At 38.2% G+C, this 72,089-nt stretch overlaps 2 protein-coding genes, 1 long non-coding RNA gene and 1 other non-coding gene across 7 annotated transcripts; 3 read left to right on the top strand and 1 right to left on the bottom strand.

Moving 5' to 3' along the window:
* Positions 1–12,026: 12,026 nt before the first annotated feature.
* Positions 12,027–12,133, top strand: LOC141615589 (small nucleolar RNA R71). The gene has a single exon (XR_012530003.1). It is a non-coding gene; the product is annotated as a small nucleolar RNA R71 (small nucleolar RNA).
* A 7,410-nt stretch (positions 12,134–19,543) lies between these two features.
* On the top strand, positions 19,544–20,599 carry LOC141613744 (uncharacterized). Its single transcript, XR_012529274.1, has 2 exons — positions 19,544–19,933; positions 20,399–20,599. It is a non-coding gene; the product is annotated as an uncharacterized LOC141613744 (long non-coding RNA).
* Positions 20,600–39,631: 19,032 nt separating this feature from the next.
* Positions 39,632–40,155, bottom strand: LOC141613136 (uncharacterized). Its single transcript, XM_074431872.1, has 2 exons — positions 39,917–40,155; positions 39,632–39,806 (listed from the first exon to the last, which is right to left on the bottom strand). Exons 1-2 carry the CDS (start codon positions 40,153–40,155, stop codon positions 39,632–39,634), a joined length of 414 nt encoding a protein of 137 aa, XP_074287973.1.
* Positions 40,156–49,961: 9,806 nt separating this feature from the next.
* On the top strand, positions 49,962–62,443 carry LOC141611429 (uncharacterized). Of its 4 annotated transcripts, none has more exons than XM_074429959.1 (14): positions 49,962–50,460; positions 51,681–51,884; positions 51,988–52,169; positions 53,085–53,211; positions 53,431–53,634; positions 54,643–55,269; positions 55,363–55,425; positions 56,967–57,359; positions 57,530–57,865; positions 58,034–58,120; positions 58,732–58,814; positions 58,908–58,959; positions 60,167–60,256; positions 61,947–62,443. In XM_074429959.1, the coding sequence occupies exons 1-13, from the start codon at positions 50,356–50,358 to the stop codon at positions 60,230–60,232; spliced, it is 2,529 nt and encodes an 842-aa protein (XP_074286060.1). In that variant the 5' UTR covers positions 49,962–50,355; the 3' UTR covers positions 60,233–60,256; positions 61,947–62,443. The 4 variants fall into 4 exon arrangements, 3 of the variants coding, with proteins under 3 accessions (XP_074286060.1, XP_074286062.1, XP_074286061.1); XM_074429961.1 differs by having other exon boundaries at positions 49,987–50,460; positions 51,681–51,942; positions 52,077–52,169; XR_012528616.1 differs by having other exon boundaries at positions 50,054–50,460; positions 58,044–58,120.
* Positions 62,444–72,089: the final 9,646 nt, after the last annotated feature.

The raw sequence follows: 72,089 nt of genomic DNA, 5'->3' as shown, positions 1-72,089 counted from the left end.
TAATCCAAGTAGACGCTATGCGGATAAAAACTTGTAGTCATTTCCTTTTTAAAATATTTATTTCCTTCACAAAAAGCACGGGACGTGACTACAAATGACACACGCATACTCACGGCTTGCATCTCACCTTGAGTACGAGTGAGAGCATCAATCCCGTTGATCATATTGATACTAGGAGGTTTACATCTCACCCTTGGTGCTCAATAGGACCAGACGACAAAATTGACTTGGTTTAGCAACCAGGATCGTGGGGAAGAACATACGGCTAATGAATGGACTCAGAGGTCCCATTTAAGTGACATGTCCCATACACTTCGAGGCACCAAGACAATCGTAATTGTCAAGGTCTGCACACGATCGCAACCGTGAAATAATAATTGCCAAGATATCTCAAAGGTAGTAAAGCTGATCAAGCTCCTGTCAATATATGCGCATATACCCATGCTACAACTTCTTGGAACACGCAACTCCTCAGTGGCAGCTGGTCGACTACTATCCTAACGACGATACCTCCCCACACAGCTTCGGGATGTGTTGTCCGTACTTGTATAGCATAAGCTCTCTAAGCATTCTTCCGACACGCCGATCCCTAAAACTTACCAAGGTAGCGCCCAACATATAGCACGAAAGACTCACAGATGTCTTATAGAGACAATGATACATCGATTTGCGGACCATCCCAACATATCGACAATACAACAGCAGTTGGCTCAGAGGTCCCCATTCAAGGGGCATACCCAAGATAACCGGAATTAACATACCGATTCAGAGGTCCCATTTAAGTGGCATGTTTGGCAACTAGGATAACATGGCAGTAGGATGATACCGGACTTACAGACTCTCGGAGGCCCTAGTCCAAGTTGTGGGAAACGCTTTTACTCCATGAAAATTTCATGGGTATTAATCTTAACCGAGTAGTATTCGTATTTGAGATTTGGAACGTCTTATTCAAGTAATATATTAGGAAGGTATTCATTATTTCTAATTCATAATTCAAGGATTAAAATGCTAGATACATTATTTCCAAGTATTAATTTACTTTGACTTAGTAACTCTTGACTAATTAATTAGTCAATGGTTAACCAAGGTCGTCATAGTCAACTCCCAGCTTAACTAATATTTTAATTAGTCAAGGCATGACTATAGACAAGTCTTTAAGTTTGTATTTAGTATTCAAATAAGGTCCTAATATTATCATATTGATTTACTCAATATTTAAAGGTGAAGATGAGTATTTCAAAATAAAACCTTCAAAGGCATTCGAGTCCAAAATTTAATAATTTTAACAAAATTGTTAAGAATCACGTTTGCACTTGTTAAGATCTTTAAAGGTTGTTTCTAAAACGGTTTTTAGAATAAAATTTACTTAAACTCTTAAAACAGTTATTAAAATAACTAAGTAAGGTAGTTTTAGTTCAAAAATGAATAATTTAATATAATTATTTTTAATAAAGTATTTGTATATTCTCCTTGTTGTATTACACTTAAATAAAGTTTTATTATTATAAAGTAACTTCATCAAATAGTTTAAAGGTATTAAATTCGGATTAGACTATAAAGTGACCTTTTTGTTCATTTTCGAAAAGGGGTCTAAACTAAGTATTTTCTAAACAAATTTTACCAAGTGATTCCTCATAATATAAGTGAACTGCTAAATTTTTTTTATGATTTTTTGATAGGCTTATCGCGTACCTATGCAAAAATAATTTCCCTAGACACAAGTTAATGTAGTAATAGGGGTCGAACACAAGGAAACGGAAATTACGTCGTGAATTGCTATGGGTGGATTTTTATCAAGGTCGATTACGATTTGGTTTTAATTTGTTTGGTTGGATGATTAATGAAAATAATATGATAAAAGATAGTCTAAAGGGGTCGGATCACTCATGCAAAGGTAAACATATGAACATGATAAACTTGGTACTAATAATCTTGTCAATTACTTAGGCTTAAAGATACCCACCTTACGGCATTAGTATCAACCATAGACCGGGTCCTAGAAAAACTCTCGTCCATGACTAGGTCGTCCTACCATACATGCTTAGTCTAATTCAATTCCGTGCCTCTCGACTTTAGAACGAATAAACAAGTTTTAATCTACGACTACGGCCGATAATCAAAGATTAAGCGTAACAAAGCAAGCATGTGATGGAAGCAATTGATCAAAATTATTATAAACTTTATTTAATCATATTATATGTTTGATTTTGCATGGCTCCCCTAGCCTTTAGACTAGAGAATTTAGCTACTCATATTAAGATATAAAATGCAAACTAAATTGTAGAGAATATTAAACATGGTTGTATGAATTATATTAATTGGGTGATATAACATATGAAAAGAACAAAGCTAAAGTAACAATTATAAAATCTATGTGATAACTAAAGCAATGATGTAAATTGTAAACTTGTAATAAGAAATACCTTAATAAGGAAGACTTGTATGGAAGAACAAATAACTAGAACCAAAAGATTGAATAACAAATGCTTGAGAATCTCTTGAAATACAAAGTGTTGAATGATTAACTAAGGAATGCTTAAACAACTTAAACTTGAAATGAAAACTAATGAGAGAAAACTTATAATGCTTGAGGCTTAATGTAGTAAACTTGGACGTAAAATGGGATGCTTAAAACCTAGGAATACCTCTCCTATTTATAGGAGAGGAGGAGAAAACGTAAGAACCAACGAGCATGCAACCCCGATCGGGGTTGGGCGGCCCCGATCGGGGTCATATGATCCTCGGTATTTTGCCTTAACTCTCCTCTTAATTGCTAAGGTATCCAATGTTTGGTGATTAAATGTGCGATTAATCACCCGGTTAATGTTCTAAATTCCTAGCATCCTAAGCTCTATTGGCATCCAATGCTTGCAACCTTGATATGGACCTTTATTTTGGGCTTGACTTTGCATTTGGCTTCATTTGTAATTCCTTACTTCAATCCACTAATCTTCATGCAAAACCCAAGTAATCTTCACATACTTAGTCCAATATTTAGCCTTGTTTAGCTTAGTGAACTTGGTGTACAAAATCATAGGAAAAAGCCTCTAAATGCTTAGATTCCTACAAAACCGTAACAAACACAACAATACACCTAGAACACAAAATTAGCTCAAAAATATACTAATTAAAGTATGATAGTCAATAAAAACCGAGCTAAAATGAGGGGTAAAAGCATATATAAAATGAACATATCAAACTCCCCCAAGCTAAACCCTTGCTTGTCCTCAAGCAAGAAACCAAATCCCATCAATTGCTATATCCTAAACAAGCTAAGCATAATGATTTAAAAACCCGAAACAACATGGGCAAAGGATAAAGCAAGACATGGATGAGATTTACACGACGGCGTGGCATAAAAAACTTTGAATGAACCTTTAAGCTCTTGCATGATCTTTCGACTTATGGACTCTCACGGGACACTCAAACTCTTTTATATGTGAAAGGATAATTTTTTTTGTGAATGAACACTCAACTATCCTCAACTTATAACAATGTGCCCGCAATCTAATATGGTAAACATGTCAAAACTAGCAAGCAAAGACAATCAAATGTAAGCATGATAAAGAAGTCAAATGGATAGGAAGAAGGTAAATAAACATGGGTAAGAAGGGGGAACAAAAGAGTTATGGTAATGTGGAGCTAAGTCAAGCTAGCAACTACCAAAATGCAAGGATGCTCAAATCCCAATTCTAACCCAATTTTTCAATTCAAACCATAAGAAATTTCTCCAAAATATAATGAATAAAGCTTGAGAATTTCTCACATCTTTTCTTCTTCTTCTCTTTCTTTTCTTTTCTTTTTCAATGCATACTTCTTTTTTTCCATGCTTTTTTCTCATTCATTTGCTTTTTTTTTTCTTTCTTTCTTTTTTCCATTTTCTTTCATTTTCCAATTTTCCAATTTTTTCTCATTTCTCTTTTTTTTTCTTTTTTTTTTGAGCATTAAGACCAAGCTCACATGACTTCAAACAACCAAATATATCCCAATGAACACCCAAACACTATCCAACTAAGCTACTAGCTCAACAAGGGTGGGCAATTTCAATGATGTAGCTAAGGATAAATTTTGTGAAGGGGTCAAAAGGCTAAAATATCATGTGAATGGCTCCAAAATGCTAAAACAAATGAATGCATGCTTACCAAGAAATGACATGAAGACCATACTTGTGCGTTTTGATGTAACACACATTATAAGGAGACACCTACACTCACCTAAGTGAGACCAAATAAAGATGAAATGGCCTTAAAGGAGGTTCTACCTTACCATTTTGTAGCTTGCCATAAGTCAAGATCAAGCCTATTCGGTTCATTCTCCATCTCCCACCTACTATGTCAAGACATCCCCATGTAGCTAATATCCCATCATTAAAGAATAAATCATTAGCAACAAGCTATTGTTAGGATAAGCAAAGAGGAAAGTAGGCAACAAGCAAGCACAAAGCAAAAATTTCTCTCAAAAATTTTCAAATTTCCTACACTACATGCAAACTACACTATATGCAAATGCAATCCCCCCCAAGCTAAACATCACATTGTCCTCAATGTGCCAACTATCCAAATCACCCAAGCAAACCATAAAAATGGCTCAAAGCACAAAGCAAGGACTAGAGGTTATGTCTAATGGGTTGCAAGATCTAAACTAATATGCAAAGCAATTAAAAACTTACTCAACTTGCTAGCCCCCCCCCCAAGCTAGCATGAATTCGGGGGACTTCTTCATTGATCAACTAAGAAAATGGCCAAAAATTGAACCCCTTCCTCCCTTTCTTCTTATTCTTTCCACTACCACTTGATTCTCCTTGTTGGCCACTTCCACTTGAGTCATCCCCTTGAAGAGGAGTGACATACTCACCAATATCTTGGCCACTACCAAGACCTTCACCATAACTACTAATCCCACCATAGCCACCATAGCCTCCATATCCTCCATATCCTCCATAGCATGCCTCAATCCCATAATCCGAACCACAAAAATCCGGGCCGGGTTCATATTGAGCAAATGTACCTGCATCATTGTGAGGAGGGGAAGGGGGAATAGGAGATGGAGGAGGAAATCCACCCGGAGGATAAGTATAGAATGAAGGGTGTGGCCCCTCGGGTCGGATAACTCCTTGCCTAGCAAAATGATCATAAATAGGATGTAATGCAAGTCGTTGGTCATCACGAATTTGATTAACACCTAAGTTCATTTCTCGCATCATGTTCATCATTTCTATGCTAGATGGTGACTCAATGCTAGAGGTGGAATGACGTGCTTGAGAGGATGAACCTCCCACACGTCTCTCAACGGTGGTAGTTGACTCACCTCTAAGGGCTAAATGGTAGGTCGGTCTAACAAAGGGGTCACTTCCACTACGAGGCCTAGTTTGAACCAAAGCCTTTATTTCTTTCTTTTCCTCGGGTAGACGAATGGAGTCTTGTCTACCTATCTTCCAAATCATGTTGGGATGAGCATCTTTAAACCAATTACAAGAAAGAATGTATTCATAATCAAGACCAACTCCCCTAGACCTAGACTCAAGCAATGGTCTCAAACCGGTAGTCTCTTGGTTGAACCTACACAAATGGTGAGCAATTTTTGTGACCAAACCACCTAAGACAATGCAACTATTCTTGGGATTAGTTTGTTTGGTCAAGTGGACCGCAAAGTGGTAGGGGATATTGATTCCCCACTTCTCATCACCATTAACATTTAAGAAAGCACCCAAGATTTCTAACTCAATCTTCCTCACCGAGTGAGGTTCATTTCTACCAAAAAAGGTCCATCCCATAAACCTTTGCCAAATCCTTATGTCGGGATAATGAATAAATTGATGTGGTGTATGATCAAAACCCGGAAAAGGCAAGTGAGAAATGGCTTCCCAAGTTAAAATGGGGTTGTAATCATCGGGTGACTCGGTTGGCAACTTATGAGGCAAATCAAAGATAGCGGCGAAATCCGCTAAGTGCATCTTATGATCTTCATTAAATAAACGAAAGGTAACAAAGAGAATGAAATCGGGTCTCTTAGACCTATGGAACTCAAAAGAGCTCAAGAACTCAAGGGTGAGTTCGGGGAAGGTCTTATAATTCATGGTATAACAAGATTTCATGCCAAGATTTTTAAACAAAGCTTTAACATTTTTCTCTATTCCAATGTTGTTTAAAGATGCTTGGTTAATGAATTTCGTTGGTTCCATACCTTTGCTTTTCAAAACAACCCAATTGTTGTATTGAGCTAGTGAATTGAAGATCACATTTGGATATTCCGGGTCATGCCATTGTGGAACATCCTCCATTTGGACATTATTTCTTTGCATTTGAAGCCTCCGCCTCACCTCTCCTTCTCTTAGAAGCACCTTGTGAAGGAGCTTTTCTTGGTGCCATATTGCTGAAATTTTAAGACAAAATTCATCTTAAGGCAAACCAAAATCCATCCTAATAGACATAATAGTATGAATTAGTGAACTAATTCACACTACAAACAAGTAATAATCATTCTACAACCAATTTCTAGCACTATTAAGCACAAAATCGAATTCCCCCAAACTGATTTAGGGTTTGCATAATCCAATTAATTGATTGCAATAGATGAATTTAAAGAGAAAAGAGAAGAGATCTTACCAAGTTGATGTTAATGGTTGAACAAAGCTTGCAAATCAATGAAGAAAATGAAGTTTCCTTGTGATTTTAGGTAGAAAAGCAAAGAAAATAATGGAGATGGGAAATGAAAGGTACCGTCGGGTTTGAAGAGTTGTGATAGAATCTTGCTTTTTTTTTACATACCCGCAAATACCAAAAAGCAGCTACAGTACCACGACCCCGATCGGGGTTAGGCGGCCCCGATCGGGGTTGACCACTTGTCCGCGTTTTGACTTCCTCGTATAATGGGGTGACTTATTTTTCCTTTTTTCGAAAACCACGTCCCCGAACGGGGTTTTTGCATGGGGTTGCGTGTCAAGTGCACTCCATTTTCTCCTTTCTTCATTTTCACCTAAAAATCACAAAAGAAAAATCGTTAAGTTGAGTATTTTATTACTAATCTACGAAAAACAATTAAATTGCAGAAAATCAAAAACAAAAAATAAATAAAAGCAATAAAAAGCTTGGGTTGCCTCCCAAGAAGCGCTGGTTTAACGTCCCGCACGACGAAAAAGCTTGAGTCGGTTTAAGCTTTCTTTGGTAGAGGTTGAACGGTCATTTCCTCTATCACACCAACGATCACATTCTCATGGTAGAGCTTCAATCGATGACCATTTGCCTTGAATTTTTCGCCCTTGGTGGTCATCACTTCAACGGAACCGAACTTGTTGACATTTGTGACGGTATATGGACCGGACCACCGTGATCGTAACTTTCCCGGAAATAGCTTGTATCGGGAATTGAATAGCAAGACCTTATCACCAATTTGAAATTCCTTGTTCAAGATCTTCTTATCATGCCATCTCTTTGTTCTCTCCTTGTAGAGACGGGAGCTCTCATAAGCTTGCAAACGGAATTCATCGAGCTCATTGAGTTGCAACAACCGCTTCTCTCCACTCAATTTCAGGTCCATGTTAAGCTCCTTAATTGCCCAATAAGCCTTTTGTTCCATCTCAACGGGAAGATGGCACGCCTTTCCATAGACCGACCTATATGGTGAGGTACCAATAGGTGTCTTAAACGCGGTGCGGTAGGCCCATAAGGTATCATCGAGCTTCATACTCCAATCCTTTCGTGATTTGGCAACAACTTTCTCAAGTATGGACTTGATCTCACGGTTGGAAACCTCTACTTGGCCACTAGTTTGTGGATGATAAGCCAAGCCTCTTCTATGGTAGACTCCATATTTTTCCAACAAAGCATCAAGTTGTTTCTCACCGAAATGAGTACCACGATCACTAATGATTGCTCTTGGAACACCGAACCTCGGGAATATGATCTTCTTGAACAATTTAATCACATTGCGAGCATCATTGGTAGGAGTAGCAATTGCCTCTACCCATTTAGAGACATAATCAACGGCAACCAAAATATACCGATTCCCTTTTGAGGAAGAAAACGGTCCTTGATAATCTATGCCCCAAACATCGAACACCTCTACTTCCAAAATTCTATTGAGAGGCATCTCATGTCTTCTTGATATGGAACCCGTCCTTTGGCAAGCATCACAAGCCATCACGAAATTTTTGGCATCTTGGAACATGGTTGGCCAATAGAAGCCGGATTGCAACACCTTTGCAACGGTCTTGGATGGTCCATGATGACCACCATAAGGAGAAGAATGGCATCCTTCTAGCACCCCTTTCATATCCCATTGTGGGACACATCTCCGGAATAGCCCATCGGAGCAATGTTTGAACAAGTGTGGATCATCCCATAGGAAGAACTTGGCATCATGTAAGAACTTCTTCCTTTGTTGATATGAAAGGTTGGGTGGCATTTCTCTTCCAACTAGGTAGTTGGCTATGTCGGCATACCAAGGAGTATTGGCTTCCAACATCATTAGAACATCGTCGGCGAAGGAATCATCAATAGGTAATTCAATACCTCCATCTTTGAACTTCAAACGGGATAAGTGATCGGCAACAACATTTTCGGCCCCCTTCTTGTCTTTAATCTCAAGATCAAATTCTTGCAAAAGCAAGATCCATCTTATCAACCTTGGCTTAGCTTCTTGTTTGGCTAGGAGGTGCTTCAATGCGGCATGATCGGTATGAACAATGACTTTGGAACCAATCAAGTAAGAGCGGAATTTGTCTAAAGCATAGACAATGGCAAGTAGCTCTTTCTCCGTGGTGGCATAATTGATTTGAGCCGCATCCAAGGTTTTGCTAGCGTAGTAGATAGCATGGAGAACCTTGTCCTTTCTTTGTCCTAGCACGGAACCTACCGCATAGTCACTTTCATCACACATGAGCTCGAATGGCAAGTTCCAATCCGGTGATTGGATGATAGGTGCGGAAATCAAAGCCTTCTTGATCCTATTAAAAGACTCAAGACAATCGTTAGTAAACACAAAGGGAGCATCTTTTAAAAGAAGCTTCGTAAGGGGTTTGGCAATCTTAGAAAAATCTTTGATAAAACGGCGGTAGAAACCCGCATGGCCTAGGAAACTCCTTACACTCTTCACATTTACCGGTGGGGGTAGTTGCTCAATAACTTGGACCTTAGCACGGTCCACTTCAATTCCTCTCTCCGAAACAATATGACCAAGCACCACTCCTTCATTCACCATGAAGTGGCACTTTTCCCAATTCAACACCAAATCAACTTCTTCACAACGCTTCAAAACTTTGGACAAGTTAGTCAAACAAGCATCAAAAGAAGAACCATAAACACTAAAGTCATCCATAAACACCTCCATGATAGACTCAATGTAGTCGGAAAAGATGCTTATCATGCAACGTTGGAAGGTGGCGGGGGCATTACAAAGACCAAAAGGCATTCTACGGTAGGCAAATGTACCATAGGGACATGTAAACGTGGTCTTCTCTTGGTCATCCGGGTGAATGGGTATTTGAAAGAACCCGGAATAGCCATCTAGGTAGCAAAAGTATTTGTGACATTCCAACCTTTCCAACATTTGGTCAATAAAAGGTAATGGGTAGCGGTCTTTCTTGGTGGCTAGATTTAGCCTCCTATAGTCAATGCACATTCTCCAACCCGTCACAATTCTAGTTGGAATTAACTCATTTTTATCATTTTTGACTACGGTGGTTCCTCCTTTCTTAGGAACCACTTGGACCGGACTCACCCATTTAGAATCGGAAATCGCATATAATTCCCGCATCTAACAATTTAAGCACTTCCTTTTTGACCACTTCTTGCATGTTAGGATTTAGTCGTCTTTGACCTTGGACACATGGTTTATGATCTTCCTCAAGATTGATTCGGTGCATGCAAAATTCGGGACTTATGCCTTTTAAATCGTCAAGTTTATAGCCAATGGCTTTCTTGTGAGACCTCAAGACATGAAGCAATTTAGCCAATTGACTCTCATCTAATTTAGCACTAACGATTACCGGACACATCCCCTCATTATCAAGAAAAGCATACCTCAAATTGGAAGGAAGGGGCTTAAGCTCGGGTTTTTGTACCTCAACATCTTGCGGTGTAGCAACCAAGCCTATAAAGTGTGAGCTCTCCTCCAATGATAGCTCCTCTCCATCCAATTCTTGCTCCAAAGCATCAATCTCCTCATTTCCAATCTCATCATCACCTGCAAATGATTCTAAAAGCAAGAGTGCCTCCAAGGGATCTTTAGACAAAGATCGAGGTGTAGAGTCTTCTATAACAATGTCAACAACATCCAAAATGTCAATAGAATAACAAGACTCTTCTATCATAGGACTCTTCATGGCACTATTCAAATTATATGTGACCTTATCGTCACCCACTTCCAATGTAATTTTACCGTTCTTGACATCAATCAATGCACCCGCGGTGTGTAAAAATGGTCTTCCCAAAATGATTGGGATTTGGGCATCTTCGGCCATGTCAAGAACAATAAAATCAACCGGAATGAAAAACTTACCAACCTTAACGGGAACATCCTCCAAAACTCCCAAAGGGCGTTTTATAGAACGGTCCGCCATTTGCAATGTGACACTAGTGCATTTTAAGACTCCCATATTAAGCTTAGCACAAATAGAGTAAGGTATTACACTCACACTAGCACCCAAATCGCATAAAGCTTTATCAATTTGGTAGGTGCCAATTGTGCATAGAATAGAAAAGCTACCGGGATCTTTTAACTTAGGAGGGGACTTGTTTTGCAAAAGAGCACTCACCTCGGCGGTGAGAGCTATTGTTTCAACCTCATCAAAAGTCCTCTTCTTAGTTAAAATATCTTTCATGAACTTAGTGTAAGATGGAATTTGAGTGATTAATTCGGTAAAAGGAACGGTTACCTGTAGATTCTTCACAACTTCCATGAATTTACCGAATTGAGAATTCTTTTGATGCTTTGCCAACCTATGAGGGAATGGCACTTTGACTTTTTCCGGAATCTTTGCTTCAATATCTTTCTTTGGAGGAGCATCCTCCACTTCCTTGACTTTCTCAACATCAACAAGTGGGTCATCCACTTTCTTTGGAATTTCTTCAATTTCTTTATCATTTGGAGAGACCTCCAACTCAACAAGTACCTCCTCATCATCTTTGGGCATGGATGGCCCATCATATTTCGTTCCACTTCTTAAGGAAATAGCATTAAGGGTAGCATGTGGTTGCTCACCTTGAGGGGGTAGTTGACCCGATTTCCTTGAAGAGCTAGATGAGGCCAATTGAGCCATTTGTTGCTCCAACATTTTGATTGCGGCATTTTGAGCTTGCTCATTCTTTTGGATTTGAGCCAACAATTCCTTTTGCATACGGACTATCAAGCCCTCAAGCTTACCTCCCTCTTGGTTATTTTGTTGGGCATTTTGTTGTGGAGGTTGAGTTTGTTGGAAATTGTTTTGTGGGGGCCTTTGTTGATTTTGATACCCCGGTGGAGGGATATATTTTTGTTGTTGAGGGACATAGGCATTTTGTTGAGGTGGAGGTTGTGGTTGAGGATTTAGCACATTGTTGCTTCTATAAGACATATTCGGGTGAAATCTTGAATTTGGGTTATATGTATTTGAGAATGTACCCGGTGGATAAACATTTTGTGCATTTTGTCTTAAAGCTAAAAAGGCATTTACCTCTTCAATGGGAGCTTGGCAATGAGCGGTATAATGACCCGCACCTCCGCAACCTTCACACACAATGATTTGGCTTGTTGAAGACATGGCATTGACTTGTTGAATGGAATCTCTAGCATCCCTCTCCGCCAATTGTTGTTGGAGCAAAGCAATTTGAGCTAGCAAAACAGAGTTGTTAGAGGATTCTTCTTTACCTTTAGATGGCACAACTCGGGAATTGATATATTGGGCGTCATGGACCGCCATATATTCGATCGTGGCATGAGCAAGATCGGTGTCAATTTGATCAAACCGCCCATTGTTGGAGGAATCAAGAATCCTTCGGGACTCGGCACAACATCCATTGTAGAATGTTATTGCAAGAAACTAATCATCTAGCCCATGATGTGGGCATTGTCTTTGAAGCTCTTTGTACCTCTCCCAAGCCTCATATAAGCTCTCAAGAGCTTGTTGACGGAATCCGGTGATTTGGCTCCTCAAAGTTTGAGTTTTCTCCAGTGGAAAAAACTTTTGGTAAAAAGCAAGAGCCAATGTCTCCCAATTGGTGATTCCCATGGCGGTGCGGTCAAGGCTATTGATCCAAAGCTTGGCCTTGTCCTTCAAAGAGAAAGGGAAAAGTATTTCCCTTATTTGGGCTTGGGTGACGCCCGTTTGACGGATCATGGAGCAATAGTCACAAAAGTTTTGCACATGCAAATTGGGATCCTCCAAAGGACTTCCTCCAAATTGCTTTCTCTCCACAAGGCTAATGAAAGCCGGTTTGATCTCGAAGTCCGGCGCGGTGATTTGAGTGGTTGTGATTCCGGCCGGAAGCATGGCCGCGGTGGGCTTTGAATGATCGGAAAGTTTCACCATCTTTTTGATAGTAGATGGTGATGGTGGTGGAGATGATGAATTTGAAACCTCCTCTTCTTCAAGAACCTCTAGATCGTCTAAGTAAGACTTTCTAGCACTTTCAACTTGTACGGGTGAGGTGGCTTCTTTCACTTCTCTCCAAAAACGTCGTCTTCTCCTAAATGTTTTCTCGGGATCGGAATCCGGTGAAAGCAATTCTCCACTTCGAGAGGACCTGGGCATAAGACAACAACTTCTAGAGAAGTGATAAGTAACGGTCTTAAGGAACAAGTGTTCCCCAAGACAAAGGAAAACAAGATAAAAATCGACAATTCAAAAAGCAATAAAACCGTTTCCCCGGCAACGGCGCCAAAATTTGATAGGCTTATCGCGTACCTATGCAAAAATAATTTCCCTAGACACAAGTTAATGTAGTAATAGGGGTCGAACACAAGGAAACGGAAATTACGTCGTGAATTGCTATGGGTGGATTTTTATCAAGGTCGATTACGATTTGGTTTTAGTTTGTTTGGTTGGATGATTAATGAAAATAATATGATAAAAGATAGTCTAAAGGGGTCGGATCACTCATGCAAAGGTAAACATATGAACATGATAAACTTGGTACTAATAATCTTGTCAATTACTTAGGCTTAAAGATACCCACCTTACGGCATTAGTATCAACCATAGACCGGGTCCTAGAAAAACTCTCGTCCATGACTAGGTCGTCCTACCATACATGCTTAGTCTAATTCAATTCCGTGCCTCTCGACTTTAGAACGAATAAACAAGTTTTAATCTACGACTACGACCGATAATCAAAGATTAAGCGTAACAAAGCAAGCATGTGATGGAAGCAATTGATCAAAATTATTATAAACTTTATTTAATCATATTATATGTTTGATTTTGCATGGCTCCCCTAGCCTTTAGACTAGAGAATTTAGCTACTCATATTAAGATATAAAATGCAAACTAAATTGTAGAGAATATTAAACATGGTTGTATGAATTATATTAATTGGGTGATATAACATATGAAAAGAACAAAGCTAAAGTAACAATTATAAAAACTATGTGATAACTAAAGCAATGATGTAAATTGTAAACTTGTAATAAGAAATACCTTAATAAGGAAGACTTGTATGGAAGAACAAATAACTAGAACCAAAAGATTGAATAACAAATGCTTGAGAATCTCTTGAAATACAAAGTGTTGAATGATTAACTAAGGAATGCTTAAACAACTTAAACTTGAAATGAAAACTAATGAGAGAAAACTTATAATGCTTGAGGCTTAATGTAGTAAACTTGGACGTAAAATGGGATGCTTAAAACCTAGGAATACCTCTCCTATTTATAGGAGAGGAGGAGAAAAACGTAAGAACCTACGAGCATGCAACCCCGATCGGGGTTGGGCGGCCCCGATCGGGGTCATATGATCCTCGGTATTTTGCCTTAACTCTCCTCTTAATTGCTAAGGTATCCAATGTTTGGTGATTAAATGTGCGATTAATCACCCGGTTAATGTTCTAAATTCCTAGCATCCTAAGCTCTATTGGCATCCAATGCTTGCAACCTTGATATGGACCTTCATTTTAGGCTTGACTTTGCATTTGGCTTCATTTGTAATTCCTTACTTCAATCCACTAATCTTCATGCAAAACCCAAGTAATCTTCACATACTTAGTCCAATATTTAGCCTTGTTTAGCTTAGTGAACTTGGTGTACAAAATCATAGGAAAAAGCCTCTAAATGCTTAGATTCCTACAAAACCGTAACAAACACAACAATACACCTAGAACACAAAATTAGCTCAAAAATATACTAATTAAAGTATGATAGTCAATAAAAACCGAGCTAAAATGAGGGGTAAAAGCATATATAAAATGAACATATCATTTTTAAAAGGGTACATAATTTACTGAATTTCGTACATTATTCAGGCTTGTAGGAATTTTATAAAATAGAATAAAAATCGCATTGATACAAGATCTGTGCCCAAAAATCCTATAAATCAGAAGGTAATACATATAAAAATTTCAACTCTATATCATGCATGAAATGAAATGAGTGCAAATAAAAAGTTTCACCATTTTCCATAAAGTTAGCATATACATACTGTAACATTCCGTTTGATGTTTATGTAGTTGGTTATGTATGGAGTTAGTGTCGTATGAGATATATATATGTGGTAGATACGATATCGTGAGCCATGTTGTGGAGGTAGGAATAGTTAGTGGAGTTGGCATTACGAGTTCATGTTTGGGTTGGAGTTTCGTTTTGAGTTCTTAGTCACGTTGTTGTGTCTTGATCGAGTTAGTATGTTTGTTTTTAGAGTATGGGTTGAACTTCGGGGACGAAGTTCCTTTTAAGGATGGAAGACTGTAATACTCCGTATTTATAAGTTTTGGGGTACTCTATCGAGTAGGCCTTACTCTGTCGAGTAAGGGTAAGTTGCGAAATAAAATAGTTTCTGACCTGTTGGGTACTCGATCGAGTAGCTGGGGCACTCGATCGAGTATGGGGGTACTCGATCGAGTACCTTGGGTACTCGATCGAGTGTCCGGTTTTACGGGGAGTTTTCTCGGGTTTTGTTAATTATGCGATTAAGGTATTTAAGATTCGTCGTCATTACTCTAAATCACTTTTACAAAACCTAAATTTCTGTTTAAGAGAGAAAGCAAACAAGTTCATCTTCTTAATCGCATTCTTAGCAATTACCGGAGTTCAGACGGTCAGTTCTTGTCGTTGTTTATACCGTTGAGTTCCTTGCGTCGAGGGTAAGATCTATGTACCCTTTTTATTGTCTTTCTTTTAATTTGGTTAAACCCTAATTTAGGGATTTGGGGGTTTTTGTGTAGATTGTGATTCGGTAGTGTTTGTATGTTTGTATGATAGGAGGAGGTTTTGTAGAAGAGCCTTTTTGATACAAAATTTGTAGAGACCGTCGATAATTATGCTTTCCAGGTAGGATTTCCTACTCAGTATTAGTCCCATAATGGGATATTGGTGATGTGCTGTAGTTAGTTGTTTGATATGTTGACTGTGATTGTGATTGTGATTGTGATTGGTTGTCTATGGTTCTCGAGATGCGTTCTCGGCTGAGTGGGGTCACTTGCGGGAGTGACTTCACGCCCTAGTTTCGCCCTTCGTGGAACCCGCCACGGAAGGGGATGTGCACATTAATGGGACAGGGTTATCGCTCGGTATGATGAGCGGGGCTTAGGTGGGAACGGCTGCGGTCCCCCACTGGCAGGGCTGGTCCAGTGGACAGTCGGTGACGGAGATTGATTGAAGTGGGTGTGATTGTGTGTATGACTGTTTTACGAAAACTGGACAGTGCTGAGAATTGGGGTACTCGATCGAGTATCCTTGGTACTCGATCGAGTAAGGGGGCACTCGATCGAGTACGTTAGTTACTCGATCGAGTGGCCCTGGTGAATTGTTTTACGTGCTTCTGATCTTCACCTACTCGATCGAGTAAGTCCCTTACTCGATCGAGTGGCCTATACTCGATCTAGTGACCCCTGTTTTGGGTCATATGCTTACCTTTTTGACTTCGTTGCATATTATGTTTAATTCAGTGATGTTATTTTGCTTCTTTATGCATTGTTTTACATGTATGTTGGTCTTGATACGTAAGTTACCCAATCTTATGGTGAAGTGAGTGGCACCTGTGGTGAGTAGGAGGTCGGTGGGAGGACATAAGTTATATGTGTTGTGACAAATAGTGGAAAAAGAAAAGGAAGATTGGTATGGTTTATTGAGACATAGAGCATGTTTTGTGAGATGAGAGGAGCGATATATTTGTATGTTGGGGAATGTAAAAGTAAATGAATGTGGGCAAGGGATGGTGTGAGTTTATGGAACGTGAGAATGAAAAGATTGAAATGAGGGACGCAAATGGTGGCAGCTTGAGATGTGTAAAGAATCATGGAGGGGATGGTTAGGAGTCATATGGGTTAAGAATATACATAGTGAAAGTTCGTTTTAAAAGGGTTGAGAAGAGGGGTATATAGTGAACTTTGTGGAGACATGTCGCGAGGTGGATTTGTAGACAGTGAGGGAGTTTGGGGAGATTTGGTTTATTAAGAGGTGAAACCACTGTGGGATTTCCTTGGGCAATTAACGGTATAAAAAGAATTTTGATTTCTAGAGATGTAAAAAGGGAGATGTAATTGTTTGAACTTTAAACGTTGATTTTTATGGACAAATTAGTGATAAGTGTGAGTGAGTGATAGCATAATAAGAGAAGATCCATGGTAAGAAAGAGTGAGATGATGTCGGTAGAAAATAATGGAATTTGAGTTTTGGAGCAACGAAAGGGTAACTGGATTACTAAAGAGTTAGCTAGAAGGAATAAGGAGTTGAGCTATTAATTGTTATTGTTGAGTGTAAAGAGAAAAGAAGGATAAAAGTAAGCTGAGAAAAATGTTGACCAGAGTTATGTGATATAGAAGTAAGGAATCGTCGAGATTTATGATATTATCATGAGGATATTAGCTAATGATTATATAGAAGTTTCAGGACAATATGATTGATAATGAGTTTCGAGGAATTAAGGGAGTAATAAGTTGGTGGAGTATTGACAGGATACGCGATATTTGGTGGAGAGTTGGATGACAATACAAATAAGACAAGATATTGGGAATGATGTTGATGTAAATTTTGTTGGTGAATTTGATGATAGTTATTTGGAATGTTAACCGAAGATAGGAAAGAAATCGTGATGTTTAGAGATGAGTGAAAGAGGTTTGATGTCCGGACAGTGGTGGTGTTATGGTTTGTGACTAAGGGTTAAAAGTGATGGTATATTAGAAAGGTAGCAATTCAAAAGAGGTTGATTTGGTAGGGACCTAATTGTTGTGTATAGTTGTGAGAAGGTATAAGATGTGGTTAGATGAGGCGGATGCTAATAGTTGAATAGTAATGGTATGGTTATACTTGACAAGAAGTGATGGTTGTGCGAATATGGGAAAATGTTGTGAGGGGCATATGAGTTAAGCTCGGCGAGCGCAGGTAACCTATGTTGAGTGGTAACTTACGTGATCAGGACTGACCAGTTGGATGTGATTACGGGTCTATGATGTGTATAAATGTTTGTGTGAGGTTGTGACCTCACGAGAAGCGGTATGGTGTGATAGTTATAATGTTGTTATCTGAATTTTTCGTTATACATGTTGGATACGAACGTAATGGAACGATGTTTAAAAAGGGTAATAATTTGACTGATTTGGCATGACTAGTTATGCTTGTCTGTATTCATGATACATGTCAATCTGTGATATGGTAAGGGGATGATATTCACGAGGTTATTATCTGTTTAATTCATAAAATATGTTGTGTTATGATTTAGTAAAGTGGATTTGAGTAAGTTTTTCTTGTCTGAAACGTTATTCTGAGTCAGTGTTTATGGGAGTTGTATATAGTTGTGATGTCTATCGATGTGGTTGTTGTGCCTCGGGTGGTGATCCGGGCACGATATTTAGTGTTGTGATGCGGGTATTTTCGCACTGCGGTGTGGTTTGTTGGTGGGGTGTTGTGATGCCGTCACCGGTTGTGGTGGAGTAGGCGGGATGATTATGATACGAGTTTTCGAAAGTGCATACCAGTGATACATAGATTGTTGTTTTGTTTGATGTTGCTCCTGTGAGTTTCGGTTTTACTGAGATAGACAGTTGTTTTGTTATTGATGTTTTCTTTACCAGTTTAAGTTTGAGAATCAGGGTAGAGTATGGTATGAAATAGAGTTGTATATGTTTTCGTTGTTGTCATGATATAGTGATATCCTGTTGATGAGACGCGGTTGTGAGAGGTTGTTCTGATAATTTTGATCTTGTTCTAGATAAGGCTTTAGTGGACATGGTAATGGCAAGTGATTCGTAAAACATGTGTGGTAATGACCGATAGATGCGGGTGGTTCATAATCCTTTGTTGAGCAAAGTGAGTGTAGGGTGTTGGAGGAAATAGTGTCATGTTAAGTTGTGTATGAGTTTTGCGGTAATGAAGGAAAGAACTTGAGGATCTAGTGTGAGTGTACGTAACGAGTGTAGATCGTGAGTTATGCTTTTGGGAGATAGGTGCCTTACATAGAGAGGTATGTTGTTTTGCGAGAAAGAATGGAGAGTTAGTATGGTATTTTTGCCACGCGTTTTATGGTATAGATTAGGTGGTGTGCCGTATGAGTTGAGGTATGAAAAATGTTTAAGTAAGAAAGCCTTGGATATGTGCATGGCGAGTGTTTAGGTTATAGGTGATTATCTTTGACATGCGGTGGTGATGAGAAAAGGGAAAGATATATCTAGGATTTAGTATTAGTGAGTTACGAGGACGTAACATTTATCTTAAGAGGAGTAGGATGCGATAAAAGAGATTTTGATGGTTGTACATATGGTAGTATATTGGGAAGTAGAGTGTTGGTGTAGCATAAGGTATAGTTTTGTATATGTTGTGGTTGATAGTGTTAAAAGGTCATGGACGTGCTTATAGTAGTTCGAGGTTAGAAATGCGAGAATACTTCGATAGTGTTGACAGTTGGATGATGAGGTTATGAGTGTGAGTAAACTTCGAGGACGAAGTTCCTTTTAAGGGTGGTAGAATGTAACATTCCGTTTGATGTTTATGTAGTTGGTTATGTATGGAGTTAGTGTCGTATGAGATATATATATGTGGTAGATACGATATCGTGAGCCATGTTGTGGAGGTAGGAATAGTTAGTGGAGTTGGCATTACGAGTTCATGTTTGGGTTGGAGTTTTGTTTTGAGTTCTTAGTCACGTTGTTGTGTCTTGATCGAGTTAGTATGTTTATTTTTAGAGTATGGGTTGAACTTTGGGGACGAAGTTCCTTTTAAGGAGGGAAGACTGTAATACTCCGTATTTATAAGTTTTGGGGTACTCTATCGAGTAGGCCTTACTCTGTCGAGTAAGGGTAAGTTGCGAAATAAAATAGTTTCTGACCTGTTGGGTACTCGATCGAGTAGCTGGGGCACTCGATCGAGTAGGGGGGTACTAGATCGAGTACCTTGGGTACTCGATCGAGTGTCCGGTTTTACGGGGAGTTTTCTCGGGTTTTGTTAATTATGCGATTAAGGTATTTAAGCTTCGTCGTCATTACTCTAAATCACTTTTACAAAACCTAAATTTCTGTTTAAGAGAGAAAGCAAACAAGTTCATCTTCTTAATCGCATTCTTAGCAATTACCGGAGTTCAGACGGTCAGTTCTTGTCGTTGTTTATACCGTTGAGTTCCTTGCGTCGAGGGTAAGATCTATGTACCCTTTTTATTGTCTTTCCTTTAATTTGGTTAAACCCTAATTTAGGGATTTGGGGGTTTTTGTGTAGATTGTGATTCGGTAGTGTTTGTATGTTTGTATGATAGGAGGAGGTTTTGTAGAAGAGCCTTTTTGATACAGCTGTAGAGACCGTCTGATAATTATGCTTTCCAGGTAGGATTTCCTACTCAGTATTAGTCCTATAATGGGATATTGGTGATGTGCTGTAGTTAGTTGTTTGATATGTTGACTGTGATTGTGATTGTGATTGTGATTGGTTGTCTATGGTTCTCGAGATGCGTTCTCGGCTGAGTGGGGTCACTTGCGGGAGTGACTTCACGCCCTAGTTTCGCCCTTCGTGGAACCTGCCACGGAAGGGGATGTACACATTAATGGGACAGGGTTATCGCTCGGTATGATGAGCGGGGCTTAGGTGGGAACGGCTGCGGTCCCCCACTGGCAGGGCTGGTCCAGTGGACAGTCGGTGACGGAGATTGATTGAAGTGGGTGTGATTGTGTGTATGACTGTTTGAGCTATGTTGTTTGTTGTGTTGTTGGATCATATAAATTGTGTGATTAGTACTGACCCCGTTTAAATGTTTTAAAAACTGTGGTGATCCATTCGGGGGTGGTGAGCAGTTATTGAGCAGGTATGAGACGATGCATACGGGATAGCTGGGATGAGTCACCACGTTGCAGTTTAGAAGTCTTCCGCTGTGTCTGACGCTTGATAGTATTTTGATAGTAGATAGTTTTGAGAACTTGTATTTCCTTTTATCAGTTTTGGTTTTGAACATGTAATCACTTAAACTATAATTACTTTTAAAATACGTTTCTTTATTGTCTTATGATATTCATTGCCTCGGGCAACCGAGATGGTAGTATCCTTATACCTGAGTGGTCCTGGTAAGGCACTTGGAGTATGGGGGTGTTACACATACAAATTTTCATTTTGACTTTGTTTTAATGGGTCTAACATGTAAGTGCATATTAAATAATTTATTCAAAAGTATATTTTTTATTTGAGGTGATAACATAATTGACACATTGTCAATTTTCCACGTAATAGTTTATTTAAGTGATTCATTCAAGATGTGCAAGTAACATGCATGTAACAAGCAATTGTTGGAGCTTGTGTCCTCCACAAATTAGTGAGATAACATTTGTAAATCTCTTACAGGTTCACAAGGGTATACTTCGTATATTTAATCAGTTGATTAACGTTTACCTAATAACGGTTGGCTTGCTAGAGAGTTTGACGTTATTATCATACAGATGGCGGTGATTAACTGGTCCCTAAAGGTCACACCTATAGGACGTGTTTGAGAAATGTGGTTATAGATTTATAATTACATTGATGCCCAAAATGACTAAAAAGTTAGTCAATGTGTTGATGAGATAATTATTTAATGAAAATTAAATAATATTAAGTTGAGACGAATTAACTGTCAATTCGTAAATTAAATATAATAAGTTATATTTAAATTTAATATATATAAGGTTAGTTTGGACGAATTAATCTGTTAATTCGTAGTTAAATATAATCAGTTGTATTTAATATCAACAAGTTGAATGTGTCATAGTGGTAAGAGTGAGGGTACACATACCAAGAGGTCATGGGTTCGATCCTCACTAGATGACAATGTAACACCCCCATACTCCAATTGCCTTACCAGGACCACTCAGGTATGAAGACATCACCATCTCGGTCGCCCGAGGTATGATAATCAAATAGACAAAACAGAAACAACATTTATTATAAGTAGTTTAATGAATAAATACAATCCTCGAAACCAAACTGAAAGTACAATACATTATTCCAAACTATCATTTCTCAATCGAAATGTAAATAAATGCTAAACTACAGCGGAAGACTCTATCGTCATGTCGTGGCCATCCCGGCTATCCCAGTACTCATCTCTATACTGTTCAATATCTCGCTCACCATCCCCGAATGGATCACCGCAGTTTACAAAACAACACCGGGTCGTACTAATCACACAATCAATGTAGATAACAATAACAAGATACACAGACAATTTGAAATCACACACACACACACACACCAACTCCCATCATCTCAATATCGACCGTCCACTTTGGACCTACTGCCGAGTGGGGGACCGCAGCCGTTCCCACCTAAGCCCCGCTCATTGTACGAGTGATAACCCTGTCCATTAATGTGCACATCCCCTTTCGTGGCGGGTTCCACGAAGGGCGAAACTAGGGCATGAAGTCACTCCCCAAGTGACCCCCCACTCAGAGAATGCATCTCGAGAGCCATAGACAACCAATCACAATCACAATCACAATCACAATCACAATCATCATATCAAACAACTAACTACAAAGACATCACCAATATCCCATTATGGGACTAATACCGAGTAGGAAATCCTACCTGGAAAGCACAACACGCAGACGGTATCTACAAATTTGTATCAAAACGGCTCCTCTACGAATTCTCCTCCTATCATACAAACACATAAAGACTACACATCACAAACTACACACCAAAACCCCCAATTCCTAAATTAGGGTTTCACCAAACTTAATCAAAACATTATAAAAACTATGTTAAAAGCTTACCCTCGACGCAAGGAATCCAACGACACGAAAAAACAAGAAGAACCGACCGTCGAACTCGGAATTGTTAAGGATGCGATTAGGAAGATGATCGATCGCTTTCTCTCTTAAACAGGTTTTAGGTTTTGGTAAAAGTGTTTTAAAACAATGACGATTATGTTTAAATACCCTAATCGCATAATTAACAAAACCCGCGAAAAACTCCCTCGTAAACGGGACACTCGATCGAGTACCCAAGGTACTCGATCGAGTACCCCTTACTCGATCGAGTACCCCGACTACTCGATCGAGTACCCAACAGTCGAAACTATTTTATTTCGCAACTTGCCCATACTCGACAGAGTAAGGGCTACTCGATAGAGTACCCCAAGACATATAAATACGGAGTATTATAGTCTTCCCTCCTTAAAAGGAACTTCGTCCCCGAAGTTCAAACCACCACTAAACAAAGGTACTCCCATAAGCCTCCCGACTCGAAGGTCAAACAAAACACAACGTACAACATGATACTAACCCTAACCTATCCCGACAAACATACCGACACAACATATAAAAGGTGTATAAAACTCTTAAAAACTCTCGCGATCATCTCCTACCCCCCTAAAAGAAACAAGGTTACGTCCCCGTAACCATACATACCTGATCAAAAAGGAAAGGGTAACGCTCTTTCATGATATCCTCTGCCTCCCATGTAGCTTCCTCAGTCTCGTGGTTAGACCAAAGGATCTTAAGCAAAACTGTCTCACCACTCCTGGTCTTTCTAACCTTTCGGTCTAGGATATGCTTAGGCACCTCAAGATATGATAAAGACTCATCCAGCTCTAAGCTCTCTGCCTCCAACACATGTGACGGGTCACTCACATACTTCCGCAGCTGCGATACATGAAACACATTATGCACTCTCTCTAACGCAGCTGGTAATGCCAGACGATAAGCCACTTCCCCAACTCGTTCTAAGATCTCATACGGCCCTATAAACTTCTGACTTAACTTGCCTTTCTTCCCAAATCTCATAACTCCACGCATCGGAGACACTTTCAGAAGAACCTTGTCCCCAACCTGAAACTCTATGTCCCGACGATGTAGATCTGCATAACTCTTTTGTCGATCCCGGGCCGCTCTCATCCGTTCCCCGATCATCTTAAACTGTTCCACCATCTCATGCACCATCTCTGGTCCTAAAACCCCGCCTCGGCACTATCGTCCCAACAGATTGGACTCCTGCATCTCCTCCCATACAAAGCCTCAAACGGTGCCATACCAATAATGGTGTGATAGCTGTTGTTGTAAGAAAACTCTATCAAGTCCAACCTCTCGCTCCCGGCCTACCACCAAAATCCATCACACAAGCTCGCAACATATCCTCAAGAGTCTTGATTGTTCTCTCGATCTGCCTATCTGTCGCAGGATGAAATCGTACTCATCTTCAAAGTCTGTTCCCAACGATTCCTGCAACTCCTTCCAAAACCTCGATATAAACCTCGCATCTCTGTCAGACACTATGTCCTTAGGGACTCCATTTAACTTAAGCACGTTCTTTCGATAGGCCATAGCCAATTGTGCCTTAGTCCATGTATCTTTCATTGGAACAAAGTGAGCTGACTTGGTCAGACGATCCACTATCACCCAAATCATGTTGTTACCTTGTTGACTCTTAGGCAAACCCACAATGAAATCCATGGAAATGGATTCCCACTTCCACTCAGGCACCTCTAAAGACTGAATCTTACCTTGTGGTCTTCTCTGTTCCCCTTTAACTCTTTGGCATGTCAAACAACGGGACACAAACTCAGCTGTCTCTTTCTTCATCCCAGGCCACCAAAACGTTTTCTTCAAATCCTTGTATAGCTTATCTCCACCTGGATGAACTGAATATGGTGTGCAATGCGCTTCTGTCATGATCGTCTTTTTCAACTCCTCATCGCTAGGAACACACCACCTACCATCAAACCTCAAGCTACCATCTGTATGAATGGAAAACCAGGGACCTTTGTCCCTTTCTCTACTCGACTCTCCACTCCACTATCTTAGGATCCAAAGCCCGCTTATCCCGAATATCATCATAAAACTCCATATGTCTTGTCATATCACCCATGGCATCTCCTTTTCGCATCATATGTATCCCAAAGCTCGCTACCTCATCCTCGGCCTCATCAAAGATAGAGCATTTGCATACAGAGAATGTACACTCTTTCTACTCAAAGCGTCAGCAACAACATTGGCCTTCCCTTCATGGTAGATGATTTCCATGTCATAATCGCCAATCAACTCCATCCACCTCCTCTGTCTCATGTTCAACTCCTTCTGCGTGAAGATGTACTTGAGACTCTTGTGATCAGAAAATACCTTAAAGATTGCTCCATAAAGGTAATGTCTCCAAATCTTGAGAGCAAACACCACTGCACCCAACTCCAGATCATGAGAGTTTTTAAGAGTTTTATACACCTTTTATATGTTGTGTCGGTATGTTTGTCGGGATAGGTTGGGGTTAGTATCATGTTGTACGTTGTGTTTTGTTTGACCTTCGAGTCGGGAGGCTTATGGGAGTACCTTTGTTTAGTGGTGGTTTGAACTTCGGGGACGAAGTTCCTTTTAAGGAGGGAAGACTGTAATACTCCGTATTTATATGTCTTGGGGTACTCTATCGAGTAGCCCTTACTCTGTCGAGTATGGGCAAGTTGCGAAATAAAATAGTTTCGACTGTTGGGTACTCGATCGAGTAGCTGGGGTACTCGATCGAGTAAGGGGGTACTCGATCGAGTACCTTGGGTACTCGATCGAGTGTCCGGTTTACGGGGAGTTTTTCGCGGGTTTTGTTAATTATGTGATTAGGGTATTTAAACATAATCGTCATTGTTTTAAAACACTTTTACCAAAACCTAAAACCTGTTTAAGAGAGAAAGCAGTCAGTCATCTTCCTAATCGCATCCTTAACAATTCCCGGAGTTCAGACGGTCGGTTCTTGCTGTTTTTCGTGTCGTTGGATTCCTTGCGTCGAGGGTAAGCTTTTAACATAGTTTTTATAATGTTTTGATTAAGTTTGGTGAAACCCTAATTTAGGAATTGGGGGTTTTGGTGTGTAGTTTGTGATGTGTAGTCTTTATGTGTTGTATGATAGGAGGAGAATTCGTAGAGGAGCCGTTTTGATACAGCTGTAGATACCGTCTGCGTGTTGTGCTTTCCAGGTAGGATTTCCTACTCAGTATTAGTCCCATAATGGGATATTGGTGATGTGCTATAGTTAGTTGTTTGATATGATGATTGTGATTGTGATTGTGATTGTGATTGTGATTGTGATTGGTTGTCTATGGCTCTCGAGATGCGTTCTCGGCTGAGTGGGGTCACTTGCGGGAGTGACTTCACGCCCTAGTTTCGCCCTTCGTGGAACCCGCCACGAAAGGGGATGTGCACATTAATGGACAGGGTTATCGCTCGTACGATGAGCGGGGCTTAGGTGGGAACGGCTGCGGTCCCCCATCGGGCAGGGTCTGGTCCAAAGTGGACGGTCAAGATTGAGATGATGGGAGTTGGTGTGTGTGTGTGTGTGTGTGATTCAATTTGTCTTCTTGTCCATCATGAACAACTTGCCATCGGTCTTCCGCCCACCTCCCCGGACAAGATCGGGCCGATGCGGTCGGCTTAGCACCCGACCCTTGATTGTTGTTGTTGTTGTTCATCGGTGTCTTCTGATAAGAATTGCCGCCGTTGCGGTTGCCTCCACTCTGGTAGCTCTGACCTCCCCGGTTTGGCCATGATCCAGCTGGTCTGTTGCTCGCAAAGCTCTGTGCAGGTCTCTGAACAGATCCCGGTGCACTCGTGCACTCATGTCTCTTGTGGCCTACGCCACCACAACCAAAGCAGTCACTCCCGGCCTATTGCTCACACTCCCACGACCTCTCCCAAAGGAAGTTCCAAAGACTAAACCCGGACCCGGAAGAAAATCCCTTAGATTGATTGTGGTTGCCTTTCTTGAAATTAGATTGGCCACCACCCTCGCTCTCGGACTTCCTCTTCTCTCCACCCGACCTCTCCTGAGCCATCTCCACTAGTCTCTCGGCTCTCCATTACCCCCTCTCATACGCTTCCTTTACATCGTAAGGACTCCCACGGGTAACTTATCCATAATTTTCGTGGTTAGCCCTCTCTCAAACCTCAAAGCCAGATTCTCCTCACTCAAACCCATATCCTCAAAGATATCTAGATTTCTCATTGAACCGCCTGTAGTACTCGCCACAGACATCTCAAGAGTCATCTTAAACTTGTCGAACTCCTCTCTCAACTTACTCCTCACATGTTCTGGCACGAACTCCTTCCTCACAGCCCTACGAAACTCCTCCCAAGGTATAGCAGGTAACCCTTGGTTGGTATATATCTCCTTAGCACTCACTTTCACTGAATCCCACCACTTGCCAGCTGCCTCCCTCAGATAGAATGCAGCCTGATCCACTCTCATCTCATCAGGACAGCGAACTAAATCTAGTATGTTCTCCATCTCCCTCAGCCAACTATCAAGAAGGTTAGGCTCCTCAACCCCCTTGTACTCCTTCGGGTTAAACCTCGCAATATAGAGGCTGACTTTAGCATGGTCAACCTCCTTCTCCTTACTCTTATCCTTGTCCTCATTCACTCTCTTCAGGGTCTCAGTAAGAGCATCCTGGTGCTCTAACATCTTAACGATGTCATCCGTGGTCATAAGCTCTGCTCTCGCGTACAAAGCATTTCTCTTGGGCGGCATCTTGAAACTATACATATATAAGAAAAGGGGTAGATATGAACATACGTACTAAACTTCAAAACACGAAAACACGCTGCCCAGAACCTACTCGATCGAATATCCAAACCCACTCGATCGAGTAACGGGCTACTCGATCGAGTGCCCCCATGTACTCGATCGAGTACCCAAACTCTAGAACCAAACAGACCTTCTAATCTCTTACACACTCGATCGAGTATCTAGGCTACTCGATCGAGTGACCCCCTACTCGATCGAGTACCCCTAGTTACTCGATCGAGTGCCCCAAAACTCGATTCTGGACTCAAAATCGCCAAAAACCCACCCGATCGAGTCAGTCTCACTCGATCGAGTACCACTAATACGTAAGAGCTACCCGCATGTTACGTCATATACTAACATGCTCACCTTATAAAATCACATGATATCATAATAAATATGCTACGCATCTACTCTACTATCAACAAGATCAATTCATCATGCCATTAAAGCCACATTGTAAACATCCAACATGTTATTCCAACATCAAGTCTACACATATATTACTTTTCTTTCACACTCTCAACTTCTCCTTCAACATCCAATAATCACACACTTCATCACATTGTTAACAAGTTAACCAAGCACACATATACTCGACAAACACTTTCCCCCGTGACCGGTTCAAAGTTGTAGGGCGACCCCCGCGACTTTAGGACGTCTCCCAAGCCTTTGCACTAGCTCCTACAACCTTTACCCCGGGTTCATTTTAATTGACTCCCTATGTTCATTAAGTTCATTGGTTACAGGTTTCAGGATCGTCGCTCTGATACCATTTGTAACACCCCCATACTCCAAGTGCCTTACCAGGACCACTCAGGTATGAAGACATCACCATCTCGGTCGCCCGAGGTATGATAATCAAATAGACAAAACAGAAACAACATTTATTATAAGTAGTTTAATGAATAAATACAATCCTCGAAACCAAACTGAAAGTACAATACATTATTCCAAACTATCTGTTCTCAACTGAAATGTAAATAAATGCTAAACTACAGCGGAAGACTCTATCGTCATGTCGTGGTCATCCCGGCCTATCCCAAGACTCATCTCTATACTGTTAAATATCCGCTCACCATCCCCGAATGGATCACCGCAGTTTACAAAACAACACCGGGGTCAGTACTAATCACACAATCAATATAGATAACAATAACAAGATACACGACAAACGAATCGAATCACACACACACACACACACACACACACCAACTCCCATCATCTCAATCGACCGTCCACTGGACCGCCCGCGATGGGGGACGCGCCTGTTCCCACCTAAGCCCCGCTCATTGTACGAGCGATAACCCTGTCCATTAATGTGCACATCCCCTTTCGTGGCGGGTTCCACGAAGGGCGAAACTAGGGCATGAAGTCACTCCCGCAAGTGACCCCACTCAGCCGAGAACGCATCTCGAGAGCCATAGACAACCAATCACAATCACAATCACAATCACAATCATCATATCAAACAACTAACTACAGCACATCACCAATATCCCATTATGGGACTAATACTGAGTAGGAAATCCTACCTGGAAAGCACAACACGCAGACGGTATCTACAGCTGTATCAAAACGGCTCCTCTACGAATTCTCCTCCTATCATACAGCACATAAAGACTACACATCACAAACTACACACCAAAACCCCCAATTCCTAAATTAGGGTTTCACCAAACTTAATCAAAACATTATAAAAACTATGTTAAAAGCTTACCCTCGACGCAAGGAATCCAGCGACACGAAAAACAGCAAGAACCGACCGTCTGAACTCCGGGAATTGTTAAGGATGCGATTAGGAAGATGACTGACTGCTTTCTCTCTTAAACAGGTTTTAGGTTTTGGTAAAAGTGTTTTAAAACAATGGCGATTATGTTTAAATACCCTAATCGCATAATTAACAAAACCCGCGAAAAACTCCCCGTAAACCGGACACTCGATCGAGTACCAAAGGTACTCGATCGAGTACCCCCTTACTCGATCGAGTACCCCAGCTACTCGATCGAGTACCCAACAGGTCAGAAACTATTTTATTTCGCAACTTGCCCATACTCGACAGAGTAAGGGCTACTCGATAGAGTACCCCAAGACATATAAATACGGAGTATTACAGACAATTTAACACACTTTATATATTTTTGGAAAGACCAAAAATAAGGAAATTTTTATTCATTATTTCGGTCATTATTGGCCGAAAATTAGGAGAATAATATATTTCCAATTGAATTGGTAATTCGGTCTATATAAAAAGAAAGGTAGAGAATTATTTCTAACCTAATGCTTTTTCTTGACCTTGCCTCCTCTTTCTCATCACAAGAACACAAAGACAATAAAATTTTACAGAAAATTTTAGATTGATTTCTAGCATAATCAAAGGGCATATCTCAGATCGTCTTGGGTGCAACTAATAGGTGAATATCAATTTTGATATTGTTCTTAGGCCATATTTGCTATGACCAAAGGTAATTTATGAATCCTTTACTTTTGTTTATGTATTTTATTTTATGACCATTGATCATCTGCATTAAATCGTTATAATCCTTCTAGTTTAAGGGAAGTATACAGACTTATTTCCCACAAGTGGTATCAGAGCACTAGGCTACGATTTTAATCTTGATGATTTTCATAAAAATTGTATGTAAACTTTAACCTGTTTTTCGAAAAATTAGGGTTTCGAATTTTATGATTCAGAATTTTTTTTGTGTGTGCCGTTTTTTTCTTTCTAGTTTGATGATATTTTTTCCATTCTATTTTTCATACTATAGTTTATAATCAGTTAAAATTATCATATGAAGAATTGGTTGTTTTAATTTAATGCAGATTAAGTTAAAATTGAATGGAATCATCATGTTTATGATAAAAAGATTGTTTTTGCTATATAGTTTTTGGCATATAAATTGATCATGTTCATTATTTCATATGCTAATCATGTTCTAATAGCAAAGGTAAACAATTTAGTCATCAATCTAGTTTTAGGGCATTTTGCCGCAAAAGGAAAGAAAAAAAGGAGAGGCCGTTTTTAGGGTTTACCGAAAAAAAAAAAAAAATTTGTTAATTTTTTGTTTTTGGTAAACCGAGAAAAAGAAAAGAAAAAAAATTAGGAAAGTTTTTTTTATTGCCTTTTGCCGAAAAAGATGGAGAAAAATTTTTATGGAAAGTTTTTTCCTTGTTTTTTTTTTCCTATTTACCAAATTAAAATAGGAAAGGGGTTGTTTTTTTTATTTCAGCCGTGACAATTAAAAAAAAAAAAATTGTTTTTTTTTTGGCCGAGACATACTTAAAGCATTGGATTTTGTTTTTTTATTTTGGCCAATTAGTTATTGTGAATCGGTTCACAATTTTATGATACCGAGTTATTTCAAAGCAGTTTAAAATTTTGACGGATAGAATTCATATTACAAGTTTAATATGGATTATGTATGAATTAAGGTGATTAAATTGCGGAATTGTCACTTAATTTAATTTAAATAGGTGGTTTAGATAAACTAATCAACATAATTAATTTATTGTATTATGTATGTTTAATTTATTTTAGTTGATGCTTTTAATTATGTTGAATGAATCGAATGAATGAATTTTATTTACGTATTTAATTTTGCAATCGATTGTAATTTGTAATACTTAGTGTGACCTTAGTCAATTATGTTTTCGTAATGAAGGAAACATAATTTTTATGTAATTATGAGATCTCAAATCTCCTTTATTTTAGTTTTGGGTTTTGAAATTAGAATGTAATTAATAGGTCAATTATGTAATTTTAATTATTGTAATTTCAAAGAAGACTAAAGATGAAGATTCAAGCTCACTCCCGCTACATGGATCAAGATGGAACATCAAGACAAGCTTCTCGGGTCCAAGGATGGATTTCAAACTTGTATTTATTGTTCATTTTGATAGGATAGGCCACACTAGGACTTTTACTGTTTTTTTTTAAGTTTTTCATTTTATTGCTTTTCTTTCACATGCTAGTAATTGCATCATATTCCGCCTAAAACCAAACCACCTACTACTTAAATGCATGAAAATTGACTCATATAGTTGTTTGTTAGTTTTCATGGACATGCAGATGTCACAGTCTATAAGCCATCACTTTAGTTTAAATCATTCTCGCATGCTAGATTATAGTTCACTTAAAATGAATTAAAAATAGTGATGAGATCTTCCTCTAAAAACGGAAATTGAGATTAGTCTTTATAAGGGCAAACATCTATGAGTCCCTTCTTCGTCGGTAGGCCTAATATGACCCCTTCTACGTTGGTTAAGTAGTTGTGTTGACTTAGTTTACCTCAACATCATAGTCCGAAGAGTTTCTCGTGATTATGATGGACTAAAGATAGAATTTACAGAAATTTATCGACCAGGAATTCTAACGGTAGAATTAGCTAACAAGTTAGCTTATCAATTTACAGGGAATTGAGTCTTGGGGTCATTTATATAATTCTTGAGGGAGGTCAATTGTATAAATGTTTTTGAGTCTTCACGTTATGACATTAGTTCATTAGACTTAAAATAAAAACGATGCATGCTTATTATTTTATTCTTCTTTCGCAGTGTAGAACACGCTAATATCAATAATACTGTTACAACAAATGGCTAGAAATAATGCAATCCCAATGCCTAGTGCCACACTAGATCGTTCATCCTAGCTAAAAGTATTTATGGACCAAATGAATCAGTCCACGCGACTGAAGAATGATGGGTCCAACTTTGCGGACCGGGAGGCGGCACTACGGAATCTTTGCCATTCTTTGACCGTAAGCTCGGTATTTAACTGAGCCAATAGCGGTCAACCCAGGCCCAAATGCAGGAGCCAACGAGTCACTCGCTTATAGTGATTTCGTTATGGAAGCGGGTGCGATAAAGAACGTACTCATCTTTGCAATGGAAACCAATTTGCAGAGACGCTTCATTGCCCAAGGTGCAAACAAGATTTTCACCACGCTCACTAATGAGTTCTCAAAGGCACCGAGAATCATCACATATGAGCATACCTGTCGCTTCTTTGATGTGAAACTCCAGAAGGGCCAACCGGTTAGCCCACACATTCTTCACATGATTGAGAATGTCGAGAAACTGGAGTCACTGAATTGTAGAATTAGTGAGAGCATTGTCATTGACCGAATGCTTCATTCTCTTCACGATGGTTTTGCCCTTTTCAGGGCGAACTACTACATGAATGACTTGAAAAAGAGTCCTCATGAGCTACACTCCCTTCTCGTACAGACCGAGAAGGATATGAAATTGAGTGGGAGCATGAAGCAGGATGTTCTCACGATTCACAACAAGAGTAAAGGTAAGGGCAAGGCTCATGGCGACCTAAGCGTAGGTAAGCCAAAGTTTAAGAAGCCAGGAAACGGTAAGAGTGCGCTGGTGAGACTAGTGGCTCACAGGGCAAGACAAAGAGCAAGGGCGGTGACATAGAGTGCCACCATTGTCACAAGATGGACATTGGAGGAGGAACTGTCCCGTCTACCGTGAGGACATCAAGGCGGCCGCGTCGTTCTGTTGGTATGTCATCTTATATTCATATGATTGAGATTAACCATGCAAGTTTTGGAACTTGGGTACTAGATCTTGGTTGTGGTTCTCATCTCGTGTAATCATTTACAGGGCCTAAAGAACATCATACCTCTCGAAAAAGGTGATGTGGACCTGCGAGTCGGGAATGGAGCACGAGTAGTCGCCTCGAAGGGAACATATGTAATCCAACTCCTAGTGGTTTTGAGTTATCTTTAAATAACTGTTACTATGTACCCAGTTTATCTAAGAACATTATTTTTGTTTCCGTACTTGCTAAAAACGGTTTTACATTTTCAATAAAGGATAATAGTTGTACTTTCTCTTTCAATGAAATGATTTATGGCAAAAGCGAGTTTCCATGAATGGAATTTATATCTTAGATCAAACCACGGAAGTATTACACATGAATAATAAGAAATTAAAGGTTGGTGACAAAGATCAAACCTATCTATGGCATTGTCGAATGGGACACATAAATGAGAAACGCGTAAAGAAACTCGTCGATAATGGGACTATTCCCTCATTCGGATTTTCTGCATATGGCACGTGTGAATCATGTCTCATTGGCAAGATGACTCGAATTTCCTTCAAAGGTATTGGAATGCGCGCTAGTGACCTATTAGGACTCATACATACGGACGTATGTGGACCTATGTCAATTACCGCTAGAGATGGCTATAGATATTTTATCACTTTCACGGACGATTTGAGTAGATACGGATATGTCTACTTAATGAAGCATAAAAGTGAGTCCTTTGAGAAATTCAAGGAATACCAGAATAGGGTACAGAACCAACTGGGTAGAAAGATTAAAGCACTCCGTTCAGATCGGGGTGGCGAATATCTTTCAAATGAGTTTGATCAACACCTGAAAGACTGTGGAATCGCTCTACAGTTAACTCCACTTGGAACACCTCAATTAAATGGTGTGTCCGAACGGAGAAATCGAACCTTACTTGATATGGTTCGATCCATGATGAGTCACACCGTAGTGCCTGATTCATTATGGGGTTATGCTCTTTTGTCAGCTGCTCTTATACTTAACCGAAGTCCGTCTAAAGCTGTCGACAAGACTCCATATGAAATGTGTAAGGTAACGGTACCTAAGTTGTCCTTTATTCGGGTTTGGGGCTGCGAGGCTTATGTCAAGTGGAGACACGAGGATAAGCTCGGCCCGCGATCGGTCAAGACATACTTTATAGGTTATCCAAAAGGAACATTTGGTCATTACTTCTATTCGCCTACCGAACATCGAGTATTTATTGCGGCTAGTGCGACATTCTTAGAGAAAGAATTTCTCGAGAACAAGTCGAGTAATAGAACCTTCGAGCTGTCGGCGATTCCAGAACCAACAACCGAGGAACAGATGGAGGAAGCTGTACCTCCAATTGATGATACGGTTAATATTCCTGAGAAACCTAGGAGATCGGGTAGAGACTCTCATCCTCCGGACAGATACATTGGTATGGTCGAGGAGAATGATGTTTTACTTCTAGAAAGTAATGAACCCGCAACCTATAAAGGTGCTATGGCCATTCGACTCAAAGCTATGGCTCGAAGCCATGCAATCCGAGATGGACTCCATGTATGAGAATAACGTATGGGATCTAGTTGATTTACCTAATAAGGTAAAACCTCTACAGTGCAAATGGCTTTACAAAATAAAGCGTTCTGTAGACGCGCAACCAGATATCTATAAGGCACGATTTGTGGCAAAAGGTTTCACTCAAGTGCAAGGATTGCATTATGATGAGATTTTTGCACCTGTAGTCATGCTACGTTCCATTCGGATAATCTTAGCGATTGCCGCATTTCATGATTATGAGATTTGGCAAATGGATGTAAAAACCGCCTTCTTAAACGGTTATTTGGAGGAAGAGTTGTACATGGTGCAACCCGAAGGTTTCATAGATCCTAAACATCCTAAGAAAGTATGCAAGCTTAAGCGTTCCATTTATGGACTTAAGCAAGCTTCTCGGAGTTGGAATCATCGTTTCGACCAAGTGATAAAAGAGTATGGTTTCACTCGATCGGTCGAAGAACCATGCTTATATATCAAGTCGAGTGGGAGCAAGATTGTATTCTTGATATTGTATGTCGATGACATACTCTTGATTGGGAATGACATTCCTCTCCTTTCTTCGGTTAAAGAATGGTTGAAGAACCATTTCCAGATGAAAGATCTGGGTGAGGCACAACGTATTTTAGGAATCCGTATCTACCGAAATAGATCACGACGGACGTTATCACTTAGTCAGGAGTCTTATTTAGATAAGGTTCTTGAGAGGTTCAGCATGACCAACTCCAAGAAGGGGAACCTTCCTATGACGGCGGGATGCGATTGAGCAAGTCTCGATCACCCACGACGCCTTTGAAGGTATTGAGCGCATGAGTCGTGTTCCTTATGCTTCGGCAATAGGATCGATCATGTATGCCATGATATGCACACGTTCGCGCGTGGCATATGCATTAAGTATAACGAGTCGGTACCAAAAGACTCCGGGTGAAACACACCTTTGGATAGCGAGTCAAAAATATCCTCAAGTACCTACGGAGGACTAAGGATTGGGTATTGACTTATGGAGGCGATACTAAGCTATGCGCAACCGATTCTGTGAGATGCTAGCTTCCAAACGGATCGAGATGATTCAAAATCTCGGTCCGGGTTCGTCTTCACTCTTAATGGTCTGCGGTCACTGGAAGAGTTCCAAACAGAGTGTTGTAGCAGATTCTACTCCTGAATCCGAGTACTATGCCGCTTCGGAGGCAGCAAAGGAAGCGATATGGATGCGTCGATTCTTACAAGGGCTTTCGGTAGTTCCTAGTTCGAATGACCCGATCACCATCTATTGTGACAATAGAGGTGCCATCTTCCAGGCTAAGGAGCCAAAGTCTAGCAACAAATCTAGACATGTACTTCGGAAGGCTCACCTGATCCGTGATTACGTGGAGCAAGAAGAGATAGTGATTGACAAGATTGCGACGGATGATAACATCGCGGATTCTCTCACCAAACCGTTGAATTATGATAAGCATGTAGGGCATGTTAATTCCATGGGAATTAAACATGTTCCTGAGTTGTAGTACTTGATTATGGATTTGATACATTATCTTTTTTATATATTATTTATAACTTCATCGTTTTATATATATAATATTTTGTTTTTCATGTGGATTGTACTGACAACATTGAACGCCACAAAGTGAACTGAATTACATTATATTTGTTTTGGTCCGTAATCGCCAATGTGAGCTGATAACTCCGGCTATTATATTGTGCAGTCGATTGATGGTGGGTTCAACGAGCCATAAGTTAAACGGTTGACTAATCGATCACAGATACGAGATTATGACGATACCTCGTAGGACAACTTTTTGTGACAACGTAATGGAGTCCTAAATGTTTTATAACATTCGGTGCCAGGTCGTGGATAGGACATCCATTGTGTACCTAGAGTCGATTCTTTTGACTATCAACTGTCTCTTGAGATTAAGGCAGTCTTTGGGTGACTTTGGTTTCTTTCTCACGGTCTACCGTAACTGGGGCTAAGTAGATTTTTTTCTGGGTCATTTCATACTGTGCTTACGTCTGCAGGATTCGAGTTGAGGAAAATATTCATCCCTTATCAGGTATTGTTATTTCTCAGGGCCACTCGAGGAGTTGTAACTGAAATGCATGGCCATGCTCGAATGTTGATTCGTTTATCAGTTAAGTTACTCTCTAGTCGGGAAAACCACTCTTGATACTGATTGCTTGTAAAATACGACCTTTGTGAATTCGTATTTGCAAATTGTTTTACATTGAGTGGGAGAAATTTTAAAGGATATGAGAATCGGTTATCGCACATACACTTGTGAGGACAAGTGGGAGTTTGTTGGAGCTTGTGTCCTCCACAAATTAGTGAGATAACATTTGTAAATCTCTTACAAGTTCACAAGGGTATACTTCGTATATTTAATCAGTTGATTAACGTTTACTTAATAACGGTTGGCTTGCTAGAGAGTTTGACGTTATTGTCATACAGATGGCGGTGATTAACTGGTCCCTAAAGGTCATACCTATAGGACGTGTTTGAGAAATGTGGTTATAGAAATATAATTACATTGATGCCCAAAATGACTAAAAAGTTAGTCAATGTGTTGATGAGATAATTATTTAATGAAAATTAAATAATATTAAGTTGAGACGAATTAACTGTCAATTCGTAAATTAAATATAATAAGTTATATTTAAATTTAATATATATAAGGTTAGTTTGGACGAATTAATCTGTTAATTCGTAGTTAAATATAATCAGTTGTATTTAATATCAACAAGTTGAATGTGTCATAGTAGTAATAGTGAGGGTACACATACCAAGAGGTCATGGGTTCGATCCTCACTAGATGACAATTTAACATACTTTATATATTTTTGGAAAGACCAAAAATAAGGAAATTTTTATTCATTATTTCGGTCATTATTGGCCGAAAATTAGGAGGATAATATATTTCCTAATTGAATTGGTAATTCGGTCTATATAAAAAGAAAGGTAGAGAATTATTTTTAACCTAATGTGTTTTCTTGACCTTGCCTCCTCTTTCTCATCACAAGAACACAAAGACAATAAAATTTTACAGAAAATTTTAGATTGATTTCTAGCATAATCAAAGGGCATATCTCAGATCGTCTTGGGTGCAACTAATAGGCGAATATCAATTTTGATATTGTTCTTAGGCCATATTTGCTAGGATCAAAGGTTATTTCTGAATCCTTTACTTTTGTTTATGTATTTTATTTTATGACCATTGATCATCTGCATTAAATCGTTATAATCCTTCTAGTTTAAGGCAAGTATACAGACTTATTTCCCACAGCAATATTATGTCGTACTAAAATACATATATGACACTAGTTAGAAAGACCTATCCTATCAGGATATGTCAATTTGCCTCCTGACTAGATTACTAGTATTCTACAATTACGAGGCAGAGGGTTAGGTTAGGTTACCTTAAAGGTTATCCGGGTCTTGAATGTAATCAAAGATGCTTAGGTCAACAAGCTCCTCCTCTTCCTCCTCTAATTTTTGATTCCATGATGACAACAAAATAACAAACAAGTTAGTAATAAATTATCTACTTAATTAATCTAGTAATTATAATCAAGGAAGAGTTAGGAAAAGAAAAGGGAATGAAAAGTATACAAGTTTTAACTTGGGGTTTGTGGAAGATGGAAGATGTGAGTATAAAAATATCGTAAGGAGTTTTGAGCAAGTTAAGCAAGGTGTGAAATAAGTGAACTTAGGTGCTTTAAATAGGATGTAAATCTACTCACTCCATGTGTTTAAGTTCACAGATCATTTTCATGCAACTGGAAATCATCACAAAAGACAATGGTCATGTTTTGTGTAAGAGTGAAAGGTCAAGTCCATGCACAAGAATGAAGAAAAAAACAAAAGCTGATAGAAGATTAGACTCTTCATAAGAATGGATGTATTGGGGTAAGAGAAAGAGTCACAAGCTACTGCCCTTCTTAAATAGAGGAGGTAAAAACAAATCTTTGTTTGTTTGCAAGGTCATCATGAAATTAATTATAAACACCATGATTTTATGAATACTCTTTGCACAAACCGAGCAGGATAAAGATTTTAAAGTTGTTAATGGCAAATAAAAATATTACCATTGTGTCGGGTTTGGAAAAATAATAAATTTAGGCTTTTGTTTCGCCTCAATCGGAGTCCGGATGAGCAATTAAGGGCATACGAAGATGGATTAAAGTTACGCGCGAATGAAAAGTCGCAACTTATAATGATTGTTTCGAAGGCTAAAAAGGTATTGAATGAAATTTTAAGTTTCTCTTCTAAAATTATAATATCGGGATTAATTATGTAAATATGCGATTAAAAACACGGGATGTTATAGTACATCCCCCTTAAAAGAATTTCGTCCTCGAAATTAACAATAACTAAAGATGTGCAAACTATCTAATCATGAAGTTCGGGGTATCTTTCGCGCATGGACTCTTCGGTCTCCCAAGTAGCATGGTCGAGGTTTTGGCTTAGCCATCGAACTTTGACTAAAGGTACCGACTTCCTCCTGAGTGTCTTGGTCTCTCGGGCTAGAATCTCCACCGGTCTTTCAGAGTATAGAAAGTTGGGTTCGATAGCGACTACATTAGTTGTGCACCTTTGATAGGTTTGTTGGTAGTGCTAATCGATAGGCTACCTTGCCAATTCTCTCCATCGTACGGTCCGATGTACTTTGGGTCGAGCTTCCCTTTTAGGTCAAATCGTCTTACTCCTTTCATTGGTGATACCTTTAGGAAAACATGATCTCCTACGGCAAACTCGATCGGTCTTCGGTGTTCATTGGCGTGCTTTTTGTCGATCTTGCTTGTAGTCTTTCTCGGATGATCTTAATCTGCTCAATCTGGTCTTGGATAGTCTGAGGTCCTAATGTCATATGATCACTGGCATCATCCCAGCATACTGGACTTCGACACTTCCTCCCGTAGAGTGCTTCGTAGGTGCGCAACCTAAACTCGCATGGTGACTGTTGTTGTAGGAGAACTCTATCAAGGGTAGTTATTTCTCCCAACTATCGTTAAATTCTAGGACACATGCTCTCACCATATCTTCAGTGTCTGGAATGTCCTCTCCATTTGTCCGTCCGTTTGAGGATGGAACACGGTTACCAAGTTGAGTTTACTCCCCATGCATTCCTGTAGTCTTCCCCAGAAGTGTGAAACAAATCAAGGGTCTCTGTCAGATACGATGTCCTTTGGTACTCCATGTAGTCGAATGATCTCCTTCAAGTAAGATTTTGCTAGTTCCTCCATGCTCCAAGTGTCTCGTATTTGGAATGAAATGTTCCACCTTAGTCAATCTATTGACAACTACCCAAATCGCATCCTTGTTGATTTGGGTTCGCGGTAGTCCCATCACAAAATCCATGGAGATGGAATCCCACTTCCTTATTGGAATATCCAAGGGTTGCAGTAGGCCTCTAGGTCTTTAGTGTTCGAACTTCACCTTATGGCAAACGAGGCACTTGGCTACATATTCTGCTACATCCCTCTTAATCCCGTGCCACCAATATTGTAGCTTCAAATCCTTGTACATCTTATCAGATCCTGGGTGAATGGATATCTTGAACTGTGTGCTTCTCATAATATCTTCTTGCGAATGGCTTCATAATGAGGCACACACTAGCTTCCTTTAAATCTCAAGCTCCCATCGGGATAAATTTCGAATCCTTCGAATTTTCCATGTGGTATACCCTATCTAATCTTCACTAACTCTGGATCTTCCCATTGCAGAACTCTAAGTTCATGATACAAATCGGGTTCAGCAGTCATGGCATTTAAGGTTAACTTTCCTTTATTCAAAACCTCAACTTCCAACTTCTCTAAGTCTCGTACTAGCCCGTGAGCGATCTTCCTACTCAGAGCGTCGACGACGACATTTACCTTCCCCTCATGGTATTGCAACTCAATGTCGTAGTCTTTGATGAGTTCTAACCACCTCCTCTGTCTCATGTTTAACTCCTTTTGGGTGAAAATGTACTTGAGGCTCTTATGGTCCGTGTAGAAGTTACATCTAACTCCATATAAATAATGCCTCTAAATTTTCAAAGCAAAAACTATAGCTGCTAGCTCCAGGTCATGAGTTGGATAATTTTTCTCATGCACCTTCAACTGTCGAGACGCATAAGCAGTCACTTTTCCTTTCTGCATTATCACACATCCTAGACCATTCAAGGATGCATCGTTGTAGACGTCGTACTCTTCTTCGTCGGTTGGTAAAGTTAAGATTGTGGCTGAGGTGAGTCGGGCTTTTAGCTCCTGGAATGCCTTCTCACACTCCTTGGTCCAAATGTACTTAGACTCCTTCTGCAAAAGTTTGGTCATAGGTCTCGCGGTCTTTGAAAAGTCTTGGACAAATCTTCGGTAATAACCTGCTAAACCTAAGAAACTTCGGACTTCAGAGACATTCTTTGGGGATTGCCATTCTTCCACGGCCTTGATCTTGGCAGGGTCTACTTTAACTCCCTGATCTGTTATGATATGTCCCAGAAATACCACTTCCTTCAACCAAAACTCACACTTGGATAGTTTTGCATACCATTTTTGTTGTCGCAGCTTGTCGAGAACTGCGCGAAGATGAACCTCGTGTTCGAACATAGTTTTAGAGTATATTAAGATGTCATCGATAAAGACAACGACACACTTATCTAGGTACTCTCTAAACGTGCGATTCATCTGATCCATGAACACTGCTGGTGCGTTGGTCAATCCAAAAGGTATTACGTTAAACTCGTAGTGACCATATCTTTTTCTGAATGCTATTTTCGGAATATCCTCCTTCCTTACAGGTATTTGATGATAACCAGATCTAAGATCGATCTTGAAGAATACTCCCGCTCCTTTCAGTTGGTCGAAAAGATCATCGATACGTGGTAAAGGGTATTGGTTCTTAATGGTGACCTTGTTCAAGTCGCGATAGTCGATACACATCCTCATACTCCCATCTTTCTTCTTCACAAAAAGCACTAGTGCTCCCCATGGTGATGCACTTGGTCGGATAAAACCCTTCTCGATGAGTTCCTCTAGTTAGATCTTCAATTCAACTCTTGCAACTCTTTTGGGGCCATACGATATGGTGACTTTGAAATCGGGGCGGTGCCTGGCACTAGGTTGATTGAGAACTCTACATCGCGCTCTGGTGGTATTCCGGGTAATTTCTCGGGAAATACCTTAGGAAATTCCCGGACTACGGGTATGTTATTGATCCTGAGCTTTTCCCCTCCTATGGAATTTATGTTGCACAAGAAGGTACGTTCTCCTTTACGCGTCTGGCTTACTAGCTTCATAGCGTTGATGACCTTAACTCGGGTGTTCGGTATGTAACCTCTATAAGTTACTCTTGCTCCGAGCTGGCTCCTTAGTGAAATCTTCTGGTCTCAACACTCAAACTTGGCGTGTTACTTTGCTAGCCAATCCATTCCCAAAATGATGTCGAAACTAGGGCTGAGCAAAAATTTCCGAAACGGATTTTTAATACGGATACGATACGGTATACGGTTCTCATTATACGGTTTTCCGTATATACGCTTTTTTTTTTCGGATACCCGATACGGTTTTTTAGAAACCGTTTCGTATCCGGGTCAGCAAAATTCGAAAAGCGTATACCCGGTTTGACCCGGTTTTAAGTTTTATACAAAAAAAAAAAAAAAAAAAAAAAAAAAAAAAAAAAAAACGCATAACTAAACTAAGTAACCCATGTAACCCTACCTAATTCATATCGCCTCCCTCAGCCTCACTCCTTCATTCATTCAACAGACAACAATCAACATTCAACATAATCAACACAACAAGGTTTATGCGTATACCTAATTCATATCGCCTCCTTCACTCCTTCCTTCATTCAAAACCCCAAATCAGACGATCAAACATCCGATTTAACCATTTTCCCCCAATTTTAAACCCTAATCTAAAACCCAGATCCCTAATTAAATCATATTATTTCCCCAAATTCAGATCTGCCTCTCAAATCGTCACTTTATCAAGGTTTGTTGTCTTTTATTGCTTAATTTTATTGCTTAATTATTGTAGTTGTTTGATTTTGTGTCTTGGAGCATCATGTCATCATGATCGATGAGGAAACGGAGTCTTGGAGAATTGAAGTCTTACTACTTGGCCAAACCATTGCTTCGTTTTGTTTCGTGTATTAGACACTTGGATGATTGTATTGAATATTTGGTAGACGATGTTTTGTAAGACTTGTAATATTTGAACTTTGAACTTCTAATTTGGGTGCATTCTGGAAAAATTATGCATTCTGGATCTTTGAACTTTGAATTGTCTTGTTAATGGTAATGAATAGCACCAGGAAAATACTTGTGCTGTTCTAGAAAAATGATGCAGACTATTTGCATTTTGCAGTAGTGTACTCAATTTATCGTCTCAGTTTGTGTTCCTTTTTTTTGGCGTTTAATGAAAATTCAGGAAACCGTATTCGGGTACCCGGATTTCGTATCACGGTTTAATCGGGTACCCGAAAACCGTATACCCGAAAAAACCGTAGCGTATCCGGAAGCAAAAATTTGGTGTTCAAAAAACCGTATACCCGATACGGTTTTGAAAACCGTATCGGGTACCCGGTTTTGCTCACCCCTAGTCGAAACTAGGTAAGTCAAGGCTAATGAGGTTAGCCAGAAAGCTCGATCCAAGGACGATAACAAGAACGCCTCGTTACCTCGCTTTGCAATTTAAGGTCTGACCGTTAGGAATCGCAATGTATGCATGGATTGCTTCGGGATTTGGAAGTTTAGCCTTAGCTACGAAGGTTGGTGATACGTGTGATAGAGATGCTCCTGTGTCGAACAATATGTAAGCCATACAAGAATTAACCAGAAATTTACCAGTGATTGTATCAACTTGTTCCTCTTCTCCACCATCGATCATGATCATGTAAGCCCTTCCCTGAATCAGTGGGGTTCCCGTATTCTTGGGACAGACGTAAGACTTGCGACCTTCCTCTTTACAGAAAAAGAAGATGATGGGTTTCCCATTGCACTGTTTGTCAGGGTGCGGAGCCTGTTTGCATAGGTAACATCTCGAAGTCGAGCCGTGGGTGTCGTCATTACTGATATTGTCGCCCTTGGGGAACATCTTGTTCGACAAGTTGGCCTGAAATTTCCTGGAAAAAGGTTTTGACTTTTGGTGAAAAGGTTTTTGATGACGAGGTTTTTGGTAAAAGGGTTTCTGATAGTGAAGTTTTTGGTAAAGGGGTTTCTTAACGAAACTGTTATGGGACACTGTAGGAGTAAAGGTTTTCTTCTTCTTCTTGTCCGCATTCTGGATGGCAGCAAAAATGGCCATGGCTTTTTCGTAGGCAGCTTGGAAAGTTGGGAAGTCATCTCCCACCATCAACTGGTTCAATCTGGGCTCCATTTGACGCACATACTGATTGATGCGCGTCTCCTCATCTGGTACCAGTCTCTTGGCGAATTTGGATAGTTCATCAAACTTGCGGGTGTACTCAGCAAGAGTCATAGCTCCCATCTCTAGGTTGTGGAACTCTTGTTCCTTCTGATGCTTCATGGCTGGAGGATAGTATTTCTTCTCGAGGCTGGCTCTGAACTCGTCCCATCGGTATCCAGGGGTTGACTTAAAAGCTTCTTGAGCGGTTGTCCACCAATTGTTCGCTGCTCCTTTGAGGTAGTAGGATACTATTTCAATCTTTTCCTCTTCGGGAGTGTAGCTTAGCCTCAGCAATTTCTCCATTTCCGCTAGCCAATTTGCAAGATCATTGGGATTGTCGGAGCCATGGTAAGACGGAGGTCGATGCTTCGAGAAATTATCGAAAGCGGAGGGGTGGTGTTGGTTCTGGTTCTGGTTCTAGTTGTTGAGTAGGTGCGTGATTGTTACTTGTGATGCAGCTAGTTGAGAAGCCATCTGAGTCATAACCTCCTCATATCATTGTCTCCGTAAGTCCTCTTGGGGATTTTCGTTTCCATTCCCGTTGCTTCTTGTTACTGTCATCTGCTCGAGGTGTGGTATCATCAGCACAAGTAAATGAAAATACATGCACAAACTACAAGTGTGACAAAAGTAGAACTAAACAAGAAGAACAAGAACGAATTCATTGTTAACTTCCTTATTACAAGCTAACACTAAGTAGCTTCATTAGGTGGAGGTTACAATGAAATCTATAACCAACATAAAAGAACGCAGTTAATCCTACGATAGACTGAGCTAAGGTTTAAGTTTCCTAGTCTCTATCTAGTACAGAAATCTTGCTCCTTTCTCGATTGCTCTGGCACATGCGTTGAGTGCTAACTTGAACGCATACCAGTCATAGTAATGGTCCTTTAGGCCTCCTCTGGCTAAGATGCGGTTCCACCATAATTCTGCCTTCCCTCTCAGCTTGGTGGTGGCGAACTCTACCTTCCAGCTAGGTGGTACATTAAATTCCTTAAATCTCCACTCAAACTCTAATAAAGTTTGGGTAGTCTGGCCTCTCGAAGAATAAAATTGGGCCATTGCCACAGATGTTTGCTCGGGCATTGTCCTTTTTCTTTGTAGCAGCTTCTAGCTTGGGGTTTCTCTCCCGGCGGGTGAAGTGAAAATTATTGGCCTCATTTTTCCAGTCAGCAGTCCAATTTTGGTGTGCTGATTTAATCATTCTTATCTTGTTAGGGTGATCCCTAAGCCACTTCTTGAATCTCTTCTTCCTTTCCACTTCTGCAACTTCTTCCTTGGTCATTTCCATGGGTCTCTTACTTGATCTCACCATCTAGATGAAATTCAAGTCAGGTTCTAATACGGCGGTATTCCTAGGTTGAGGTCCATTCTAAGTTGCTAGGGATAGCGGGTATACATACTAAGTTAGATAGTTAATGAGACAATTCTAGCAAGTAATCAACACATAGCATGCAGAAAGTACCACAAACATTGATCCCTATGACGGTTAGGATTTTTCAGGTAATTCTACCCTCCAAAACATATACCCTTGTTAGTATTCATCGTAAAGGTTAGCTATTGGTTCTCTCATTTTAGTGATCTAAGAGTTCTAGTTATTACATTTTATTTGACCCTAAAGTCACGAGTCCCGGATGCTTCCTCGATAGGTTAAATAATAATGTATCGCACAATTACTATTCACGGTCTCAAGGTCGCTCTGATACCAACTGTAACAACCCAGTTTCTCTAATGACTTAATTAACGTAAGCAGAAAGAAAGATAAGTCATAAAAACCAGTAAAATTTAAAACCGTAAACTAGTAACGAGTTGCTTCATAAACCTGGATGTTTAGAACATAAAACAAGGTTTAATATCCAAATTACAAATTAAAGCAACGCCCGACTTTAATAAAAGTTTGCTACATAAACTCATGAAAGATCAACATAAGATGTTTTATTCTCTCGACAGTCCCCTTCTAAGTCCAAGTCTTCAAGATCCATGATACCTGAAACATCATTAAAATAAAACTGCCCCACTTAATGGGAGTAACCTAACCGTCCTCTATCAACGGCCTCTATCATGGAGAATATTAGTAATGCAATTAGACGGTCAAACATACAACTCCAGTCACATTACAACATCGACGTGTACACATGTGATATGTACATGAAGTAACACATTAGTTAATATTGGCATATGACATAATAAACATGTGAATATAACGACATTGTTCAACAACATATTATATCAATCAGCATCTGGTAAATCTAAGTAGACGTTATGCGGATAAAAACTTGTAGTCATTTCCTTTTTAAAATATTTATTTCCTTCACAAAAAGCACGGGACGTGACTACAAATGTCACACGCATACTCACGGCTTGCATCTCACCTTGAGTACGAGTGAGAGCATCAATCCCGTCGATCATATCGATACTAGGAGGTTTACATCTCACCTCTAGTGCTTAATAGGACCGGACGACTAAATTGACTTGGTTTAGCAACCGAAATCGTGGGGAAGAACATACGGCTAATGAATGGGCTCAGAGGTCCCATTTAAGTGATATTTCCCATACACTTCGAGGCACAAAGACAATCGTAATTGTCAAGGTCTGCACACGATCCCAACCGTGAAATAATAATTGCCAATATATCTGAAAGGTAGTAAAGCTGATCAAGCTCCTGTCAATATATGCGCATATACCCACTCCACAACTTCTTGGAACACGCAGCTCCTCAGTGGAAGCTGGTCGACTATTATCCTAACGACGATCCCTCCACACGCAGCTTCAAGATGTGCTATCCGTACTTGTATAGCATATGCTCTCTAACATGGTCGTCTCAAGAAAAGTGGAGTCCCGGTGCAAGAAAAAAAATGAGGTCAAATTCCAGAACTTGTGTCGCAACCGCCTGTGATATAAAAACCGATATAATAAAGTTCTCCGATCTCCGACTCTTTGTTCTTCCTTAAATAGCCGCAAATGCATTAAATTTTAGAACAATATTGAAAATTTATAAAGAAAATAAATAATAAGTCAATAATATGAAAGAAAAATAACGACAAGATTCACAAGAAATCAACATTATCACCCAAGAACAGAACAAGTAACCAATTTAATTATATACATATACATATATACTATGGAGTCTTTATCAGGTAAATCCAAATTAAAACCTTTTTATATCACACGATAGTTCAAATTCAAAACAAAAATGGATGTGTTGTGTAATGTTAATAATCCTGAATACATAAAATATAGAGTATAAAATTCATTAAAATTAAGAAGAAAAAGAAATATTACCTATCTGATCTCTTTGAAAATTAAGTGTGAAACTGCGATTTTAAAGGCAATCGAAACTCAAATGGAAAGATTTGTTAAAAATTGATTTGGGCTAAGTTTATGGGAAATTAAAGAACAAATCTTATGGGAAGGAGATTAATTATTTAGGGAAGGAGGTTGAGGATTGGAATAGTCAGCCATGATTGAGTATGTAGCTTCATTATTTCATTGTTTTTTTTTAAACAATCACATGGGTAATGCGAGGATTTGGGCCCCAAAATTTTGAGGCCCGGTGCCGATGCACATAGAGCACCATGGCTTAGACGGGCCTGCTCTCTAAGCATTCTTCTGACACGTCAATCCCTAAAACTTACCAAGTTAGCGCCCAACATATAGCACGAAAGACTCACAGATGTCTCATAGAGACGATGATACATCGATTTGCGACCATCCCAACATATCGACAATACAACGACACTTGGCTTAGAGGTCTCATTCAAGGGGCATACCCAAGATAATCGGAATTAGCATACCGATTCAGAGGTCCCATTTAAGTGGCATATTCGGCAGCTAGGATAACATGGCGGTAGGATGATACCGGACTTACAGACTCTCGCAGGCCCTAGTCCAAGTTGTGGGAAACACTTTTACTCCATGAGAATTTCATGAGTATTAATCTTAACCGAGTAGTGTTCATATTTGAGATTTGGAACGTCTTATTCAGGTAATATATTAGGAAGGTATTCATTATTTCTAATTCGTTATTCAAGGATTAAAATGCTAGATACATTATTTCCAAGTATAAATTTACTTTGACTTAGTAACTCTTGACTAATTAATTAGTCAATGGTTAACCAAGGTCGCCATAGTCAACTCCCAGCTTAACTAATATTTTAATTAGTCAAGGCATGACTAGAGACAAGTCCTGAAGTTTGTATTTAGTATTCAAATAAGGTCCTTATATTATCATATTGATTTACTCAAAATTTAAAGGTGAAGACGAGTATTTCAAAATAAAACCTTCAAAGGCATTTGAGTCCAAAATTTAATAATTTCAACAAAATCGTTAAGAATCACGTTTGCACTTATTAAGATCTTTAAAGGTTGTTTTTAAAACGGTTTTTAGAATAAAATTTACTTAAACTCTTAAAACAGTTATTAAAATAACTAAGCAAGGTAGTTTTAGTTCAAAAATGAATAATTTAATATAATTATTTTTAATAAAGTATTTGTATATTCTCCTTGCTATATTACACTTGAATAAAATTTTATTTTTATAAAGTAACTTCACCAAATAGTTTAAAGATATTAAATTCGGATTAGACTATAAAGTGACCTTTTTGTTCATTTTCGAAAAGGGGTCTAAACTAAGTATTTTCTAAAACAATTTTACCAAGTGATTCCTCATAATATAAGTGAACTCCTGTAATTTGTTTATGATTTTTAAAAGGGTACATAATTTACTGAATTTCGTACATTATTCAGGCTTGTAGGAATTTTATAAAATAGAATAAAAATCGCATTGATACAAGATCTGCGCCCAAAAATCCTATAAATCAGAAGGTAATACATAAAAATTTTAACTCTATATCATGCATGAAACGAAATGAGTGCAAATAAAAAGTTTCACCATTTTCCATAAAGTTAGCATATACATACAAATTTTCATTTTGACTTTGTTTTAATGGGTCTAACATGTAAGTGCATAGTAAATAATATATTCAAAGGTATATTTTTCATGTGAGGTGATAACTATAAACATAATTGACACATTGTCAATTTTCCACGTAATAGTTTATTTAAGTGATTAATTCAAGATGTGCAAGTAACATGCATATAACAAGCAATATTATGTCGTACTAAAATACATATATGACACTAGTTAGAAAGACCTATCCTATCAGGATATGTCTATTTAATTTGCCTCCTGACTAGATTACTAGTATTCTACAATTACGAGGCAAAGGGTTAGGTTAGGTTACCTTAAAGGTTATCCGGGTCTTGAATGTAATCAAAGATGCTTAGGTCAACAAGCTCCTCTTCTTCCTCCTCTAATTTTTGATTCCATGATGACAACAAAATAACAAACAAGTTAGTAATAAATTATCTACTTAATTAATCTAGTAATTATAATCAAGGAAGAGTTAGGAAAAGAAAAGGAAATGAAAAGTATACAAGTTTTAACTTGGGGTTTGTGGAAAATGGAAGATGTGAGTATGCAAATATCGTAAGGAGTTTTGAGCAAGTGAAGCAAGGTGTGAAATAAGTGAACTTAGGTGCTTTAAATAAGGTGTGAAATAAGTGAACTTAGGTGCTTTAAATAGGATGTAAATCTGGGGCTTGGCCCCTCTTATGCACAAAAAAAAATAGGATGTAAATCTACTCAGTCCATGTGTTTAAGTTCACGGATCATTTTCATGCAATTGGAAATCATCACAAAAGACAATGGTCATGTTTTGTGTAAGAGTGAAAGGTCAAGTCCATGCACAAGAATGAAGAAAAAAACAAAAGCTCATGGAAGATTAGACTCTTCATAAGAATGAATGTATTGGGGTAGGAAAAAGAGTCACAAGCTGCTGCCCTTCTTAAATAGGGGAGGTAAAAACAAATCTTTGTTTGTTTGCAAGGTCATCACGGAATTAATTATAAACACAATGATTTTATGAAGACTCTTTGCACAAATCGAGCAGGTTCAAGATTTTAAAGTTGTTAATGGCAAATGAAAATATTACCATTGTATCGGGCTCGGAAAAATAATAAATTTAGGCTTTTGTTTCGCCTCAATCGGAATCCGGATGAGCAATTAGGGGCCAAAATACGAAGATGGATTAAAGTTACGCGCGAATGAAAAGTCGCAACTTATAATGATTGTTTCGAAGGCTAAAAATGTATTGGATGAAATTTCAAGTTTCTTTTCTAAAATTATAATATCGGGATTAATTATATAAATATGCGATTAAAAACACGAGGTGTTACACCCACCTCATTACATTCCGAATACTACCCATATACAATAGGTGGATAGCATTACAACTCAAAAGACAAATCATATTACATTCCGGATACTCATTTATGCGTACCATTGCATAACGTGTGTGGTGTGTCCCAAATTCCCAATTCGTCCTCTAAATTCTTCCCCAAAACCACCAACATACTATAAAAACTTACTCACCAGTTACCATTTCATTTTGTTATGGTTTTAACCACAAAAGGGTAAAACATTACTCCATTCTTACTTTATTTCTTCATGCACCTAATTACACAAATCATCTGGAATTCTGAACACCCTTTTCTTTTGCATGCAATTTCCCATTTTCAAGAATGCAGCATCCCTCAATTTTACCCTCTTAAATAAAAATAACTCTACCCATTTCATTTTTCTTCTTCTGGGTTTTCTGCTCAATTCTTAACATTCAAGTGTTTGTTTCTCCATTTTTTTGGGCGTTTTGGTGGATTTTTCTTAATTATTTTTAGTAGTGTGGAAGATAGGAAATGTCTGGTTTTCCTGAAAATCAACTGATTGAACTTATTTCTGAGACTGGTATCAGGCTTTTACAGCCCCCTAATTCTACTCCTGAACTTCTAAACTTACTTGATGTAAGCCCCATTTCCCCAATTTTCAGTCTTTTTCTGTTTTTTTTTTGTTGTTGTGTTTCTTATGTTACATTGATGTTCAGTCGCATTTAAGTTCAGATTGTTGATTTGTTGTATGTGATTTAGTTGAAAGTTGTTGTCTTAATGGATTTTGAATTGCATCTGTTCATTTAGTCTTGTGTTAGGCGGTTTTACACCAAAATCGTGTAGGACCCAAATGACAAGAACATGATCGCCTATATTATCCTAAAACTGGTTTCCAAAAGTATTTGTGTTTTCTTTTTGTAAAATGATTGTTGTAAATTTACTGGTTTTGTTGGTTTATGATGTTCTTCAGTTTTTGCTTTAATGCTTTTGAATCCTTGACTACTGAGTATGGTTCTGTATGGTTGATGCAAAGACAACAACTTTTTCTTTGTTAGGCATTTTCCGCAATTCCGATGTTGGTATTGTTAGACAGTGGTGCATTATGCTTCAATGTACATGTTTGTTTCATCATTTGTGTCGATTTTTTTTTGTTGGCCAAAATGTACCGGAAATGTGCTGGAAGTAATATCAAATGCATGCCTACTTCTGTGTTTCTTTAGTAAGCATGACGTTCTCTTTTATCATGTTGGTGTAGTTTGATGCCTTAATGAATCCTTTTTAGCCCGTAAATGCTGGTCACCTGGAAATAACCTCTCTATTTGTTAACTCAGGGGTAAGACTGTATAAGTCCGACCCTTACCCCGTCATTTGTGGAAGCTGGTACTTGGGTAATGTTGTTGTAGTTGCTGATGATTTTTTCAACCTTTGGGATTTCTTGTGGGGGTGATTATTACTTGAGTGCCCAAACTGATGGATATGTACTTAGTGTTCTACGCGATTTGCATATGAAATTTATTCACATGGGCTCTTTAGTCAGTGACATTACTTTCTCAGGTTTATTGCTCTATTCTGCTTTACTAAAACTTTACAATGAACTTTTTGGAAGGTTCATTCACAGTTCTAAAGAACTTTGGTGTTTGCAATTTTTATTTTATTTTTGCTCATAATTCTTTTCAGTTGAGGCCTTGCGTTGAATTGAATTTTGATCCTAGATTACGACCGACTTTTTCAAGTACCATCATGCGTTTATGTGTTCTGCTATGTATCTTTGAGTGCAATATTTATTGTCATCTCTCTCATTTAACCCCCTTATTGCTGGAGAACAAAGCTTATTAATGGGATATTCTTTACTCTAGGAGGTGGAGTTCCTCTTGACAAAGCTGGGGCAAGCTCCGTCTCAGCTAGTTCAAAAGGCGCTTTTGATCCCTATGAAGGCTCTGATTGCAGATGAGCTTTTCAGGCATTCAGACCCAGATGTTAGGATTACCGTCGCTTCATGTCTTAATGAGGTCATAAGGATTACTGCACCTATTCAACCATACAATGATGACAAGATGAGAGTAGGGAAAATACTGATACATCTCCTTTGTTTCATCAGTACCCTGTTTTATTAATTGGGTGAGATTCATCATATTTGCTTCTTCCTTCTTCACTTTCTTACAGGAAATTTTTGAGCTGATAGTATCATCATTTGAAAATTTATCATGTCAATTTGGCCGCTGCTATTCTAAGGCAGTTTTAATTCTCCAAAGTGTTGCAAGGTTGCGTGCCTGTGTGATGATGCTGGACCTTGATTGTGATCCGCTAGTAACAAAAATGCTTGAACTATTTCAGAGAAACATAAGGTGAATGTTCTAAATCTGTTTGTTTTATTTGCATCCATCAGGATTGGTATCAATTGGGTTTGAAGTTCGGTAAAATTCGATTTTTTATTATTTATATGACTATCCATAAACCTTTTGGCGAATTTGGGTGTAGTTGGGGATTTGGAAATTATTTTGATATAGGTGATGTGCCTCACAAGTCACAAATCTCAATGAATTGCACCCATCAGGATCTGCCATTTTCGTGACATTCCCCTAGTAAGAAGCCATTGAACTAGGTTGTAACATTGGCAAAGAGTTTAGCTATACTATACTTCCTCCATTCAACTCCACTCTACCACTTTCTTTTTTCACGTTTGCCAACGCGTGTTTTACGCGCTAAATATGGTTAGCTACGTATTTGCAAAAATTATAAAAGTTAGATATTTTTAATGTACTCGTAAAGACGAATCAAACAAGATCACACATGAATATATTTCCACTTACGTATCGAGAGAAAATCGAAATTGAATACACAATCGTGAATAGTGCACAAAAATGAAATAGGTAGAGTGGAGTTGAATGGAGGAAGTATTTACTTATCGGCCATCAACATTGATATCGATCTGTATTCCAGTGGTTTTTTTGGTTGTATAAATGTGTATAGTTCATGCTTGTGCAAATATGTCACGTACTGGCATGTTATTAAGCACCATCTTGTCTTTTCTTAGAGATAGTTAACATCCCTGACAAATTTTGTAACTGCACTAAGTAATTAATTGAGGAATGCAGCTCTTAAGTATACTTAGCTTGATTTGTAAGAGAAAGCTAGGTGAACAAGTTGCTTGATATGAAGCACCGGAATCTGAAGAACTTCACTGACCTCTTTTATTATGCTGATTCTTCAAGTTGATATTCTACTATTTATTAACCTTGTTTTTTTTTTCCAACCTCAAGCCCCAAACACCCTCACGCTGTGGTTCTTGCTATGGTGAATATTATGAGTATGATGATAGAAGAAAGTGATAATGTGTCTACGGAGCTTGTCAAGGTTCTTCTGACTAGCATCAGGAGGGAAAACCAGGTAGGTCTTCTTACTTTTATTGTTGTCCGGATTAGGTTTCTTTTCTCATTACTATTCATTCATGTACAAGTATCCAACAACCACTCTCACGGCTTTACCTATGTGGCTTCTGACGTTTGTGAGGTCTTGTAAGTCCAAACGTATGGAGTTTTACACCCAAGCTATCTTTGTATCCGTTTGCAGCTTCGCATATTCTGATACTTGTTTTGTTCTTTTTAGAGTGTTTCTCCTGCATCTTGGGAGCTGAGTGCCAAAATTCTTGAAGGATGCACCGACAAACTTAGACCATATATCTTGGAAACAGTTTCATCGATGGGTTATTGCCTAGAGGATTACGCTCCCATCCTTTTGTCAATTTTCAACCCAGAGCCTGAGCCTAAGCCCATCACTGTGATGAATGTCAGGAATGATTCTTCCTTCCTGGTATGCTTCTTAATTGTTTTTAAAGTTTGTTTCAAATTGAATGTTTGACAATGGGATATGATAGGTCTGTAGCTGTGTTTTAATGACAAGATAGAAGTGGCATCCTTTTCAGATTTGTTGTGAGCCTTGCTTTTGTAGAGTCGATGTACTTTTTTTCATCTACTTTGATTTTGACCTGAACTTTGCACGATATAGCTGTAGCTTACTATGCATTTCAATATGTATGTTGCACATTTTTATGAAGTTTTTAGTCTCTAGCTAACACTTAGCTGCGTTTTAATGGCAAGATAGAAGTGACATCCTTTTCAGATTTGTGGTGAGCCTTGCTTTTGTAGAGTAGATGAATTTTTTTTTTCACCCAGTTTGATGTTGACCTGAACTGTGCACGATATAGCTGTAGCTTACTATGCATTGCAGTATGTATGTTTCACATTTCTATGAAGTTTTTAGTCTAGCTAACACTTAGCTGAATTTTAATGACAAGTTAGAAGTAGCATCCTTTTCAGATTTGTGGCGTGCCTTGCTTTTGTAGAGTCGATGAATTTTTTTCAACCAGTTTGATTTTGACCTGCACTGAGCACGATATAGCTGTAGCTTACTATGCATTTCAATGTGTATTTTGCACATTTCTATGAATTTTTTAGTCTCTAGCTCACACCTTTCCTCTGTACATATGTAATTATCAACAAGCTGCTTCCAGATTGTTGGCTTAGTGATCTGTGTTGTGGGATTAGTGATCTCATAGGGCAATTCTTCTGAGGGGTAAGAATTGCTGGTTCTATGCTCTGTTCTGGTGAGCGCCGAGAACCCAGAATGTGAGATTGTATTAGCTTTAAGATATAGTAATAAGAAATCACATATATACATCTTTCTTTTTCACTAGTGATATTCTGGACAACTATCCCTCTCCATTCCTAACCTGGTTTCATATACTATTTATTATGTTAGCGTACATTAGATCATTTGCACATTGGAACCTAAACATACAATAGTGTCCCTTTTCTACAGGTAAACAATGAGCCTTCTGACAACCTGAGTCACCGAGCTCCGTATGTTCAAGCATTGGAGGCAGTTAGAAACGTTGATTACCTCAATGCCTGTGGAAGTGGAGGAACTGTTTTTAATAAGCGAAGGAAACAGAATTCTCAAAATCTTGTCGAAGAACCTACTGATCTGCTTCTGGTGAATGATAAGCCTTCTGGTAACCCGTGTCACCCACCTGACTATGTCCAAGCTTTGGAGGCAACAGAAAGTTGTCAAATTGCGGTCATTGCAGAAGCTGAATATGTCCAAGCTTTGGAGGCAGCTGAATGCTTTTGTGTCAATGCCTCGGAAACTGAAGGAACTGCTTTGAAAGAGGGAAAGGAGTCAAAATTTCAGAATCTCGATGAAGAAGCTATTGGTCTTGAGTGTGAACATGATGATCATCAGAGCACTGCAGATGGTGACATCAGCAAGAATAACGAGATCGTAAAGAAGGAAATGGATTTCAAGAGTGTTCGGGAAGAAGCTGATGGTTTTGAAAATAAGCAAGTGTATGATTCCTGTGGGCTTGGTGCTAACAAGAGGAAGAGAGGTAGGCCTCGAAAGAAAGACGTTGAACAACAGGAGTTTTCTGGTGGCTCTGTAAATAAGGTAAAATGAGTTACCAAATTATGTACTTGCACTCGCTATTTTATTCTATACTTCTTGTATTCTAATTTGTCATGAATGTGATACTGTGTACAGGATGCGTTCCAATCCAATGATCCCTTCCAGAACCAAAGGAAACAGGCCTCGTTAGATAAAGAAGTATGGCTCATTTAATTAGCCTTTCATTCCTTACATTTGATGCCTTGTTTAGCTGTATGCATCTATTTAGCCGTGAAGCTATTTTATTGTACGATATGATGCTTTTAGTATCACTTCCCATGGGAGTTCGATTCTCTTGACTAGTCTTTATAATAGCCTATTAGGCAGTGTTAGACCTGGCAAATAAGTCACTGGGTCTGGGTTTAGGTGCGCTATTGTTTGTTGGGTAATTTCGATTATGAGTCATTTCGGGATTCTGTGACCTAGGAAGCAAAGGGTTAAGCCGTTAAGTTAACAGTTTCATTGATGGGTTGCTGCCTTGAGGATTATGCTCCCATCCTTCCGTCAATTTGCAACCCCGAGGCTGATACTGTGACAAATCTGTTTAAATGATTCTTCTGTCCTGGTATGATGTGTGCTTGTATTAAGAATTTATAATCAAAGTTGAGTGTTTGTCAATGGGGTGAAGTATGGCTCGTTTAATTAGCCTTTCATTCCTTACATTTGATGCCTTGTTTAGCTGTATGCATCTATTTAGTCGTGAAGCTATTTTATTGTACCATATGATGCTTTTAGTATCACTTCCCATGGGAGTTCGATTCTCTTGACTAGTCTTGATAATAGCCTATTAGGCAGTGTTAGACCTGGCAAATAAGTCACTGGGTCTGGGTTTAGGTGCGCTATTGTTGGGTAATTTCGAGTACGAGTCATTTCGGGGTTCTGTGACCTGGGAAGCAAAGGATTAAGCCGTTAAGGTAACAGTTTCATTGATGGGTTGCTGCCTTGAGGATTATGCTCCCATCCTTCCGTCAATTTGCAACCCTGAGGCTGATACTGTGACAAATCTGTTTAATGATTCTTCTGTCCTGGTATGATATGTGCTTGTATTAAGAATTTATAATCAAAGTGAGTGTTTGTCAATGGGGTGGGATATGGTAAGCTTGTAGGCTGTAGCTGTGTTTTGATTAAAGCGGGCTTCCTCTTTTTTAGAGTTGTAAATCCTTGTAATGAACCTTTCTTTTCTAGAAATGATGAAATTTTTGGTCAGTTGAATTTTCCCCTGAATGATTTTTCTATAGATTACCAGTGTTAGCATTCAATGTTGTATGATGCACATTTCTATGAAGTTTTCACTCCTTTTTGCGCTAACATCTTTAACTTTCACATATTTAATTAACAAGAAGCCGCTTCGTGCTTGTTGGCTTAACAAACTCTGCCTCGGGATAAGTGATCACGTAGAGTTATACTTGAATTCTTCTGAGGGGTAATAATGTTGTATTGTGCTGTATGCTCTGATGAAAGACGAGAACATAATGGGTTGAGATTATATTGGCTTGAGATATATTCATAAGAAAACACATATATACTTCTTGCATTTTCACTGACGCTAAATTGCAATGCTGGTTGATTGACAAAAGGGAAAAAAGAAGGGAAAATTACCAATTCTCATTTCTAATATGGTTTGTTATATGGTTTTTACATATTTTATTTCTTATATGTTCAAATAGATCTTAACATACAATTATGTGCCTTCTCAACAGGTGAACGTTATGCCTCCTGGCAACCTGAGTCACTCGGCTGAATCTGTCCAAGATTTGAAGGCCGCAGAAAGTGTTGAATGTGTCGATGCTTTAAGCACTGGAGGAACTGTGTCCAAAGAGGGAAGGTCACTGACGTCTCAAAATCTTGATGAAGAAGTTACTGGTCTCGAGCGTGAACAGGGTAATCAGGGCACTGCGGATGATGGTATCAGCAAAAATATCAGGACCCTAAGGACGGATATGGATTGCGAGAGGGCGAAGGAAGAAGCTGTTGGTGTTGACAATAAGCAGCTTTATAATTCCTCCGTGCTTGGTGATAACAAGAGGAAGAGGGGTAGGCCTCGCAAGAAAGACGTTAAACAACAGGAGTTTTCAGGTGGCTCTGGAAACAAGGTACCACTAGTTAGCAATTTGTGTACTATAGTTGTGATTTTTCTTACACGTCTTGATTTCTAACTTGGTGGCTTTGGAAACAAGGTCCCATGAGCTAGCATTTTATGTAGTTGTCATTTTCCCCTGTACTTCTTGTTTCTAACTTCTCTTGAATGTGATATTATGTGAAGAGTGAAACGGCCCGTTCTACGGAGAACGATGCTTTAAGCACTGGAGGAACTGTGTCCAAAGAGGGAATGTCACTGAAGTCTCAAAATCGTGATGAAGAAGTTACTGGTCTTGAGTGTGAACAGGTTCATCAGGGCACTGTGGATGTTGACATCAACAAAAATATCACAATCTTAAGGACGGAAATGGATTTCGAGAGGGTGAAGGAAGAAGCTGTTGATTTCAACAATAAGCAGCTATGTAATTCCTCTGAGCAGGGTGTTAGCAAGAGGAAGAGAGGTAGGCCTCGCAAGAAAGACGTTGAACAACAGGAGTTTTCAGGTGGCTCTAGAAACAAGGTAGCACGAGTTAACAATTTGTGTACTTATAGTTGTCATTTTTCCTATACGTCTTGATTTTTAACGTGGTAGCTTCGGAAACAAAGTCCCACGAGCGAGCAATTTCTGTAGTCATTTTTCCCTATACTTCTTGATTCCTAACTGTCTTGAATGTGATATTATTTGAAGAGTGAAACAGGCCCTTCTACAAAGGATAAGTTCCAATCTAACGGTTGCTTCCAAAATGAAAGGAACCACGCCTCTTCAGATGATGATGTATGTACTTATTAAATGAGCCAATTCCTTGCTTTTGATGCCTTACAGGTTTTACCTGTAGGCTGCAATTCTTTTTCCCCCCTTTTCTTTTGCCAACTAAAAATGTTTAGTTGTATGCATTGAAATCAGAAGTATTTTAATTTAATGCAGTATATGAATATATGATGCATTATTACTTCTTGTTGAATTCCCTCCACTAGTCTTCGATTTTATGGTACTCCGACTCGGTTGCAAGTGCTGCACGCCACACGCTGTGGAGTGTTTTCGTGTCGGACACAACTATTCTGAAAAACTTTCATCTCTTTGGTATTAAATTAAAACAAATTGTCGCGGCGCCGGACATACAACGCGCTACAATAGCGACGTGTCGATGTAATGTTGGTTCCCATAATAGGCGGGGTAATGCGTCATAGATCCTTGTACCATCCCTTAACTCTAACGCTGGGAATTGGAATCATACATTTTTTTTTTTTTTTTTTTTTTTTTTTTTTTTTTTTTTATCCGTCATTGTTCTACTATATGATGCATTGGTATCCTAAGAAGATGTTATACTTAGTTTGGAATATTTGTCCAGAAATTACTTGGATGATACGCTGATACCCTATTCTCAGGTTATTGAGACACCTCTTGGAAGGAAAACTTACAAGGATCTGGTTGGCTGTAAGATCAAAGTTTGGTGGCCTCTGGATGGCAGGTGAACACCTCAAAATAATGTACTGGATGTGATATTCTATCGTCCATAGTAATGTCATATACACATCATTGTTGACAGAGTTCTATGTTACAGATACTACAAAGGCAGAATTACCCTGTTTGATGCATCTATGAAAAAACACCAGGTATACTATTTTATCTGAAATGTCATTTTGGAATAACTTAAGTTCACTTGGTTTGTTTCTCATTTATTGCCAATATAGTTTTTTTATGCCTCTTCAATGAAGGGGTTAAGACTTCAGAGTAATACCCCTTGCTATAGTAAGTAGATTGCTTTTAGGTTGTTTGATTGACATAATAATACATAATAATATCTATCTCATGGTAGTTAAAAATCAACAAGATGTTGGTTGGCAATAATATAGGAGTTTCAACTTCCTGATTAATTATACAATTCTACCTGAGTAATTATACGATTCTACCTAGCATTCTAGCACCCCTTTACCAAGTTGATCTTCTTAGGTAGGTTTCCAATTCTTGTGGGTAACCAAAAACTTTTGTAACTTCCTAGGAAGTACATTTTGTGGAAGTGGTGTACTTTTGAATACAATGACCCATTTCTACATTAGAGAGACTCACAATCAACATACTGGACAACATGGTGAGCAATCTTGGTTCGAGGTAGTAGTGTTTGTATTTCAGTCACGGAGTCACCAACGGATCTGACAATAGGAAGCCATAGTGAACTAGTGATCAATGATCATCTACTTTAGTTTACGTTTGGAGGTAGATGTTGCAACTTGTGAGAAATCAAAGTTGACAACATGGAAATGATGCGCTATAGTTTATGTTTGGCCAATCCGCGCGGCTCTTATAGAGTTATAGGTGGTTGGAAACGATAAACTCTACACTGGCCGTCAAGGCTTAGAACGTGGGGAATGGTTGCTTGGTAAGAATGGATTACTACTATGAGAGAAGGGAGAAATCAAGAATGCTAAGCTTGAACCTATTTGCTTGTGGAGTTGTGGTTATGCTAGTCTTGTTTGGTTCATCTTTACTGTATTTAATTCTTGCCAGTTAATAATTACTCCCTCCACATTTTAATGTTCTTCCCATTTCTCCATTATATGTGAGTAGTATTATAATGAAATGGGAAGAACATAGAAATGTGGAGGGAGTATTATTTTTGCATATATGTGGTCACACAATATTCTCAATGGCTAACTTGCTCTTTTTGTTCTAACTCTACTGTTTATGTTTGCTTATATCCAAAGTTAGTCGTTCATTTCATCCTTTTTTTGGCTTGTCTATTAGTGTATATTTAACCCTGAGGACCCTTCAATTTTGATAACATAATTCTTGATATACTCACAATTAGTTATGGTTATATAGGTCACTTACGATGATGGAGATGAAGAGATCTTAAGTCTCAGAAAAGAACGCTGGGAATTCATATAGGCGCTAAAAGCTTCAACTAATATTGTATGTGTTAGCACTGTTTACTTTCTTTGGTCATTTATTGCATGATATGAAATCCAAATCCTAGGATTTCTAACCATGTATTCTAACTCGGACCTTTTTGCTCTATTCATAGATAAGATTCGTCATGATAACTTGAGATATCAATCTTCTCGCTAACCATACATGGGCGTCACCCACCCCCTTGTTGTCTTTTTGTACTTCGGAATCACCCCCTTGGTGTTCTTTAATCTATATACTCTATTACCTGTCAAATGTGAAAATGTAAACTCCCCAACCACCTTTGATTTTGCAAGTCTTTCTTCCAAGTCCCAACCAGTATATGTAAGTGCCATTTTTTTTCATCACGTGTTAGTTTATTCTTAGGGAACTTGTCACCTGAAAGAACGTTTATGTGTGCTGTGGGTGAATACAAACATTACCCCAGTACCTCAACGACTCTCATGGCTCCCGCAAATTGCGGGGTAAGAGGGTATCAGATGTATCCAACCGTACCCTTGTGCGTGTGGTAAATGCACTCACATTATACTCCCTCCTTAATAATCTTCCTAGTTTGACTTTAGTGGCCAGATTCTACAAATTTGACCTTAAATAAGCGACAAATTAACAAAATTATAACATGATAATAATATATATTTGCATTGATCATAACAGTGTTACAGAAATAATTTTTGAACGAAAAAATAGTGTATATAAATGGAGAATAACTGAGTCAAAGCCGTGCCTTGGAGACTCGGCAAAGCCAAATGGGAAGATTTTTTTGGAATGGAGGGCATACTAAACTTTTAGTTTTAATGATCTGTAGTATTTGATGCGGATGCTGAATACTGGTCGCTCTGATCTGTGACCTCATAACATCCAACAAACTTTACAATCTTGTTAAAGGCTCTTAAGTGGCAATGTTATGGAAATATCAATTAAATAATTTCTCTGAATTTAATTTAGACGCAGCTACGCAGGTCATATTGTTTTGTCATAAAATTCATTAGTACTGATCCCTTGTTTGGATGAAGGGAATGGGGAAGGTAACACTTTCCATTATTTGGTTGAAAATCTTGGAGGTGTTACTCACCTTGAGTCGTTTATGCGAGGATTGCTAGGGAATCACTGAGCCTTGAGTGGTTGAGCCTAAGCTCAGCCAAAGTGACACTTTTATAAATCAAGATTGTCTCACGTGTCTTGCACTCCGATCTCTCGACACGATACGACACAAAATAGCCATGTTTGGCACTTCACATGTGTAGCGTCTGACAAGTGAGTTGAATAAGATTTACCTTGTTATTTGGAGTAAATGAAGGGGTTGTTTCCCCTCCTAAAAGCAATCATTCCAACATAGGAGAGACTGTGAAGGAAAACATCATTGGTGCCCTGTCGTGTGCCCACTTGCATTAAAATACAACTTAGCCACTTGTCATTTGAAAAGAAAGCCAAAATGCGCTCTCTTTATATTCTCTTTAGTGTTTGTCCTAAAAGCAGAGGTAAACAATGACCAGGACGAGGAGAATATGTATTATGTTCTCTATATTGTGGTTAGCATCTAATAGTTCATCTAATAGTCCGTGTTTGATGATTGAGTTATGTAGTCAACTTATTCTAGGCCCATCTTCAATCTTGTTCAGAGCAGTCTTCTAGGCTTATTTGTCACGGTAGCTTGTTTTTCTTGTTTTGAATATTTTCTATAATTATGCAACAGGGCATGTAAATGTAATACGCCATTGAGACATGAGGCTTTGAAAGAGAAGGAAATGTCTCTGAGCACATAAGGCAAGAAATCAGAAACCCCGGATACTTTATGCAAGACAAAAGGCCTGGAGGCCGTCTGATGGGCAGACTCTTCACAATTCGTCAATCTTCATGTCCTTCTATTGCTAACTGAGTTTCCACTTGCAAGGCGGAGGTTCTTAATTAATTTTTTTTTTTTTTTTTTTTTTTTTTTTTTTTTTGCATCTCAGTTGTGTGGATTTGGACTAGAAGGTGGCTGAAAGTCATTCATGTAAATTATGTGACAATATTTTTGGCGTGACAATATGTTGTGGGTGGCTAGTAGGGATATCAGATATGTGTAGAATGTTGCCTTCAGTATCTTCGGGTACATTTTAAGAGAAAAAACAAAATTGTGATTAGTTCATCTGGCACCTATTTTGTAAGTACTACAGTAAAACAATATATAAAATCATCTCATTTTCATCACTGATGGTGTTTTTCCCATCTATCTTTACTCTTCTGGTTTTGTTGTTTCGATTTTCAGGTTCTTTTAACAGCTTGTTCTGGTTTGCTACACTCATTTTGATGCCACTGTAATTCAATCTCGTTTTACAACAACTATTCCTTTTGCTGGTTTATAGCTTCATGGAATTCGTTAATTAGTGTGTTTTAGAGAGTTGAACTCAATTTATCGTGTGTACAATTTATAGTTACTGCAAATATTTTCATTTTCTAGTAGAACAAATGAGAGAATATGAAGGTATAGAGATTTCATGTAGTATAGGCAGTAGAAGTCTATTGATGTTCACCTTATTTGGTAGGCAGTAGAAGTCTATTGCTGCGCCAAGTAGTCCATTAGCATGGTATGGTGTCCACACTCAGCGTTCGAGTCTTGGCACGGCAGAAACTCGTTTAAGTCTGGGAATATTTTGGGTTAATTGAGTCCTTGAATTTCTAGAATTCTGTTTTTTGGTTTACGTTGTCTCAAAGAACCACCCGGATAGTCATATAAAAGAATTGGATGTGGCTACTATTCTTTTCCTGTAATAGAAATCTTATCTATTTGGAAGTTTTGATGTGAACTGTCGAAACTCGAGGACACCATTATTACTGTCACTGCTGTGCTCTTTGATTCAGAAGAACAAGACAAGTAGCAAGTTAAGTGATTGCCTTGAGAAGATAGAGGATAATGTTGGTGATGTGGATGATATCTTTGATAAGGTTGCCTCTGTTTCTAAGCTTTAAAAGCTCATCTCGAGTTCTGAAGTGAGCAAAGAGGTTTGTCTTTTCGTCTCTCATTTCAATCAACTAGTTTTCAGTTTTAAGACATTGCGAGAAATTGAGAAGATGTGAGGGAAAATTGGACTGTACTGTAAAGATTATCATGGCTTTGGGTTAAGATTATCACGAGTTCAGGATGTTTTTGGTAGATACACGGACAAAGAGGAAGTATTTAGGATATATTATTGGATTTTCACTCTAATACTGTCGAAAAAGATGTTCATTTTGTGACGCTAGTAGTTGTTGACTTGTTGGGGGGGCGTGGGAACACCAGTGTTGCTTAACTTGTGTACGATGCTGACAGGATTAAGAGAGTTTCCACTGTCCTGGGTTTGGTCTACCTTTCTGGTGAATTTGAGACGAAATCAATTCTTTGTGAACTTTTGATGTCAGCAACGAATCAACATCACCATGAGATGGATTGATTATGATGTAATCTTTGTTGAGAAAGAAAAGAAAAAAATCAATGGATAGATTACTTGTTTTAGATGATGTTTGGTGTGAGGATCGCGATCAATGGGTTAAGTTGAGGGAAATTTTAATTGGAGAGAAAAGGCGGAGCATGTTTTGGTGACTGCACTGTCACGAGATGATTTTTCCTCGTGTGCCACCCGACTCCCAGTCCCGTCAACATACTCAAAGGAAGTGGGTAGACTGAATATATGAATGAAAGGATATCTCTGAAGAAGTTTCTATGCATCGTCTGAGAAAATGTGTTTCGAAACTGAGAAGTTGACGAATGCTGACCTCATTTATATCGGGAAACAAATAGTTAGTATATGTGCCAGTGCCCTCTTGCGATACGGGTTGTTGGATTTCTTCTATATGGCGGGAGCAAAACTATATGGTCACCATTCAGGAATAAAGACTTGGGGGCTTCTCTTCCAAACCTCTTTGAGATATGCCTTGGTGAATGTCGGAGGTTGAAGTATCTACCATTGTTGCGAACTTGAGATTGAGGACTGTCAAGGTCTCACAGAAATATGTCAGGCACCAGATCGTTGGCATAAAATCTACATCCGTCATATTTCTATCCTCGAGATATAGACAATGGACCTGAATGATCATTAGTAGATACTACGCCCTCCATCTCATATATTGTCCCCATTTGATTTTGACTGTCAAATGAAGTTCACCTTAACTGATATTTTCTCTCAATTTACGGACAAATTTGGAATTGAGTCCGTACACAATTGTTCTACTGTTGTGGAGGGATATTTATGTGATGGATTTCTGATTGAACATGCTTGTTCCATATGCCGCAAGTAGCTGCAAACATCCCTGCAGTTATTTTGAATTGCAGTAAACATTCTAGCTTTGGATTGTGATAATATCGCGATCTCGTACGTTTAGTTTGCTGTTTGTCGATATTCTTTCTTGTTTGGCTACGGTTTTGCTGCTTCTCGCCGATGCTCTTGATATGGTACTTTGTAATCTTTGTTCTTATGGCGCAGCTTTGGATTTCCGCGGGCTTGGTCAAGAAAACAGTGAACACTATAGGTTGCTGATCATTTTAGTATGTTCATTAGAAGTCCTAAAAAGGGCTGACGGTATTGCTTTTGCGATGAGAGCCTATGTACGAGTAGAGGTGGTAAATAGGTCAATTGGGTCGACTATGGGCCGGGTTAGTTTGAGTATGTCATATATTTCGGGTCGAGTTGGGTCGGGTCGGGTCACTTTTGGGTATGGGTCATTTTGGGTTGGGTATATCCGTCGCAAGCTTGCGACAGGTCAAATACTATCCATGTGGGGTAGATAAGACAAAATGAGTGTGTCTAGGGAGTAGCAACTGCTTTGTCTCTTATCTACCCACATGGTAATATTTGACTCGCCTTGTGACGGATATGCCAGTCACAAGGGAGGCTTGCTGATATAACTCATCGTTTCGGGTCACTTTTAATAATTTTGGATTGGGTCAATTGTGGATCGGGTCTTTTTGGGTCGGGTCAACATTGGTTTAATCAAGGTTCAGGTCCGTTCTTGGTCAGGTTGGGTCAATTCGGGTTTCGGATCATATCCGGGTCATTTGTGACGGGCATATCCGTCGCAAGCTTGCAACGGGTCAAGTATTCCCATATGGGGTAGATAAGGTAACAGTAGAGTGTCTAGGAGTAGCAAACTGCTTTGTCTTATCTACTCACATGGGTAATACTTAACTCGGCACAAGCTTGTGACGGATAAGGCTTGCTAATATAACTTAGTATTTGTCGTTTCGGGTCACTTTAAGTCATTTTGGATTGGGTCAACATTGGGTCAAACAAGGTTCGGGCCAGGTTTGGGTTGGGTCGGGTCAATTCAGGATTCAGATCATATTGGGGTCAAGCAAGTTCGGGTCATTTTCAAGTCTTGGTTCAGCTTTATCGAGTGGGTGTTGGTGTTAGTTTTTTGAGGAGAGTCGATATATAGGACCGATTTGTAGCATCATGGTCAATTGGAAATGATAGATTATGATAGTAGACATATGATGGAAGGAAATAGTCTAATTGTGACATGAATTGGTTGACAAGTTCACATAATTGCAGATCTTGTAAATGTATGACATTTGAGACCCAACTAAAGTAGGTAACAAAAAAAGTAGGTAAAGATGGACGGATGGACCTACAACTCTACAAGCAAGATGCGCATTTGAAACAGTAGTCTCCATTCTACAAACACAAGCCAAAACTCATAGCCACAAACACAAATGAGAGACCAACCACACTAAGCATCATTACATTCCTTCCTCTACCAACTTTGTCTACAGTGATTCCAGATATGTGGACTACTTCTTTCGTCTCGGTCATTTGTTTATCAATTTCATTTTAGGATGTCTCATTCATTTTGTTTAGCTTTTTATTAGGGAAGTTTTTTATGAGTAATTTCATCATACACATTTACCCAAGGTCCATTTGTCATTCACTAACAGCCAGAACAAATAGTCATCTCTTTTTTCCTTGATGTTTGTGCGAAAATTAAACGTAAATAAATGACCGGAATAGAAAGAGTACAAATTAAAGTCAATTCCATCATAATTTACACTCACAAGATTTACAAATTCTCATTTGTGACGGACATATCCGTCTATAACCCACATGGGGAGATAAGACAAAAGCAAATTGTCTAGGGAGTAGCATTCTCTTTTGTCTTATCTACCCATGTGGATAGTATTTAACCCGTCACAAGGGAGAGTTGCTGCAAAAGATTATGTCATGACTGCATTAAAATGGCAAATTTGTGTTTAAGCTAAATCAATAAAATCCAATTGTTTTGTTCAGAGTTGGGACATTAAACGCATGATACCTTCTCTTTCTCGACACTTAACTGCTCCACTCTAGTATATCACAACATCTCATTGAATACGGGCGATATCCGTCACAAGCTTATGACGGATACCGTTTTCTCTCACAAAAAGCCTATTGAGAGGTGAGTGGGAAGCACATGGAGGGTGCCACACTTTGTCCCCTCTCCCTTTTTGTGAGAGGTCACAAGCCGTGACGAGATTAACCCGTTACAAGCAAGACTAGCTGCTAGTATATTGTCAACTAATTCGATTCTTTCAATTTTATGCAAGCAATTTAACGATACAAATTCTTGTTTAAGACGGGTATTATTCATTTAAATTTAAGACGGATCAAATATATCCATGTGGATGAATAGTTTAAAAACAAAATGCATTAGAAAAGATAAAAGGATTATCTTATATAATCATATGAGTGATATACTATATTTAACTCGTTTTAAACTTAAACAAATAAAACCATCTTAAGCAAAACCAGCTAATTTTATGAAATATTTTCAGTCACACTACTTTTAGTGCATGATAACGTGCTAATTGTGCATTATTATGCGGCCGGTGGAGTGGGCTCTCAAATTTTCCTTTTTTAAATTAGTGTGGCACTGAGTTTCAGTGTCATCCGAGGACACCCTATCACTTTTCTTTATAATTTGTGTTATATGCTTGGGTTGTTCTATTCATATTATTCACTTCATTTTGGACATGTCTATTTTAACAAATCTACTGGTTGCATACTCCGTATCAATCAAGCATTAACATTGAAAAAGTAGATAACTTGTATGCATAGTTACAAATAATGAAGCACAAGTGATTGGATGAGTTGATAAGCATAATATTGCTAAAATTATGGTAAACAATCCAAGTGCGTGCAACTATTCATAGTTAGCTCAGTTTTAGCTCAATCCACAAATAATTAAATCACAATTTCATCCATTTCTAAATGTGACATCTGTCACGTCCTCCATAATTGCTATCTTACATTTTTTTTTACAATAATTATATTTTTTAATACTCGTAAACACGTTTAGGTAAAGCTAGATTGTCATATTTGTCAACTTGTACCAGTATAGTTGGCGTTTGTACTTTGTACCAAAAAAAAAAAACAATTATAATTAACGTTGAGCAAAAATATGCGATATGGTTTTAATATACAGGATACAATACAATATGCAGATTTAACATTAGCATATTGTGAATCAAAACATTAGAATAATACTCCGTATTCCTTAAGGGGGACGACCATATATGTTGTGGGTTGGCAGCGTAAGGAGGGTGGCCTTAAGGGTGTTGGGATGGTGGTGGGGGTGTTAGAAGATGGTGAGTTGAGACGGCTTCGTATCGAGGATGGGTCAGCGGTTAGGGTTGGGTCATGGGTGGTGGTAGGGGACTGGGTGGTGATAGGGCTGGTTTGTTAAGCATAAACGCTCTTTTTTAATTATGGAAAGAAGAGCGTTCAGTAAAAAGTGTACTACGAAATATAAACACCATTTTTTTAATTATACATACGGGTTAATTTGTTGTATAATGTATTTTGTATAATAATTAGTCTTGCTGAAGACGGGTTGGAGCAAGTGACGGATAATACCACTCACAAAACGGATAAGGGGGACAAGGTGAGGGTACCCCCATGTGCTTCCCTCTCTCCTCTATTTGGGTCATTTGTGAGAAAAAATGGTATCCGTCTTTGTGTTTGTATAATTGGATGTCTTAGACTCGTAGACCAGAGAGTCTAAGACAACACCTTGCATGTTTATGTGGCCTTCGTTTTCCTTCTTGGTCAAACCTTCGGCCTTGACTTAGGCCTCCAATAAAACTTTATTCAAAAATTTCAAATAACCTTAGTTCTCCTACTCTCTTCCTTCAGTTTATCTTATTTTTATTTTTATCAATTCCAAAATAAATCGGTCATCTAGTAAATAAAAGTTGAATTTATGATACCAATCACTTGTTGAATAACATGATTTACTAATAACTTTAGTATTAGTAAGCCTTTCAAAATCAATAAATATAAGAATAAAATGGTTTTACATAAAAGTTATTGTAAAATCATCAATTATTTCACTTAATTACTGCCACTCTTATGACCTACACTAATTATCATGATTGGCTAATAAGGACATCAAGGTACTTTATTAATGACTTTACAATATTTTGTCGTTAACCTATTTTACAAGAGACTTGCTCAATCTTATGTACACTATTTGCTATCAAATTTCAAGAATGTACAAATTTTGACTTCAGTAAGTTAATAGTAAATTTTATTTTAACTTGTCCAAGTAGTTGAAAGACAGTCAAGTAGGCAAGCAAGTCCTATGTAGCCCTCCTTTATTGACCCTAAGGATAATAGTGCATGTGAAATGTGAATGGATTAGTAATTGAAGTTGGCAATTGTTCTTCATTTTCCACAATCATGCGACTCCGACCATTCTTTAGATCACCAATAAATTATTATTAAGACTACTAATAATTTAGGTCATCTTAAATTAGACCATTCTTATTAATAGGGTTAACAAAGTAGGATTAGGATATAGACAATAGATAAAACAAATAAACAAAGGTTAAGCAATTTAAGTAACTTGCTTAGTTTGAGTAAGGCTTGCATTTCGTTTTGCAACTCCAATCCAATCTAGATCTGGTAAACAAGTCGGATTGTGTCGTGTTAACTTTTAACGGGGTATCACGCTCCCAACCCGAACCCCACTCAATTATATAAACAAGTCGCTTATCTGAATCTTAACTCGATCCGACCCATTTAATAACCCAACCCAACTTGTTTAACCCAATCTATAAAATATAATTAAAAGGCTACCCTAAAATGATAAATAAACTCCACCTAAACAAAGCCACATAGGATCCAAAAAGCCACCTAGATTAAAATTTAATGTGACGTGGCATATTTAAATGTAATGTTGCATATTTTTAATGTGGCATGACGAATTAATGTGACATAGATTATCAATTTATTATTACATGACATTAATTTAAATCATTTATCTATAAATTAATTTAATTCACTTATATCTATAATATTAAAGGATATTATCATTATTATTAAATTAATTTTGTATATTAAATATATTGTCTACCAAAATTTATATAACTCTTACAAATTTACATCAAATTTCATAATTTATAATTAAAATTGAGATTTTAATTGAAATTTTTGTAATAAAACATGTTAAGGAATTAATTAAACCTCTTCATATTACTAAACACTCACCATTATTAACATTTTCCTGCTATTTAATTCATTATTTTTAAAATTTTTGTAATAAAACATGTTAATAAATTAATTAAACCTCTTCATATTACTGAACACCCACCATTATTAACATTTTCCTATTTAATTTTTTTTTTTAATTAAACATGGTAATAAATTGATTAAAAATCTTCATAATACTTAACACACACCAAATTAATTAAAAGTTTTTCCTATTTAATTAATTTTTGTAATATAATATGTTAATAATTTTATTAAAACTCCTTATATTACTCAACACCCATAATTTTCATTAACATTTTGTCCTATTTAATTCATCTCTTGAGGTACTCGGCAATCAATTATATAATTTAATAATACAACAAAATAAATTAAAAATTAAATTAAAATATGGGAATTTATGGTTGTGTAATGACTATAAAACCTATAATAGTTTCTATTCACTTTATTTATTTAAAATGTGCCCATTTGTCATGACTTTCTAAGTTGTGAATTGTATTTTATGGTTTAATTTATTTATTTGATTATATTGTTGTTGTTGTTGTTGTTGTTGTTGTTGTTGTTGTTGTTGTTGTTGTTGTTGTTGTTGTTGTTGTTGTTGTTGTTGTTGTTGTTGTTGTTGTTGTTGTTGTTGTTGTTGTTGTTGTTGTCGTCGTCGTCCAATAAAGTATATTTTATTAATTTGTTATGTTGTTGGTTTTATGAATCGTTTGGTTTATATTTGAATTCATGTTTTCTAGTTGGTTTAATTTAAGTGACTTACATGTGACAATGTTTTGATTCGTTTGTAAAGTTTTTGCCAGGTTGATGTTTTATCTTTTGGTCAATGTATTTTTTATATAACTTTAAAGCACCATGAAACGTATGTAAGTGCAGATAAGGCAAACCATCACGTGGGTAATCTGAAGAGGGAAGAAATACAAAAGGCACGAAATTGAGGTAAAATTAAAGGTAAAAAAAATGTAAGGTAGAAACTAATAAGTAATGGATGATTGTTGATCTCAAAATAGAAGTCTTATAATATTTCATTTAATTTGTTATTAAACGTATATTGTGGTGTAATTTTACTATTATACTTTCCCGATCAACCTATTTGAAATTATATTTTTGTATTCACGAGTATAATCATCTCTAACATATATTTTTCTTTTTCATTTTATATGAACTATTATCAAGGCATGTAATAAAAGGAAGCGAAAGTGAACCTTTGGGTAAATATTAAATAGTATGATTCCTAAATTCTACTTCGTATGTTTTTAAGTTTATGTTTTTTTTTGTCAAAACAAGAATAATACATAAAACTTACTCTCATAATTTCCTAAAAAACAAAAACCTACTCTCATAATTAATGGTAAAGAAATAAGTACAAATAATTGAATGAAAAATCTTTAAAATTTCACAATTTACTTTTTGAACCATCATGACTAATTAATCATTTTAATTATGTCATTTTCTCTTCCAATTTAAGTTTTCTCCGAGTCCCACCTTTTGATTGTTTTTCTATAAATTTACTTTACCTTTTTAAGTGGTTTATGCTTTTTTAACCATTATAAGATGATCGTTGATCTCAAAATGGAGATCTTATAATATTTCTTTAAATTTTTTATTAAGCGTATATTGTTGTGTAATTTTACTATTATGCTTTCCCGATCAACCTATTTGAATTTGTATGTTTGTATTCATGAGTATAATCATCTCTAACATATATTTTTCTTTTTCATTTCATATGAACTATTATCAAGGCATGTACTAAAACGAAGCGTACTAAAAGGAAGCGAAAGTGAACCTTCAGATAAATATTAAATAGTATGATTTCTAAATTCTAATCCGTATATTTTTAAGTTTATGTGTTTTTTTTTCAAAACCGGAATAGATTATTGTATAGTCTTTAATACTATTTTTATTTTTATATAGGATCGTGGACATAAGTATAACAAGAGATGGATCAAGTTCTTGAAATAGTAATAAGGAACTTAAAAAATTTTATGAATCTTTTGGAATTCGGATTTAGGGAATATAGTTTTTTAGATTATTGAGCTATTGAATTGAAAATTTAACTCATAATACATGGAGTAGATACCGACCATACTGTTGAATCGTATCTAATATTTTTCTATCGATATAATAAAAGTTTTTCGGATGTAAATAATATTTGAAGCATGCACGTGGTGATAAGACTTCAAAGATATTTCTATGGGAGGGTTGATGGAGAGGTCTGGAAATAATTTGGAGATGACTATACTGAGGTATTGAGTTTACAACCTTATAAGGCGTTATTGAAGATTTTCCATACGGAATTTATTATATACGGATGGTTTCAACTTCTATACAATATTATTAAAAAGGGAACTTAAAAT

This window comes from Silene latifolia, chromosome 11 (assembly GCF_048544455.1).
Source record: "Silene latifolia isolate original U9 population chromosome 11, ASM4854445v1, whole genome shotgun sequence".
In the NCBI taxonomy this organism is placed as follows: Eukaryota; Viridiplantae; Streptophyta; class Magnoliopsida; order Caryophyllales; family Caryophyllaceae; genus Silene; species Silene latifolia.
Note: the sequence above shows the minus strand (reverse complement) of the source record. Positions and strands in the feature narration are given on the sequence as shown.

Bases quoted from the DNA above. Each gene is read 5' to 3' on its own strand.
- LOC141613136 (XM_074431872.1), bottom strand. From the start codon at position 40,155: ATGAGACAGAGGAGGTGGTTAGAACTCATCAAAGACTACGACATTGAG. The intron at 39,807-39,916 runs GTTAGTGAAGAT...CTCATTATGAAG, and splicing joins CTGCAATGGGAAGATCCAGA to CCATTCGCAAGAAGATATTA.
- LOC141611429 (XM_074429959.1), top strand. From the start codon at position 50,356: ATGTCTGGTTTTCCTGAAAATCAACTGATTGAACTTATTTCTGAGACT. The intron at 55,270-55,362 runs GTAAAATGAGTT...TACTGTGTACAG, and splicing joins CTGGTGGCTCTGTAAATAAG to GATGCGTTCCAATCCAATGA. The intron at 55,426-56,966 runs GTATGGCTCATT...CCTTCTCAACAG, and splicing joins AGGCCTCGTTAGATAAAGAA to GTGAACGTTATGCCTCCTGG.